The sequence below is a fragment of the Zingiber officinale genome, chromosome 1A, assembly GCF_018446385.1.
Source record: "Zingiber officinale cultivar Zhangliang chromosome 1A, Zo_v1.1, whole genome shotgun sequence".
In the NCBI taxonomy this organism is placed as follows: domain Eukaryota; kingdom Viridiplantae; phylum Streptophyta; class Magnoliopsida; order Zingiberales; family Zingiberaceae; genus Zingiber; species Zingiber officinale.
The window spans coordinates 178,078,664-178,150,752 of NC_055987.1; the positions used below are offsets into that span (position 1 = coordinate 178,078,664).

Sequence of the window (72,089 nt, forward strand, 5' to 3'; positions counted from 1 at the left end):
CTCTGACGGCGAGGGGTAAATAAGTAGTGGAACAAGCGGAGAGACATGGAGATATCACACACTTCATAGAGGACAACAAACCCACACAGGATCCTCAAGGAATTGGGGGGCAGTTGGCCTAGAGGAATTCTAAAGTAGCGGCTCGTCACAGAGAAAAGGGGATGGACAGGGAAGCGGAGACCAGCAACAAATTGCTCCTTAAAGAAAGTAACATATCCCTCTGGAGGGGCAGAGGCTCGATGGATCGCCGAAGGTATGATGATGTGCATCTCCTCAGAAACCTCATAATTGTAACGAAGGTCATCTAGGTCCACTCCCGAAAAAGTGGGCACTCCAGGAGAATAAACGAGTGCAGGGGAGGCCATGTGGAAGACCTAAGCAGTAAATTGGCAGCTAATCACAACGGGTGGCGAGAGCAAAGAAAAAGAGGAAGTGAAAAAAGTTCAGAGGAAGGGAGAAGGAAGTATATTTATAGATGCCACTCCCAGGGGCATTATTGTCATCAGGCATTTGACGATCCGTAGCGTAGATACCTCAAGTCATCCGAACAAAGGGATTGTTGGATCAGCATAGAGAAAGGTGTCGAGGAAATTTGTCAGAAAAAGTAATGGTGCGGAATACGAGGGTACTTAAGAATCATGGTGGCCTCATGAAGGAGCGCGATCACAGTTGTTGCTCCCTCGAGCCCTATCACAACAAAGATTGAAAGATATACTCAAAAGGGTAGACCATCTGAGATCCAGATCAGCAACACTGGCCAGGATGTAAAGAAAGTGCAAGCAGAACCCCGACTGAGGGATGAGCAGATCTTGCTCATAACCTCAGAAAACTAGGGGGCATGAGACATGAAGTTCTCTAGGAAGAGGCACTCACTCGATGGGTCTTTAAAGTAAGTCGAGATAGACATCGGCATGAAATACCCATTAATAAGGAAAGCGTTTTAAATAAGGTGTTCGCATTCAGATCTAGTTCATAGCAAAGTTACAGAAGTTACAGAAGGAGATACAAAGTCGTCGTCGTGGTCAAAGGAGGAAAAAGCTTCAGCGGGGAGCTCCTCCACGAGGCGGGTCCTGTTTAGAAAGTTATCTGGGGGAGCAGACCGGAGGAAGCCCTGCTCAAATAGTTGGCGTGTGGCGCCCACGTTGCTATAGCATAGCATCGTATCGATTAAATTCCCTATCTTCTTTCCAAAAGGGATAGACTTGACATAAGCAATTTGATATGCCTTCAGGCGACCAACCTCCCCCCGCCTTGTAGTTCGCTAGCTCTCCTTTAATCTTGTCCCCGTCAGCCCGCACCAGCGTTATTCCCCGGGCAGCATTGGAAGCCTCCTCCTTGGCCTTGAGAAGATCTGATTATAGAGATTTGATAGTCTCCTTCCCGACCTCCCATTGGCTTTTGAGGGTCGTCTCTTAGTCGCGGCTAATAGTTAAGTTCGCCTTGGTAACCGCCAGGTCTTTTTTCCAGAGTAGCATAGGATTCTTGTAGGGTCTTCAATCGCTTGGAAAGAGTGGTTACTTCCGCCTCTTTCTCTTCCAGATCGGTCAGGACTTGGCAACGACGTTGCCCCTCTGATTTTAGTTGGGATTTACTATCCTTCAGGGCCTTTTCCAGAGTCTTTATTTTGTCAGAGGTTACAGTGGACAAGGATCGGGCAGATTCAGTGGATTTCCCGACTACATGGAGGTAAGATTGCACGGGGTCACCAGGAGTCGCGGGATCAAGCACACTCTGCTGGGTTATGAGTAACTCCAGTTCTCATATACAAGCCTTCAAGGATTCGCTCTCTCATTTTAAACCAACCGCGACGTGGGAAAGATTCAAGCCCATAGAACAAGCCTATACAAAATAAAGATGAGTTAGAAATAGCTCCGGATATCCCAAATAAAGAAGAAGGAATCACTGATAATATGCGTTGAGAAAACAGGTCTGCCCCCTCCATTAACGGGCCTGCCCAAAATTGTTCATTGGCTGATTGTCAAGAAGTAGCTAAAGCCTCATGTAGTTGAACTTGACCATATAACGAGGAAAGACCACCTATATGTACAGGATCCAGCTTGGCTATAGAAGGTAGGTGAAAGGAGGAAGAGAAGGCATATCTAGTCTTGGACCGTTCTGAGGAGGTCGCAGGTAGAGGAATCGAAGGAGTGGAAGAACCCTCGGGCTGGTCTCCAGCTGGGTATTCAACCTGTCCGGAAGCCACCACCTAGGTGGGAATAGAGGAGGTAACTATCTGCCCGGCAGCCGCAGCTTGTGCTGAAGGGGAAGCCGTGATTGCCTGCTCAGGAGTCATAGCCTAGGCTGGAGCAGAATCTGCCACCTTTGGATCCAGGGAAGGAGACGTCCTAAAAGGCGTTTTTGTCTTATCCTTGGAGGTCTTGGAAGACGTTTGTCCAGCGGGAGGAAGAGAGGGAGATGATTGGACGGAGGGAGTGACCATCTTCCTTTTGCGTTGCAGACGCAGGTGATGTGCGTAGATTGTATACACTTGTTTAGCATGTTTTGACACGCATTCACATACTTTGAGCATGTTTTATCTATGCATTTTCGTACTTCCAGCTTTCCTTTTAGCATATTTACTTTTTTTGTTCGGAGATCTATTTTTGTGCATTTTCTATATACAGGGGTTGAATTTGGTGAAGGATTCATGTTCGAGGCCAAATCTGCAAGCAAAGCTAGAGAGAAAGGAGTTGTTCCTAAACCTCACACGACCCTGCCATGGGGAGTTGCCCAGGCCGTGTGGTTACAGCAGAAAAGGAAGTGGCCTCGGCTGTGTGAACCTCACACGACCATGCCAAGATTTGAAGCCAAAAGGAATAGGCTGTGTACACCACACGGTCATGCAAGGTTTCTAGAGATCAAGAAAGCCTCGGTCGTGTACACCACACAGCCGTGTAAGGTTTCCAGAGACCAAGAACGCTCTGGCCGTGTACACCACACGACCATGCAAGGTTTTTAGAGGCGGAGGCAGTGCAGGCCGTGTAGATCTACACGACCATGCAAAGGGAGTTGTGGAAGAAGCATGTCACGGTCGTGTATCACACACGACCGTGTAAGGTAGACAAAGAAGGGAGTGGCCTTGGTCGTGTGAACCTCACACAGTCGTGCCTCGAGGCCGTGTGGTGCCTAAACCTCCCCCCTATATAAGGCCTCCTTTATGAATTGAAAGGGGATCTTCTCCCTTTTGGGAGGGAGCGAGATTTGGGTGATTTCTCCACCATCTTGGAGGGATTTCTAGCGATTCAAGGGTAGATTCTTCAACGTTTCAACTCCGAAATTGAGGATTGGATCCGAAGACCGTTCTTCATCGGAGATAAGCTTTCCTTCTCTCATTTCTTGGATTTGGGGATCAAGAATGCTTGTAATCTTCTTCTTTTCGATTTTACTTCCTCGTTTAATGGATTAGATCTCTTGTTTTAGGATGGAGGGAGTATTTGTAATGAAGATTTAATGGAAAACTCTTGTGGATTTGCCAATTCCCTATTTCTATGATCTTGTCCTGTTTGTATCCATTCTTTCTTGTGTGTAATGTTGTGATTAGGGCTTAATTACCATACTTGATTGAATGTTTGAATATCTTGTGGATCTTGTAGAGGTAATTCCTCATTCGATTTTCCGAGGGACATTCGTGACAGGAGCAAGCCCGTGTAAGGACGTTTGAGAGGTAATCTTGAAGGGGAAATTAGGTTATTCAAGAGGGTAGGATAGATTGTACTCATAGATTTTAGCCAAAGAATTTCACAAACACACTATGAATACCTTACTTATGTATGAAAAAAATACTTAGAATGGTGTAAAATGCATAGAGTATTGCTTGGACTTCAGAATGTTTATGTCTGTGCATTAATATAAGTCTGTGTTATAAATATCAATTCAAATTGATCAAGTTGAGTCATCCTTTTTAGTCAAACTACCTGGATCACGTACTCAACTTGACTAACCAAGTGAATACTATTACCTTATGGTAATCTGTAGGTGCAGCGGAGACCGACAAGAGGGGGGGTGAATTGCTTCTGAAAAATTATACCCTCCTCGTACTTTCAACTCAAATAGTGCAATAGTAGATAAAATAATGAAGCAATAAAGAAACAGGAAGACAGGAATTTAACCTGGTTACAACCAAGAGGATTGTTAATCCAGGGTAGTAAGAAAAGCGCAGTAGAAGATCTCCTTTGTTGAAGGCGGAGAAGCTTTTTACACACTAATGGCTCAGAACTATTGCTAGGAAGTTGTTACAGAGTTGAATACTCAATTGATATTGACTTCCTAGCTCCAGGGGCCTTTAAATAGCCTATGGAAATCTGATCTCGAGGGTCCAAGGCGCCTCCATCGAGTGGGCGGATAAAACTTTATCCGCAGTGCAAACGATCAATTTTGACTAGTTGAAGGCGCCTTCATTAAGCCTGAAGGCGCCTTCAAGCTTGAGGCGCCTCCAAGGCAGATTGAGGCGCCTCCAGTACTGGCTTGAGGCGCCTTAAGCTCTATTTCCAGCATCCTTTCGCCTTGCTTTGACTTCCGTAGCTCCATGTGATTAGGTGATTTCGGCCAACCGAAATAGGGCTCACCCGAACCTAATTTCCGGCCTTCCTCGAGCAGTCTTCCTCCCCGGCTTAACGCCCCTCGAACGCCGTTCACGTTCTTCTTGCCCACCGATGTACTCTTCCGCAGCTCTCTCGTCCTTCTGACGCACCGAGCCCGTCGGCTCCCTTCCCGTGCCGTCCTTCTCGCTAGCTGCGTCTTCCGCTTGACTTCCTGCGCTCCTAAGCTCCTGCACACTCAGATACAGAGATCAAACACAAAGCAAGACCTAACCAACTTGGTTGATCACATCAAAACAACCACGGGGTCCAACATAATCAACTAGTAGCTAAAAGTTAGACATTTATTCTAAGAAAAGTGGATGAATGTTTTTAAAGTTTTTCCAAAAATTCTTATTACTTTGAACTTTGCATGCTTCAACTTTAGGATAAGTTATTTACTTTCCCCTCAAATTTAAAAGCATTCACTTAAAGGCATTTTAAAAGCATTAAGGATTAAATTTTTTTTAATAACTTCTCACTATTTCTAAAATTCTTTTTGATATATACCAAAGGGGAGTAATAGATGTTAAGTTTTTAAAGAAATTTTTCTTAACTAAGTTTTATAATTTTTTTAAAAAGCTAAGTACTTAACTAAGTTTTTATAAAAATCTTTTAAAAAAAAACTTTAAAAATTTAACTTTTATTACTCCCCTTTGACATATATCAAAAAGAATTTCAGAAATAGAGGGAAGAATTTTTATCTACTTGTAAGAATACTTAACTTTACTTGTTATCTATCTAGTTTTATTTGTTTTAACTTAACTTTGAATTGTGTTGCAATAATAAAAAAGGAAGAGATTGTTTATTTTGAAAAAACTTGTATAACTTTTATAAGGTGTTGGGCTTGTATTACTTTTTGGAGTATTGGACTTGTATAAGTTCTTGGAGTTTTGAAGAAGAAAGTTCTTGTATAACTTTTTGAGGACTTTAGATTTGTATTATTGTAAAATTGATTTCAAATTTTAATAGATATGCATATATGTTAAATAGGATGTGATAATGTTAATTAGGATTTGTTGAATATTTATGTTGTGGTATTTAATTTTGTTGTACATAAGTTTATATGTATTGGATTAGAAATTGCATAAACAAATTGGTTGTGCTGGAATTTATGGGATTTAGTGATGAATTTGGCGACAAAAAAAAATTTGTCACGAACTTTTCGTAATTATAATTTTACGTCAAATTAATTTTCATCCCAAAATTTGTCCTAGAATCTAGGACGAATCCACATATTTTGGGATGAAAATTAATTTATCACAAATCATAAATTTTTTTATATTATTATTTTCGTCGCCAAATTTGTTGTAAATTTGGGACAAAAATTAATTTGTCGCAGATCACAAATTTTTTTATATTATTATTTTTGTCATCAAATTCATTGTAAATTTTGCAACAAAAATATTATTCGTTGTAAGGGTTGTTTTTGTCGCAGAGTCATTTATGATAATTTTACGACGAATATTATTTTTATTGCAGAATTTGTAACGAATTTGGCGATAAAATTATAATTCATTGTCAATTTCGTAGTTGAATTCGACCCCAATTTTGCAGCAATTTGTGACGAAAAGTTTTTGATTGCAAATTTGGCGATAAATTTGGCCACAAAAATATTAATCGTCGTCAATTTCGCCTCCAAATTCATTACCAAGTTGGCAACGAGAATTTTGGGACGAAAATTTTTTCGTCGTAGATTTTGTCCTAAATATTTTTTGGAATAAAATTTTTTTAGAAATTCATCCCAGAATTCATCCTACAATAAAATTTTTTTTATTTTTTTTTTTTTGAGTGAGAGATTTGGAGTCTGGTGGTCAATTCTAGTGAGATTGCTCTTCCTCCTGGGTGCCTCTAAATCTTGTTGTTTCTAGGAGTAACAAGTCCAAGCTTTGAAAGATAATTGTCTATGTGACGGGAGGAATTGCATTGGTTCTCTTGGCTTTTCTCAACTCGCGAACCGACCAAGCTTATCGTGGGTTAACCCGTGCGAGTCATGTGGCCATGTGGGTCAATTAATCTGGATCCACTTTTAAATAAATAGATAAAATTTCTACTCAACTTGTTTAAATTATTTAGCTAGATGGTCCAATACGACAGCCCAACTCAAATTGATAGTTCTGACTAACACTACATGTGCTGAGTTAGCTGGCAATAAGCCAAGCCACACATGCTGATTCTAATGAGCCGGAAGGTGATCATTATCAAGAGGTATAAGTAGACGATACTCGATACGTAAATAAATAAGTTTAAATATAGTTACACTTGATTTGGCTTGGCTCGACTAGTCTATACCCTTAGTCACCACTCGCCACTTGACTTGAATCGACTCATCATATATTCCAACAAAGTGAGGCCGCTGTCAATTCAATTGTGATCGATCTAAAAAATTGTAGCTCCTCCAATCGATCCTGTTTGTCAATCAGAGTCCCCGTTTTTTTCTTTCCCGTGCATCTCAAGACAGATTAGTTGATATCGACCTTGTTTGGCAGGCCTGCAACGCATCTTATACAATTCTTGGCCGTCACAATCTGTCCATCACTATATGGATTCATTCATTACGCTTTTAAATTAACCACATTATATATGACACGCTTAGTCGCCGGCCGCTGCTGCAGCATAGCATGGCAGAGAAGAGCAGAGCTGCTACTCTTTTGTAAATAGAAAAATATCTGTGCGTGCCTGAACAAGACTTGTTAAAAGATAGGGACTTGCAGATAATCTGCAGTAGTGATTTGCAATAGGAAAGATTCAAAAGTATTATTATTATCATTATTATTATTATTATTTTATAAGAAATAGTACTTTCTTAATCTTTTCCTAGACTACTTCAACCGTTACGGACAAAACAGTTGAATCCAATCACAATTTATATTGGTTTGGAATCAACTTGGAATCTAAGCTGACCTACACAGGGACAAATATCTAAAGCATGCAATCAGTGGCCTCAACTTTCATTTGTGGCATTGTAAATGAAGTATTAAATGACCGTATGAGATATTGTCATCATAAAATTTAAGATTCGAATCTCGATACAATTGAAATAAATACTTTTCTTATGCGCCCGTCATTATTATAAAGGATTTGAAATTACTGACTGTCATTAGTCCATTTCTTCAATTTATCCATATGATTGACCAAAACAAATGTAAGGTTTAAACATATTTATTATATTTATATTTTTGAGTGATCGATATGAAGCGCTTTAATGAGGAAAGGAAAACAAATGTAAGGTTTAAACACGAAAGGCCAAAACAAAACCAAATAAGTCAACTACAATAGATCATTTGTGGAAAATAAAATTCAAAATTAAATAAATATCTGCCAAATGGAATCGATTCGGTTCTAAATTCTAATCTACAAATTATCACTTCTGCCAAATATAAAGATAATATCCAATAAAATGCAAAGATAATATCCGATAATTAATCCCTGAAGTATCTGCTTTAAGCCTATATATAGCGAGATCCCATCTGGAAGTTGATTTCGATCTAAAGGAGGAGGAAGAGGAGCAGAGAATCATGGGATCGGAGGAGGACCCGAGTCCGGCGGCGGCCCGCCTCTCGCCGTTCCGGTACAACTCACCGCTGGTGCAGGTGGGCCTCATCGGCCTCGTGTGCTTCTGCTGCCCGGGTATGTTCAACGCGCTTTCCGGCATGGGCGGTGGAGGCCAGGTCGACCACACCGCCGCTAACAACGCCAACACTGCCCTTTACACTACCTTCGCCGTCTTCGGCATCCTCGGCGGCGGCATCTATAATCTCCTCGGCCCCCGCCTCACTCTCTTTGCTGGATGCTCTACCTACGTCCTCTATGCTGGCTCCTTCCTCTACTACAACCACTACCATCATCAGCTCTTTGCTATCATCGCCGGCGCTGTGCTCGGAGTTGGCGCCGGCCTCCTCTGGGCCGGCGAAGGCGCCATCATGACTTCCTACCCGCCAGCGGGGCGGAAGGGGACATACATCTCCTATTTCTGGACCGTCTTCAACATGGGCGGAGTCATTGGCGGCCTCATCCCCTTCGTTCTCAATTACCACCGCACCGATGCCGCCTCAGTCAACGACGGCACCTACATCGCCTTTATGTGCTTCATGGCCACCGGCGCCATCCTCTCCCTCGCCATCCTTCCCCCCTCCCGAGTCGTGCGAGACGACGGCACCCACGCCTCCTACATCGCATACTCCAGCGTGCGCACCGAGTCGATCGAGATCCTTAAACTCTTCGCCGACTGGCGGATGCTGCTCATCGCGCCGGCGGCCTGGGCCAGCAACTTCTTCTACACTTACCAGTTCAACAACGTCAACGGCCTCCTCTTCACCCTGCGTACCAAGGGGCTGAATAACGTCTTCTACTGGGGCGCGCAGATGATCGGCTCGATCTCTATTGGCCACTTGCTCGACTTCAGTTTCAAAAGTCGGCGGACCAGGGGATTCGTCGGCATCACTACCGTCGCCATACTCGGGACCGCCATCTGGGCCGGTGGGCTCGCTAACCAGCTACGGTACACCGACGGCGTCTGGACTGACGAGCTAGACTTCAAGGATTCCGGCGCCAAGTTCGCCGGCCCCTTCGTCCTCTACTTCAGCTACGGCTTGCTGGACGCCATGTTCCAGAGCTTGTGCTATTGGGTCATCGGCGCGCTGGCCGACGACTCCCAGACTCTTAGCAGGTGAACTGTTCGATCATTTGCCTAAAAAAAACACATCGTACTAAAGTGCGATCTTTAATGTTAATTCTGCCACGACGACAACAGGTTTAGTGGATTCTACAAGGGGGTGCAGAGCGCCGGGGCGGCGGTGGCTTGGCAAGTCGACACGCGCAAGACTCCGCTTCTGTCCCAATTGATCGTGAACTGGTCCTTGACTACGGTCAGCTACCCACTGCTGGCTCTTTTGGTGCTGCTCGCTGTCAAAGACAAAGATGAGAGCGAGGATGGGCAGACCGAGGTGGCGAAGGCATCAGCTACTCTACCCATCGAGGATACTCTAACGTCAATAATAGAAATAATCTCTAATTGATTTTAATCAATTAAGGTTTATTATATTTGTACTCAATTGACATGAATCAAATAGGAAAAATAATATTTACAAGCATATTATATTACTATGTTTATAATTATTATGATTGAATGTCTTATTTAATCCTTCGTTATTATTTTAGACAATTTGTATAAATAAACTTGATCCGGTGGTAAGGTCGGGCCCGCTCAGCAGAAGGGTCCATGACATAATGGTGGTCAAAGTTAAGACGGTCAACACACCGATCATCATCATTCGATCAGAAGTAATAGAACCCGACCGGACATCAATACAGCTCGGCTCCAGACCGAGCTTCCGACACTCAGAAGATCAAGTATCAGCAAATCCAAATGTCGTGCGACCAATCCGCTCGGACTTACCTGAAATCTCAAAACTAACATAGGGGAGTCACAGCCGAACGGACAGTGGAAGGATGACCGAGCGACTCTCTTGCTCGGGCCAAGGGCAAAGTTGCCCTGATGACTAAGAAGAGCAGGGCGAGCGGCTCTCCCGCTCGGCCCCAGGAGGGATAGCCGTCCGAATGGACGAGGATCGACCGAGTGGCTCCCCTGCTCAGCCCAGAAGCAGACAAAGGGAGTAGATGGTGATATCCTTCTGGGAACCAGTGTCACCGATATGCGACATGGTTGACAGCATGGTCAGGCAGAGGATCATCAGATGGAAGCTTCCACTGTCTTGTCAAGGATATGCTTGGGCTATTAAGGTATGATGTCAGAAATATTTTTTTGACACGTCTTTTCAGGGTATGCTTTGAGAAGCATGCACGCGCTCTCCGGGAGTCCTATATAAAGGCCCCCAAGCTTTGACAGAGGTATGAGATCTCTACTGACTATTACGTCGTTACTTTCACTTCTCTTCGTTTCCTCACTTATACACCGCTGGAGTCTGACTTGAGCGTCGGAGGGCCATCGTCGGGGAACCCCACCCTGGCTCGGCACTGACGTTGTTGTTGTTACAAGTCCCCTCAACTCGGAGTTTGTCAAGAGTCAATAGGAGCGCCACGCCTCCCAGCGTCCATCGCCTCAATTCTCAGACAAGATTAAATTTGGCACCGTCTGTGGGAACGCACCTGTATCTGAGCCAAGAAGATGGAAGAAGCTGGACGACTTCACACCGTGACGCTCACCCAAGAGGAGCTCGATATGCTCGTGCAAGCTCGGGCATCTAAAATAGTCGAGCAGCAACAGCAAAAGGCGCTAACCGCTCGGCTGGCACAGCAAGCAACATCGGCGTTCGGGGGCCGAGCGGCACAAGAGGACCGGCCTGAGCAACTCTCCATCTAGGGGCAAAATAGAGGGCCGACCTGCACGCAAGGAGAAGCACCCCCAGCGCCAATATCGTTCCATCGGGCTCTATTCCAGACACCCTCGGGAATCGTGCAAGTGAATCAAGATCGAGAATCCTCTTCGGACGAAGCGCTCGTTCAGGATGCCTGGAAAGGCAAAGCACTGCGAGCAGACGCGTCCCCCGAGCAGATCAATCTCCAGTTCTACGAAGCAATATTGTAGGACCCTTTACCCAGACACTATGCTCCACTGGCTATTGGAGAATACAACGGGTCGACCGATCCAGACGACCATTTGGGCAAGTTCAATAATGCGGCAACCCTTCACCAATACACAGATGTGGTGAAGTGTCGGGTCTTCCTTACCACGCTCTCTAGCTCGGCACAACGATGGTTCAGGAGATTACTGGACGGATCGATACAAAGCTTCAAGGATTTCCGAAAGGCCTTCCTACATCATTTTACTAGTAGCCGGCGCTACCAGAAGATGAGCGTCAACTTATTCTCTTTAAAACAAGGACCGAGAGAAGTTCTCCGGGTGTACATCTAACGATTTAATCAGGTAGCTATGGATATCCCTACGGTCTCATCTGAGACCATGATGAATGCCTTCACCGAGGGGTTCATTGAAGGAGACTTCTTCTGGTCGCCTATCAGGAAGCCGCCCCATGACTACAACCATATGCTCAAGAAGGCTAATGAGTATATAAATGTGGAGGAGGCCCAGACAGCCAGAAGGAAGGCGGCACCAACCGAACCCTCGGTGCCAACCGAACGGCGACCACTGAGCAGCCACCAACTGCCAAGGGGGCCAAGAGCTGAAGGTCGACTGCACCAAGAAACGAGGGCACAAGCCGTGCAGCACGTGGCTTCCAATCGGCCGAAGGCACCAAAGGGCAAGGTATGAACACCTATGTTCTGTTCTTTCCACCAGTCGGCGTCGCACAACACACGTGATTGTCGTGGTCTAACATCAATCGCCAAACCGACCCCAAGGGGCTATCATTGACGATCTCCCTCTCCCAAATGGCGGCATAGGCATCAATCCGTTGGATGGCGAGAAGATGCAAGAAGATCTCCCGAGCGGTAGCATCATCATCAGCAAAGGGGAAGCACTGATTCTTCCCGAGCCGCGCACGAGCGAAGCAGGCCATCCACTTGTGAGGAGGAGAACAGAAGTAATGTCGTGCGAGGGGAAATAAACATCATCGCTGGTGGGCTGACCAGCGGTGACTCCAACTGAGCCCGGAAGTCATACGCCCGCCGGTTGGATATACATGCAGTGGGTTGCAGCCAAGAAAGGGTAAGCGGACCCGAGATCAGCTTCTGCCCGTGAGACCTCGAGGGGATAGAAGTGCCGCACGACGATGCCCTCATCATCCGAGCGGTAATCGCTAACTATACTATCCATCGAGTTTTTGTTGACACAGGGAGCTCGGTGAATATAATCTTCAAGAAGACTTTCGATCAGCTCAAGATCGACCAAGGTGAGCTACTGCCAATGACGACCCTACTATATGGGTTCACTGGCAACGAGGTACAACCGATCGACCAAACTAAATTAACCATATCGTTCGGAGAGGAGCCGCTCAGGAGGACCAGGGCCACAACCTTCATTGTGGTAGACACTCCCTCGGCCTACAACGTCATCCTGGGCCGACCGTGTTGGAATGTATACTAAAAGCCTAGCTTTTGTAAACATTTATTTTTGAAATAAAAGAATCACATTGGTCAATATCTACATTTATTTGTTAAATGTAATTGTTCAATTAATTTATATAGTAGATAACATGGTGTGTGGTGTCACACTCAGAAGATCATGTTGTCAGTTCTTTATAAATTATAAACAGTTGCTCGCGACTAAGATGGAAAGGAACAAACCATTAGAATAGTTGTAATGTAATTAAGTATTAATTTATCTTGACTAATAAATTACACTAGTACACTCTAAGTGTATTGAGTAGGATCATTTTAGGTAAGTTCTGTTTGTACTGACTAAATAAAAGAACTAGACCTTAGTTATTATGGAAGTGTGTGCTCTTAATCCTAATATAAAAACAAGCACATATATTTAGTATTTATTTCTTTAACTTATCAAAGGGTAAGATTTAGCTCGATAAATCAATAGGCCCGATAACTTGGGAAATGATATTACTTATAGTGTGTGTTGTTGTTTATAGAAGGAATCTGTGTCCTAGTTATCTAGGTTGAGAATGTCCCCAAGAGGAGCTCATAAGGATTGTCATGTTAAACCCTACAGGTGGACTTAGTCTGACATGACAATAAGGTTGAGTGGTACTACTCTTGGACTCATATATTAATTAAGTGAGTTGTCAGTAACTTACTTAATTAATGGACATTCGTTATCTTAAACACAGGAAGACTAACACACTCATAATAAGAAAGAGCTCATAATGTAATTTGGGATTGGTGTGGTAGTGCGATAATAACTCTCTAGTGGAATGAGTTATTATCGATGAACTTGAGTTGTGTATTCGGGGTGAACACGGGATACTCAAGCTCATCGGAAGGCCAAAATCAATTTCTCCTCTAGGTCCCTGTCATAGCCTCAAGTCCATCCAAAGAAAGGCCCATCTTGGTGTCCAAGAAGGGGGATGGTCCATTGCTTGGTGACCAAGCAATGGCCAGCCACATTATCCTCTTAAGGGGCCGGTCCCTTGCTTGGTACCCAAGCAAGAGGGGGTCGGTCACATTAATTCAAATAAGGAGGGGTGTTTTGAATTTTTAAAATCTTCTCTTTGTAGAAAACTATAAGTTTTAAAAGAGAGATTTTAAATTTAAAAACTTTTCCTATTTGAATTAGGTCATATGTTTTAAAAGAAAGTTTAAAAGTTAAAAACTTTCTTTTTTCAACCATCCTCATGATTTAGAAAAAAAAAATGAAGAGAAGTTTTAAAATTTAAATTTTCTATCACCATGTTAAAAATGGAAATTTTATAAGAGAAGTTTTAATTTTTAAAACTTTCCTTTTTTAACTCCTACTTTAGGAAATTAGAAGAGAGCTTGTAAAATTTTATAAAGACTTATAAAATTTTATAAAAAATTATTATTCCTTTTTCTTTGATAAGGTGGTCGGCCACCTTGCTTGGTGCCCAAGCAAGGGGCCAGCCAATAGGATTAAACTCAATCAATGATTGGTGATTAATTCAATCAAAAGGAAAGAAAAAGGAAAAATTAAAAGGGAAAAGGAAAACCATGAGGAAGATTTTAATTTTTGTAAAAAGTCTTTCCTTATTTGTCTTAGGCAAGTAATATAAAAGAAGGGGGAGAGGAGGCCTCATGATAGAACAATTCTTATTCTCTTGCTTGGAGATCTTGGTGTGGCCGGTTCCTCTCTCCCTCTCCTTTCCCTTGCTCTCTTTTCCTTGGTGGTGGTGGTGGCCGGATATTAGAGGAGGAAGAAGAAAGCTCTTTATGTGGTGTTCATCTTGGAGGATCGTCGCCTACACGACGTCCAAGGCGAGGCGAGAAATACGACAGAAGATCTTGAGGTCATTAGCATACAAAGAGAATGTATAATTAGCAATTGTTTTCCGCATCATATTAGTTATTTCTCTTTGTAAGAATTCCAAACACAAGAGGTATTAGATTTAGTTTTTCAAATTTATTTTTCGAGTTTGTGTTTTCTTTGTTTTTTGAATTTGTGATTCGATTGTTTTTTTTTGTTAAATTTAGAGCTATTTAAGGAAAGTAAATATTAGCTTTCCTTAAAAGGTTTTGTCTAGGCGGTGGTGGTTGCTCCCATATCCAAGAAGGCCATGTGCCTCGCCATGCAGTCCTGGAAGCTAATTTTTGAAATTAATATTTAATAAAATTAATAACATAGGTGGATTTGGATCAATAGTGTTAAGTTCCGCTTGCGATCCAAATCTAAACCATTAAGAACAAATAAGTTAAATTTGGAATCAATGATGTTGAGTTCCGTCTGCAATTCCTAATTTAACTTCTAAAGAATACAATAGGTTATTTTAGGAAAGGTTCGACACTTGTACAAAATTTTTATACAGCGGAACCGGTACGATTTCCCTAGGACTAACCATCAATTGGTGTCAGAGATAGGGTTTGCCTCTGTGTATTTTGGTTTTCAAATTAATTATGCACATGTCATACATAATTTAAGCAGGATAATAGTAGGATGTGCTAACTTTGTGGTTGCAGGCTCCAACTATTATGACATATAGATATTGTGTGTGATTGGACCCTTGGATATGTCAAGGGCATTATTTTGACCTGGCGTGCAGGTCAGAACGTACAGGTCATGGATAACAGTAGACAAAAGCAGGTCAGAATACAGGCCTGGCATGCAGGTCGGAATGTACAGGCCATGTATAATAGTAGATAGAAGCAAGTCGGAATACAGACCTGACATACAGATCGGAACGTACGAACCAGGGATAACAGCAGACAGAAGCAGGTCGAAATACAGACCTGGCGTGTAGGTCAGGACGTACAAGACATGGATAACAGTAGACAGAAGCAGGTCGGAATACAAACCTGACGTACAGGTCGGAACGTACAAGCCAGGGATAACAGTAAATAGAAGCAGGTCGGAATATAGACCTGGCGTTTGCTCACTGAGGATACAAGTCGAGACTTACATCCTCACGGCAGGGGATAAAGGGATCAAAGAGTATAGGCCGGAACTCAGGATTAGCGGAAGTAGGCCGATGCATACAGGTTAGGATTTATAGCCTTATGGCTCAGGATACTTGGATTGATAAAATGTAAAGTTCGGGATGTGTTAGCCAAGGATATAGGTCAGGATTTATATCCTCAAGGTCCAAGATAAGTAAAATTGGAGGCAGACATACAGGTCCGGTTAGACGAAGTCAGAGGTACAGCTTGGGAGTAGCGATAAACTGAACCGAGTTAAGGTATACAGGGCGCGACACGTAATGCTAATAAGAGGCAAGACTGGTCGGAGGCTGCAATAGGAGATGCATAGGACAAGGTTAGAAGCATAGGTCTGGAGGCGATATCAGGTCGAGGTTAGCAAGATCAGAACGGGGTTAGCAAGTGTAAAGACCTAGCGTAGCAATCACGAGCGGAGGATGCCATACACTACAGGACAAGCAAGCAAAGGAATCGTAACTGTCTGTCAGAGAATAATCAGAGTGTCAGGGAATATGCTAATAGTTAGGGCTCATTACCCCTTTGGTTCTGCCGCCGGCCTATGAGAAGATGTCGTGTGTCATTCACCGCCAGACAAAGCCTAACAGCCGACATTCCCTGACACCCACCAGAGCCCAGAACACATCCGTTGCAGTATAAAAAGGGATGCTTTGTCCCTTATGCAGGTACACTCACTCGTCATTTCTTACTCGTCTTTACTTTTCGTCCTTTCTCTGTGCTTCTGAGGGAAAAGTACATGATTTGAGCGTCGGAGGGCCTGACCCGGGGATTTTTTCCCTGGTTTTTGGTCTCTAACTACTCGTGGGCTCGTCTGAGTGTGCGCAGAGCCCTAGCGTCATCATCCCGGTCATCACCCTTCGTCATCCGCCCGTGTGAACCTTTCTGGAGGGTGTCAGGTAGATCGGACGCTGCAGCGACTTTCCGTCAACCTTCAGTACATCGAGGTCCGCCTTCATCCGACTCAACTTCCAGACAGGATCATATATCATTATTTACTGTTTAAAAAAATAACACACAACATTGTTAGTGTTTAAGTTATGATACTGAATTTTAAAAAAACATACACCACTATAATAGGTTGGTGTGTTAAGTTGAGGTGTTGTTTTTTAAAATTTAGGATTTAGAAAGAAGAGATGAAAGTTTAATTAAATTTAATATAATATAAGAGGAAAGAGAATATAGAAAATTTGTTACATGTAAAAAAATTAAGAGAAAAAAAGGTAAAAAAATTAATTTTGATAAAGAAATAAAACGAGAAAGAGGTGCGCCTTCTTACCTTCTCAAACTTTAATATGCCTTTTGGGCAAATCCTAAATCTTGGGTGGGCCGTGGGCTCTTTGGAAAATTACGGTAATAATTTTGAATAAATTCGGTAAAAAAGTGACACTTATAATTTTTAATAATAAATTTAAAACAAAATATCTATTTAACCATTAAATAAAAAAATGTCCTTTATAATTTTTACTAATCAGGAACTTTTATAAAAGATTAGCTGCTACGTCATCAATTCACCACCCGCCGTTACCTGCCCAACCAACCAACATCAGGTCCCGCAGACAGCTAATAAAAGCGTACCGCAAAAACACAGGACACGAAAACAATCCTGCAATGCAACGGGCGGGGGTTGAGGAAAGCAAAGAAAGGTACAGAACCTTCTCCTCCCTCCTCCTCGAATCTCAGCTCTTCGCCTCCGTAACAAGGCTGTCGTCTTTCTTTCTTCGATCCATGGCCACTTCCCCCTTCGCCTCCGCTGTCCTCCTTCTCTTTCTCCTGCCCTCCGCCGCCCGATCGGAGGGCGTCGTCGCTGATCCCTGCGCCGCCAGATCCGACGGCGGGCCGGCCTCCTGCCCCATCACCTGTTTCCGCCCCGATCCTGTCTGCGCCGACGACGGCACGACGTATTGGTGCGGCTGTACGGAGGCGGCGTGCGCCGGCGCTCGCGTCGCCAAGCGGGGGCCGTGCCAGGTCGGCAACGGCGGAAGAGGCCTCGTGTCCGGGCAGGCCTTCCTCCTCCTCCACATTGTATGGCTAATCGTCCTCGGATTCTCCGTCCTTTGCGGCTTCCTCTGACTCGGCGACAGGTAATCTCTCATTCTGATTTTGATTCCCTTTTCCTTGTGGAGCTTTTTGTTTCAATTTTTTCCTCGGCTGTAATTGCATTTGCTGTCTGTTTAAAGATTATTGACAGCCATTAGTTCATTCTTCTTCTAATCGTTATTTCGATCCTAATTCTGGCGGGTCTTTCTGTAATTGCAATGTTAGATGAGCACGAACATTCATATTGCATATGTCCTGGAATTGGATTCACCGCTCCACTATATAATATGTTCTGCCAATAATTAATCGGTGAACTCAATGAAAAAGCAATCTGGTTAACAAGCAACCTTGTTTTATAGAAACATGACGAGAATTATTAGGAGAAGATTATGTTCAGATAAAATAACTTTGCATGTTCTGACTGAAACCTATGGACAAAGTTAAGTGTAGACAACTTTCAGTGCCAGGCATGCAGTATGATTGAGTACATAGGATGGAACCCCCCTAAAAGGATGCAAAGATAGAGTTTCTACTCAAAGAATAACAAGCATAACAGATAAAGAGAGGGTAATGGTTTTCACACAAGTTCCACTTTAAGAGGAATTTCTCAGACTTTGTTATTAATTTTTAAGCTGGAACATTTGCATTAAAATCATTACTAAACCTATGAGGTTTTGTACATTTGAGCCTGAATTCTAGATTGGGGATCAAAATTTATTTACATCTACAATGAAGGACTATGTGCCTTGAGTAATCAATGAAAATTTTGTCAAAGCACCTTCAGACATTTAACTTGGGCATAAGCACAATGCACAACTTTGGACAAGCTGCTTGCAAGTTAGAGTAATGAGCTCCTCCAAAAAACCTCAACAAAATGAGACTCAGTAACATATAATTTCATTGAAGGATTCTGGTTTAGAGCCCAACTCTGGCTAACCAACAACTTGTGGTGCCTTTGGTGTGATTTGTCTTAATCACGTGTTTTGATGTTTGATAATATGTTTATCAGAAAATTTTAAACTAATAATTTGTTTTTGCACTTGTAGGCTCTATGGCAATTCTATTATTTTTTTCAAGCCCATAAAATTCATTTATAAAGCTTGATTGAAGTGTTTAAATGGATGAGCTCAGAGCTATCTGTAGATTCTTCCTCAAGGAAGACATCAAACTTGAAGATTATGGACTCACTCAAAGACCAATGTAATACACAAAACTGCCTCTCAATTTCTCATGTTTGATTTCCTCAACTAACAATTACTCAAGGAAACGTAAACTAATTAATACGTATACATGGATTTTTCTATACAATTTCTTCGTAATCTCTACTCGCTACGATTTTCCTCTGGCCGCCATGCCGATGCTTCTTACTCGCCACCGAATTCGAGAACTTGTACACAATCCTCGCCAGATTGAGCAAAACCAGAGCGGAGACCCCTCCATGGACCGCCACATCCAGGGCGGTGCGGCTCGCCGCAACGCCGCCGCCGCCTCTCGCCATCAGCCGCAGGGAGTCCCTGGCAACCAAACCCCACCCGACCCCCTCCACCGCGTTCCTCATCCACCCTCTCCACCTCCCCTCCCCCATCACCCTGCACACCATCCTCGCGCAGACCGCACCCGCCACCGCCACCGTCGTCCTCGAACACCCCCTGTGCCCTCCACCGGTGGCCGCCAGGGCGGCCTTCCGGCAGACGCACGACGCGCACGCGCCGGAAGGCGTCGACCCCGCCGCCGCCTCCAGCCCCGTGTAGTAAGGAAAGATTACGGAGTCCAAGTTCGCGCTCGCGTGCAGGATCCCTGACACGGTGGTGGCCTCCAGGATCCCGTACTTGGCCTCGCTCTCCGACCGGTTCCGGAACGCCAGCGCCGACACGTAGACGACGTGGAGGAGCGCCGGCGCTAGGCGCGAGAAGGGGTAGATCGTGTTGATGCTGTGGCCGTGGGAGAGGACGAGGACCGCCAGAGGAAGCCCGACGGGTCCCGACGGCAGCAGATGCCTCCTGCTAAGTCTCAGTCTTCCCACGTTGAGTTCCCCCGCGGAGCTGGCCGCGAAGTCCAGGAGAGTGAAGGCGACGGCGGAGAGGAAGGATGCCAAGGCGAAGAAGAACACGAGGAGGTCGACGGAGGGAGGGTAGTCGCCGCCGTGGTAGAAGCTGGCGCAGAAGTAGTGAAAAGGGCAGTGGAGGGGATCGGTGGTTTCTTCCAGCTGCCACCGGATGCATTTGGTGAACGGCTGATTAAGCTCCCAGCTCTCCTTCATCTAACAGCTTCTCGTGACGATCTTGATGATCCAAAGCAACTGACTCGATGATTTTGTTCTTGCTGCTGCTGGCGTTTTAATCATCTCTCCCTTCTAGCTTGTGATCTTAGGAAGCCATTTGGAGAAGCTGCACTTGCACATTATTTTAATTTTAAGACTTATAAAACTCTATATTTGACGTGGTAAAAGATAATTCATACGTCCCAACATCTCGACCAATTATTCTTTGGATCAATACGTAAAAAATAAATCATGAATAAGTACTATTAGTATAAATGAGTATAAAAATCTATTTCTAATCTTAGAGTTTCATATTTTTACACAGTTATTATTATTAATAATTTAAAGCCCATAAAAAAAATATGATTTCAAGGGTCAAGGTGTGAAACTTTAAAATTATTATATAAGGACAAAAAAACAAATAGGAAGTAGAAATTTTGTCAACTGTACGGCGGTGCCGGAGTGGAAGGAATGATTGTGGGGGAGGGATCTTGCAGGGTTTTGGTTGCGGTCCATCACGAAGACGATGCTGACTTTCGCTTTCGTTTTGAGTACGTCATCGTCCAAAATTAACAAACTCTTCAAGGAAAAATAAAAAAGATTTAATATTTTTTAACTGCAAGGCAACATTTTGTCGCAAAGTATCTTGAGTTTAAATAAATCTTAAAGTTAATATTGTTAGAGTAAAACAATTTAATAGAAATACAAAAAGATCAATTTAATAACTAAAGAGTTTTAGTGTGTTATTCGATAATTTAAAATCTATTGACTCATTAAGCAAGTCTTAACTTTTGAGGTCCAATTCACCCCTATTTATACATACAAACTAATAGTCAAATCAAGGATAAGGTAATTTAAATGATAAATTTTTATTTAGTTTCAATCGATTTGAATCATTTTCCCTCGAATGAAAATTAGATAAGGAAACCTTATCTTCCAATGCCTAGTTATAAGTGGTGGACGCATAGGGGAGGCTTCAACCCCCTCCCTCCAATCTAACTCCGCCCATTGGATGTCACCAAATGCTAAGAAAATTTTCGAGGGGCAGGAGGAATTGAGGAGGCTTCAGCCTCCCTAACGTGGTCGTCATCCACGACGCATAGTCATCGTGTAGCCATCGTCGGTCACCCACCAACCACAACACAGCACAACTGCACAGATCAAGCCCAGCCGCCTAGGGCTAGAGGCCATAGATCATTCTCCGACTCTCCACTTTAACCTTAGTCCGCTTGCTACCGCCTTCCACCACGGAGAAAGATTTTTTTTTTCGTATTAATTTCCTTTAGCGTTTGACTTAAACAACATTAGGAAAAAAAAAAAAAATCAAACACCCAACCCAAATGGCAGGTGTTTTCAAGATTTTTTTAAATGAACATGTAGTTCCAGCTCCGACTCCTCTAATGAGCCTAATAATGTTATTGAACAAGTGAAAAATCAATCCCGTGTAGAATTAAATTTGGATGATATTGTCAATGATCCGAGATTAAGAAACTAATTGAAGAATTTGATATTGCTATTCGAGATCAAGCTCGAAGAGAGTATGTGCTCCGAGGGCCTTGTCAACCAAATGACCATGTATATCTGAAAATAATTTTTGGTAATCAAGAAAGTAGTTTTCAAGAAACTTTGTATAAAAAATATACATAGCTAGAGTATAACATATCAAAAGATGTAACATTTTATTTTTGATGTTATCTTTTCAAACCGTTAAATAAAGGAAATGTAGATAATGCCTTTATAAAAGATGGATACAATAATTAGAAAAGAGCATTAGAAAGATTCAATCGTCATATGGGGACTGTAAATAATTATCACAATGAAGCTATAATACAATTTCAATCTTTTCAAGATCAAAGGCATAGTGTGAGAAATATTTTATGAGTACATGGTCGTGATATAGAAATGGATTATCGCACCCGTTTAATAATAATGTTGTTTGTGACACGCTTTCTATTGAAGCAAGGGTTGCCTTTTCGAGGACACAATGAGTCAACTAGTTCTTCAAATAGAGGTAATTTTCTTGAGTTGCTTGAATGGTATAGTCAATGAAATGAAGAGGTTTCCAAAGTTATAAAATAAAATGCTCCTGCAAACAATCAATTGATTTCTCCAGAAATTCAAAAGGATTTAACACGTGCTTATGCCTCAGAGATCACACTTGTTATAATTAATGATATTGGAGATAAATTCTTTTCTTTGACGGTTGATAAGGCTCGGGACAGTTCAGTGAAGGAGCATATAAGAGTTGTTTTGAGGTATGTGAATAAAGAAAGATGTGTAATTGAACGATTTCTTATAGTTGTGCATGTGCCTAACACTAGTTCTCATTCTTTAAAAAGGGTTATTGATGCTTTATTTGTGCAACATGGTTTATCATTATCTAGATTGAGAGACCAAGGATATAATGCGGCTTTAAATATCCGTGGTGAGTTCAATGGGTTGAAATATCTGATACTACAAAAAAAATCCATTTGCAATGTATGTACACTATTTCTCTCACCAGCTCCAATTAGTTCTTGTTGTTGTTGCCCATGATAATTTTACTGTGAGTGAATTTTTTGGATATATCACCATGATTGTGAATATATCTAGAGCATCTTGTAAGAGAAGATATCAATTTAGAAAGATTCAACATGATAAGATAATTGCTGAATTGGAAAGTGGAGAAATCACTAGTAGAAAAGGAAAAAAATCAAGAAACTAGTTTAGCAAGACCTAGGGATACTCGTTGGGGATCACACTACTTAACATTACTTCGTATATGCTCTATGTGGTCTTCAATGATAGAAGTATTAGGAAATATCCATGATGACACCTCTTATTCTGCGAATAAAGGTGCTACCGTAGGTTTAATTGAGAAAATGGAGAGTTATCAATTTATTTTTGTGTTGTATTTGATGAAGTATATATTGGAATTACAAATGAGTTATCACTTTTCCTACAATAAGGGGATCAAAAGATTGTTCAAGTCATGTCCTTGGTTAGAAGTATGAAATGTCAACTACAAGACTTCAAGGAAGATGGATGGTAGATAATTTTGGAACAAGTTAATACATTTTGTGAATTGAATATGATACCAATACTTGATATGGAGGACAATATGCTAACTCGTGATCATGGCAGGCATAGAGGGCAACTCATCACTAATTTTCATCATTATCTTATGGAGATTTTTTGTCAGGTATTATTTCTAAAATTTTATTTATTTTTGTTAAAGAAATTTCATTGATTATTAATGTTATCATAGTTGTAAATTTGAATGCTAGGTTGTTGATTTAATTATACAAGAGTGAATAATCATTTTTCAGAAGTTAGTATGGAATTGCTTGGTTGCATATCATGTCTTTATCCAAGAAATTTTTTCTCTCAATTTAATGTTCGCAAACTCATCCATTTTGCTGATTTTTATCCCGAGGAATTCTTTGGTACTAATTATTTATTTTTGATTCATAACTTATGAGTTACTTTTATAATGTGCGGGATGATCCTCAATTTTCTTCAATTGAGGACTTGGAAATTCTTGCTCAGAAATTGGTTGAAATTGAAAAACATTTGATTTTTCCATTGGTTTGTCATATTATAGAGTTGGCATTAGTTTTACTAGTTGAACTACTTCCGTTGAATGAGTTTTTTCTGCAATGAAGACTGTGAAGACTTATTTACGTAATAGAATGGGAGATGAATAGATAAATGATAGTCTAGTTATATACATTGAGAATGATATTTTGTCTACAATTGAAAATAAGTAAATATTACAACATTTTCAACAAATGCGGTCTTATAGAATCCAATTGTCTTCTCTTGTACCGACTTGTCGGCCGTCACAGACTTCTGTGTCAACCCCAAACTAAAGCTCACCTATGGAAGAAATGTAGACTAATCTCAAACTTTCCTAAACTTCTAGTTTCTATTTTCTTGCAAGTTAGATCAAATATTCTCAATGTTAATTTATCAGATTATGGAGATTCGGTCAAGTATTAAGTGGGACAAGGGAAAGGCTCTCGAGTTCTAGTCTCTTGGACTCTTGGTAAACTTTAACAATATCATTTCAATCACATATTGTAAGTATTAGTATTGTAGTCTATTATATGGTTTAAATGAGAATCCTAAGTGTTCATCAAGATCAATTGGTTGTGATTAACTTAATAGGCTAATAGCTTTTGCATGGAGATTAGTGTTTCATGTTGTTAGTCATCAAGTGGGTTGCAAAATGAGATGTACAGCTGTTTCTTATTGCTTGTATATTGGCAGAAACATTTGATATTAAAGTGTTCTTTATTCATCATTGATTCCTGTAGGTGCAGCGGAGGCTGGCAAGAGAGAGGGGGGGGGGGGGGGGGGAAATTGCTGTAAACAAAAATAAAACTACCCTCCTCGTTCTTTCAACTCAATTAATGCAATAGTAAATAAAATAAAGGCAGAAATAAAAGCAAAAACCGAATTTAACCTGGTTACAACCAAGAGGGTTGTTAATCCAGGACAGTAAGAAAGCACACTAAGAAAATTCTCCATTGCTGAAGGAGGAGAAGCCTTTTACACTCTAATGGCTCAGAACTACTGCTAGGAAATACTTACAGAGTTGAATGTAGAAGTTGTATTTAATTCCTAGCTCCAGGGGTCCTTTTATAGCCCTTGGAAATTCTATCCCGAAACTCCAATGTGCCTCCATTGAGGGTCTAAGGCACCTCCAAGCTGGGTCAGCGGATAAAACTTTATCCGTGCACAAACGGTCTGTTTGACCAAGTTAAAAGCGCCTTAAACAATGCTGAAGGCGCCTTCAACCAACTTGAGGCGCCTTCAACCTGATTGAAGGCGCCTTCAAGCTGGAGGCGCCTTCAACCTTGTTGAAGGCGCCTTGAGCAGTGATTCCAGCACTGCTTCTTTCCGGCTTTGGCTTCCGAAGCTCCGTTCTTTTGGGTGATTGCGGCCAACCGGAATAGGGCTCACCCGAACCCAATTCCCGGCCTTCTCCTTGAGCAGTCTTTCGTCCCAGCTTAACGTCCCTCGAACACCGTGCACGCTCTTCACGTCCACCGGAGTACTCTTCCGCAGCTCTCTCGTCCTTCGGACGCACCGAGCTCGTCGGCTCCCTTCCCGTGCCGTCCTTCTCGCTAGCTACGTCTTCTGCTCGACTTCCTGTGCTCCTAAGCTCCTGCACACTCAAACACAAAGCAGGACCTAACCAACTTGGTTGATCACATCAAAGCGCCACGGGGTCCAACAATCTCCCCCTTTTTGATGTGCATCAACCCAAATTCAAGTTAGGGAAAAAATAGACATAAAAAATAATTTTAAAGAAAAATTACTAAACTAACCAGTTAAGCATAACTTTTGTAATAAATAAAATTGCAACACATTTTCAAAAAAAAAATAGGTAAAATTTTAATTTTTCTAACTCCCCTAAACTTGTACCTTTCTCTCCCCTTTGATCACAGCAAAAATGGGGTACCAATAAGAGAATACTAAGCAAATTATTAAGATAGAAAAAATTCTGAGCAAAAATGAATTTTTAGAAAAAAAATTTCTAAGTTAAATTGAATTTTCAGAAAAATTTTCTAAGCAAAAGTGAATTTTTAGAATTTTACAAAAAAATTTCTAAGTTAAACTTAATTTTTGAATGTTCCAAAAAAAAAAAGGTCTAAGTCAAATGAAGTTTTCTAGAATTTTTCCAGAAAAAAAAAAATTCTAACAAAAAAAATTTTAAGTTAGAATTTTCAAGAAAAATTTCTAAGTAAAAGAAATTTTTTGTTTATTTTAAAAAGTGTTTGATAAACTTTCAAAGCATTATTTAATTCTTGTTTAATGCTTTTTCAGAAAGTTAATTAAACATTTTCTTTCAATATTTTAACTTCCAGGTCGTGGCGAGGCACTAGGCCTTCTTGGTTATTGGAGCAACAACCACTTTCTTATACAAAGCTTCCATAAAGAATTTCAATGTTTAATTTTCTCACTGTAAGCTTTTAACTAAAATAGAAATTTAAACCAGCAAAGATTTTGGAACCCAATAAAGGTTCCTTCCTACAGGATTAGTCAAAAACTTAGGGGGTATATAATTCTTAGGAATTTTCCTAAGTTGACCCTGATGCTTCCTTATATACCAGTTTAATTTTCTATAAATTTTAAGTTTTGATTTTGGAAAAACATTTATCTTTAAGCATGCATCAGATTTCAATTTTTCAATTTCCAATTTTAAATTTTCATTTTCTGATTTCAAATTTTCATTTTCTTTTTCTAATTTATCTAATTCTTTAGAAAGAGCTTTAATAAATTTAAAAGATTGAGTCGGGGTTAGATTACGTACCTTACTTACCTGATCTGGTGACGCTCCCCCTTCACTGCTGCTTTCTTCTTCTGATGTTCCTCTCCCTTCATCGATGCTCATCTCTGTGCTTGAGTCTTCTTCCGGCTGATGGTTTGCCATTAGCGCCAACCTCGAGAATTCTTCGATGTCTGACTCAGAAGATGACAAATCTGACCAAGTAGCCTTCAGGTTCTTGTGCTTGGAGGGTTCTGGTTTCTTGTATTTTGACTTTTTCCCTTTCTTTCTCCTTTCTCTTTAGCTTTGGGCAGTCATCTTTGATGTGCCCCTCTTCGTTGCAGTTGTAGCAACGAACCATCCTCTTCTTTCGATGATGCCTCTGCGATTTAAATTTATTAGTACTAAAAAACTTATTGAAGCGTCTTACCAGTAGTGCCGCTTCGGATTCGTCGACTGAGGCTTCAGAGTCAGAACCGTTTACTTTTGCCTTTAGGGCAATGTTCTGACTGATTTTCTCTACTCCAGTAGGCTCTGCAACTCGAGATTCGTGAAGTTCAAAAGTCGAAAACAATTGTTCTAAAGTGCTTACCTCGAAATCCTTAGAGATGTAGTACGCATCTAGTAAGGAAGCCCAATCGGGAGTTCTCGGGAAGGCGCTGAGCGCGTACCAGATAGAGTCCTGGTTCGTTACTTCTTCTCCAAGGTTCGTTAGTTGCGTTATCAGCTCCTTGATTCTCGCTTGGAGTTGCGCTACCTTCTCCCCGTTGTTCATCCGAAGGTTTGTTAGTTGTGTCCGGAGGATGTCGCGTCGCGCCAGCTTCACTTCAGAGGTACCTTCGTGAAGCTCCAAGAATTTCTCCCAGAGATCTTTCGCTGAGTCGTAGCTTCCGATCTGACTTACCTCCTGAGGTGGCAGAATGCTGAGGAGGTGGAATTCAGCTTTTCCATTGGTGATGAAATCGGCTTGCTCCTTCTTGCTCCATGTGTTTTCTTTTTTGTCTTTAGGAGCTGCAAAACCATATTTCATAGTAATTAAAATATCAAAGTCTATTTTAAAAAATACCTCCATTTTGCACTTCCATATGGCGAAGTCTCCGTCGAACTTCGGGGGATGGATGTTCACTCCGACCATCGTCTTGATCGTAGTGCTTCAGTTGGCGGTTAGTCCTTCTGAGGCGATCAAACTCTGATACCAATTGTAGGTGCAGCGGAGGCCGGTAAGAGAGGGGGTGAATTGCTGTAAACAAAAATAAAACTACCCTCCTCGTTCTTTCAACTCAATTAATGCAATAGTAAATAAAATAAAGGCAGAAATAAAAGCAGAAACCGAATTTAACCTGGTTACAACCAAGAGAGTTGTTAATCCAGGATAATAAGAAAGCACACTAAGAAAATTCTCCTTTGCTGAAGGCGGAGAAGCCTTTTACATTCTAATGGCTCAGAACTACTGTTAGGAAATGCTTACAGAGTTGAATGTGGAAGTTGTATTTAATTCCTAGCTCCAGGGGTCCTTTTATAGCCCCTGGAAATTCTATCCCGAAGCTCCAAGGTGCCTCCATTGAGGGTCTAAGGCGCCTCCAAGCTGGGTCAACGGATAAAACTTTATCCGCGCACGAACGGTCTGTTTGACCAGGTTGAAGGCGCCTTAAACAATGTTGAAGGCGCCTTCAACCAGCTTGAGGCGCCTTCAACCTGATTGAAGGCGCCTTCAAGCTGGAGGCGCCTTCAACCTTGTTGAAGGTGCCTTGAGCAGTGATTCCAGCACTGCTTCTTTCCGGCTTTGGCTTCCGATGCTCTGATCTTTTAGGTGATTGCGGCCAACCGGAATAGGGCTCACCCGAACCCAATTCCCGGCCTTCTCCTCGAGCAGCCTTCCGTCCTGGCTTAACGTCCCTCGAACGCCGCGCATGCTCTTCATGCCCACCGGAGTACTCTTCCGCCGCTCTCTCGTCCTTCGGACGCACCGAGCCCGTCGGCTCCCTTCCCGTGTCGTCCTTCTCGCTAGCTGCATCTTCCGCTCGACTTCCTGTGCTCCTAAGCTCCTGCACACTCAGACACAGGGATCAAACACAAAGCAGAACCTGACCAACTTGGTTGATCACATCAAAACACCACGGGGTCCAACAATTCCTCATAATTCTGAACCTTTTTTTTTGTGTTGTTCTGCACTATCTATCATGACTTGAGAATTTCATGCATATTATGATTTATGTGAGTGTCATTCATGTTTATTTGGCTGTAGTTTCTGTAGAAATGTATATTATGCAAGAGTTGAAGCCTTGGAGGGATCAACACACCGGAAATGAATAGACTAGAGCTTTACTTCTTTATCAGTTTAGATTTGAGACTTCATGTGTATATATGATATATCTATAACTTACTATAAGCTGAGTGAAATGGCTTCAATTTTGTCTTTTCATGTATTTTTATCATTTTGTCATTGTTGATGTAAAACTTTAATTATTAAATATTTTTATTTAGTCGTATAAAAAAAATATCTATGCAATTCAACCCCTCCCCAATTTTTTTCTGGTTCTGCCCCTACTAGTAATTGGTGAAAACCATTTTAGTTAACACAAATTTATTTTCAGTCAACTCTATTAGCTAATTAAGGTCACAATCTTATGCTCCAACTGTTGGATAATATTACAAAATCTAGTTGATGTAGAAATTGATGTCAAGAAAAAAAGTAGCCATCTTAATTTGATGAATCCAAAAAGTGTTTAGAAATAAAAAGTACAAAGTTTTATATAGTTAGTTAAAAAAAATATAAATCCTAAATTAAAAAGGTAAAAGTCTAAGTTTCCCTAAAGGCTATAAATAAATAATTCTAATAAATTTATATAATCTAACATTTTCCCTCAAACTCACGATGCTACTGTTAGAAGCATTGAGAGTTTATTGGACAAAAAAATGGAAGCGCGAAGCAGAAAAACCTTGGAAAACATATTAGCTATTTGTAGTGAGGAAGGAACAAAATGTAGTGTGATAGTGTCAAGCTGTAGATGATGACGAGTGAAATGACAATCTATCTCAATATGCTTCATTCTCTCATGAAAAACTATATTGCACGCAATCTGAATGGCACTCTGATTATCACAATAAAGAGCAGTAGGTTTCTAAAGAAAATTTTCTATATCTGTAAGCAACCAACGTAGTCAAACAATCTCACAAGTAGTGGTAGTCATGACATAATACTCAGCTTCTGTAGAAGATCTAGAAATAACATATTGATTCTTATTGTTTCAAGAGATAAGAGGATCTCCATGAAAAATATAGAAGTCGGTGGTAGACTTATGATCCATAAGATAGCTCGCCCAATTAACATCAGAGTATGCACAGAGCTCTAACAATAAAGTAGAAGGGAATAATGTTGGAATCCTAAGGTTATTTTGGTGTGATCAACAAGTTAAGTTAGGTCCTGTCGATTTTTATCCTTGTGTCTAAGTGTGCAGGAGCTTAGGAGCACAGGTAGTCGAGCGGAAGACGCAGCTAGCAAGAAGGACGGCACGCGGCGCGTCCGAGGGACGAATCGCTGTGAAAGAGTACACCGGCAGACGAAAAAGAAGAGTGCGGTGGTTCCGAGGGACGAGAAGCCGGAGCGGAAGACTGCTCGGGGAGTAAGAGACGCAGCTAGCGAGAAGGTCAGCACGAGGTGCGACCGAGGGACGAAGACTACGGATGAGTAGGCTGGCAGACGAGAAGGAAGCACGCGATGATTCCGAGGGACGAGAAGCCAGAGTGGAAGCCTACTCGAGAAGACCGGAAGTTGGGTTCGGGTGAGCCCTATTCCAGATGGTAGAGATCACCCAAGCGAACAGAATAAGAGCAAAAGACCCAGACCGAGACAGGCGGAACCGAAGTAGAGGGCCCAGACCGAAAAAGTCAACATAGGTTGACTTTGGGGTCCCGGGCGCCCAGAACCATTCCGGGCGCCCGCAACAGTCCCGGGCACCCGGGCCAGAATTTCATCCAGATCGTGATCAAACTGTGATCCGTACGTATGGGATAAAATTTTATCCCCTCCAGGGCGCCTGGAACCCTTCGGGGCGCTCCGACCAAGGCTATAAATACAGCGTTGATCCAGAAGCTTTTAATCAACTTAGAAACTGTGTAATCGAATACTTGTGCGCCTCATTTTAGTTAACTTCTTTCTTTTGCGCTTCACTGCTATAAGAGACTTCTCTGCCTGAAGGAGATAGTTAGTGCGATATATTCCTTGGATTAACAACCTTCCCGGTTGTAACCAAGTAAAACATCCTTTGCCTCTTCTTTCTGTTTATTGCCTTCATTTATTTTGCAAGTGTTAGTTTAAGAAAAGTCGAGAAGGGTTTTGTTTTATTATTTTTCAGGCTATTCAACCCCCATCTAGTCGGCCGTCGCAATCCAACAAGTGGTATCAGAGCCAAGGCGCTTCAGGAGGACTAACCGCTGAACGAAGCAACGAAATAATGGTCGGACCAAACGTCTACCCGCCGAAATTTGAAGGGGAATTCGCTAGCTGGAAAAAGCGAACGAAGGTATTTTTTAAGACTGATTTCGATTTATTATTAATTATGGAATTTGATTTTACAGCACTAGAAGGCAAAGAAAAGTACCAATGGATGAAAAAGGAGCAGGCCGACTACGTGGCAAACGACAAGGCATAATTCCATCTACTAAGTGTTCTCCTGCCACAAGAAGTCAACATGATCGGCAACTACGACTCCGCGAAGGAACTTTGGGAAAAGTTCCTTGAGCTGCACGAAGGAACGTCCGAAGACAAGCTCGCAAAACGAGATTTACTCCGCAACCAGCTCACCAGCCTACGACTTGGGGAAGATGAGACAGTTGCGCATCTGCACTCAAGAATAAAGGAAATCATCACCGGACTTTCGAATCTCGGAGAGACGGTAAGTAACCGAGATTCGCTAAGGTACGCACTAAATTCTTTTCCTAGAAATTCAAAATGGGTGTCACTAGTAGATGCCTTTTATATTTCAAAAGACTTAGAAAAAATTACATTAAAAGAATTCTTTTCCACATTTGAAGTGCATGAATCAAGATGTGTAAGTATGAAGGAGCCCAAGTACAACATCGCCCTCAAAGTATCGAGAGACGAACCTAAGTCAGAGTCCTTTCTCAACGACGAGGAAATGGTAATGATGGTAAGGCGATTTAAGAAGTTATGTAATTCTAGAAAAATTAACCATCCGCAGGGTAGAAAGAAAAGGACGATCCGCTGCTACCACTGCAACGAAGAAGGGCACATCAAGGACAACTGCCCCAAGCTGAGGAATAAGGACACGAATAAAGGTAAGAAGTTTGTTCAAAAAGACAAGGCATTAAAAGCGACGCGGGGTAATATGTTGTCCGAATCGGAAGTCGAAGCCTTCTCCGGACTTGCACTAATGGCAAGTCATCAAGACGACGACTGCGAGTCAAACTCTTCCAAAATGAGTATCGAGAGTATCGATGAAGGGGGAGCCACGTCGGAAGATAGCAGCAATTCAGGGGGATAAACGGACAACGAGATCGACAAGGTAAGTCAAGTACGATCTCTTCCTACCGATAAACTATTTAAGTTTATTAAATTATTAACTATGGATTGCTATAAATTAGAAAAAGAAATTAAGAATTTAAAAATAATATTAGCTAAATCTTGCTCAATAGAAGAGTTCGACAGAATTAAATTAGAAAATAATAATTTAAAAGTACAACTAAATAACTTGAAAAATCATACATGCTCATCTAATACCAATGTTAGAAAATTTAACAATTTAAATTGGTATTTTGGATATCATAAGGGACAAATTAGGAACATTTCAAAAAGATATGTCCCTAAGAAATTTTTAGTCAATCCAATAGGCTGGAACCTATATTGGATTTCAAAGTCCTGTTTAACTTGAACCATTAGTTAGATTCAGTGCTTTCAGCGAGAAAATTAGACATTAAATTTCTTTATGAGACTTTGTCTAAGAAAGTGGTTGTTGCTCCAATAACCAAAAAGGTCTAGTGCCTCGCCACTGCCTGGAAGCCAAAATATTGAAATAAAATATTTAATTAACTTTCTGATAAAGCATTAAGATTGAAATTTAATAATGCATTAAAAAAAAATTTCAAACATTTTTGCCTAACTTAAAAGTTATTCTGAAAACTAGAAATTATTGCTTAAATTTCTTTTTACTCAGAAAATTTTCTTACCTAAAGTTTTTACTTAGAAAATTCAATGATTTAAGTTAGAAATTTTTAATATTTCCTTTGCAAATTTTCTAACTTAGAATTTGTTTAACATGGAATTTTTTAAAAAAACTTAGAAACTTTGTTGAAAATTATTGCAAATGTTTAAGTAATATCATTGAAATTATTTTCAAAAATTTTCTAAGTTTTAACCCTTAGATTTTTTCAGAACCCCATTTTTTATGTGATCAAAGGGGGAAAAGGAAAAGTATAAGTCTAGGGGGAGGTAGACCAAAATTAAAATTTTCTATTTTTTTACACTTTATTGCAAAATTAGTTAGTTTACTTTTTATGTCTATTTACCCTAGCTTAACTTGGGTTGCTCACATCAAAAAGGGGGAGATTGTTGGAACCCCAAGATTGTTTTGGTATGATCAACAAGGTAAGTTAGGTCATGTTGATTTTTAATCTTGTGTCTAAGTGTGCAAGAGCTTAGGAGCACAGGTAGTCAAGCGGAAGATGTAGCTAGCAAGAAGGACCGCACGCGGCACGTCTGAGGGATGAATCGCTGTGAAAGAGTACACCGACAAACGAAAAGTAAGCGTGCGGTGGTTCCGAGGGACGAGAAGCCGGAGCGGAAGACTGCTCAGGGAGCAAGAGACGCAGCTAGCGAGAAGGTCAGCACGAGATGCGACCGAGGGACGAAAACTGCGAATGAGTACGCTGGCAGACGAGAAGGAAGCACGTAATGATTCCGAGGGACGAGAAGCCGGAGTGGAAGCCTACTCGAGAAAACCGGGAGTTGGATTCGGGTGAGCCCTATTCCGGATGGCAGAGATCACCCAAGCGAACAAAATCGGAGCAAAAGACCCAGACCGAGACAGGCGGAACCGTAGCAGAGGGCCCAGACCAAAAAAGTCAACATAGGTTGACTTTGGGGTCTCGGGCACCTAGAACCATTCCTAGCACCCGGACCAGAATTTCATCCATATCACCGTCAAACTGCGATCCGTACGTAGGGGATAAAATTGTATCCCCTCCAGGGCACCTGGAACCCTTCGGGGCGCTCCGACCAAGGCTATAAATACAGCCTTGGTCCAGAAACTTTTAATCAACTTAGAAACTGTGTAATCAAACACTTGTGCGCCTCATTTTAGTTAGCTTCTTTCTTTTTGCGCTTCATTGCTATAAGAGACTTCTCCGCCTGAAGGAGATAGTTAGTGCGACATATTCCTTAGATTAACAACCTTCCCGGTTGTAACCAAGTAAAACATCCTTTGCCTCTTCTTTCTGTTTATTGCATTCATTTATTTTGCAAGTGTTAGTTTAAGAAAAGTAGAGAAGAGTTTCGTTTTATTATTTTTCAGGCTATTCAACCCCCCTTCTAGCCAACCACCGCGATCCAACAAATAAGAGACTCTGAAACTGAATTCCCCGAAGATATCAATGAATACGAAGAATAGCAGCCCAATAAACTATGGTCAGTGCAGTGACAAATTGACTAACCACATGTATAGCATAAGCAATATCAAGATGAGTCACGTTGAGATAAACCAATCTTCTCACAACTGTACGGTCGAGGTTAGTATCTGGCAAATGAGAATCATTTAATGGAGAGTACCGAGCATTAGTTTCAAGGGGAGTATCAACTACCCTGTTGTCAATGAGACATGCACGCTCAAATAAATCAGCTATATACTTTGACTGAGACAAGAGATAACCTTTAGGTAGAGAGGAGATCTCAATCCCCAGAAAATGGCGTAGTAAACCCAAGTCTTTTATAGTGAAACAACAAGCTAATTCAAACTTCAAAGACTCAATTCCATCAAAATCATCACCAGTAATTATCATATAATCCACATATAAAGACAAAAGTATACGACATGCATGCGTACACTTAATAAATAAAGCTGAATCATAATTACTGGGATGAAAGCCAAGTGAGGTAATCACCGTGGAGAACTTCACAAACTAAGCACGTGGTGCTTGTTTGAGTCTATAGAGAGTTTTGTGAAGCCTGCAAACTCCACCAGATAAGTGAGCAACTCTAGTAGGAGGCACCATATACACTTCTTCTTGAAGATCACCATTCAAGAAAGTATTCTTGATATTCATCTGACATATTTTCCATTGACAAACAGAGGTAATGACAATTAACATATGAACGGTGGTCATTTTAGCAACAAGGGAAAAAGTTTCCTCATAATCCATGTCATACTCCTGAGAGTAACCTTTAGTAACAAGACGAGTTTTGTACCATTCGACAAAACCATCATATTTAGTTTTAATCTTATGGGTCTAACGAGAACCAATGGCGCGTTTCCCTAGTGGCAGAGGTACCAAATCCCAAGTATGAGTATGATGCAGAGCAATTAATTCTTCATCCATAACATTCTACTAAAGAGAGTTACCAACAGCTTCTCTATAGGACAAAAGCTCAAAAAGATGATGAATAGAGGCAACAAAAGAAGCAAAGGAAGTAGAATAATAAGAATAAGTAAAATTAGGTAGTTTAGTAGACTTACGAGGATGTGTAGAATGACGAATAAGATTGTCCGCAATCTCACGAGGTGATGGAACAGTAGCAGGAGGGGGAGGGGGAGGGGAAGGGGGAGGTGGAGGAGATGTCTCGAGAATACTAGATTCAATGAAGTCGTCATGTGAAAGAGTAGTCGTGGGGGAGGTTTCGTCTGTGTCGGTAGTGAAGGGATCAATGTGAAGAAGATCTGCATAAGTCATGTCATGTGATAGAAGAGGTATGGAGAAGAAAGGAATATGCTCAAGAAACATAATATGATGAGAGACATATAATTTTTTATTAACTAGATCAAAATAATGATATCCCTTTTGATCAACACCATAACCAAGGAAGACACACAAAGTAAGCTTAGAGGGCAATTTATCATGGTCGACGTGTGGTTGGTGGTCGGAGAACAAAATAGGTATAACCAAAAATAAGTAAAGAGGAATAATCAGGAGCACGACCATCAGTTTTTGAAAAGGAGATACACTTGAATTGTGAGAAGTTGGAATTCTATTGATTACATGAGTAGCAGTAAGAATTACTTCTCTCCAAAAAATACTGGGAACATTTGTAGACAATAAAAATGAACGGGTTGTCTCAACAAGATATCTATGTTTTCTCTCTACAATCCTATTTTGTTCACGTGTTTCTCAACACAAGGTTTGATGTATAGTACCTTTTGATACAAGTAAATGAGAAAAAATATTAGAAATGTACTCGGCCCCCAAATCACAACAAAAACACTTGAAACCGCCAAATGTTAAATTTTGACAAGAGTTTTAAAGTCATTGAAGATGGTAAGATAATCAAATTTGTGTTTCATAAGATAAACCCAAGTATAACGAGTGCAATCATCAATAAAAGAAACATAATATCTTAATCCTCCTTTTGTAGTAATAGGAGAAGACCCTCACACATTAGAATGAATAAGATCAAAAGGATTAGGAGAAATAGATAGACTTTTATTGAAAGGTAGCATAGAAAAATTTATCAGTTTACAACCACTATAATAAAAAATATCATGACTTTTTAATTTTTCTAATACTCCAGATGAAGCTAAAAATTGTAAATGAGATGCTGAAACATGACCTAGATGAGTATGCTATAAATAAAAATTAGAAGAAGAATGACTCGATCGAAAAGATGACAAATCGACACTAGAAGTTGCAACATCTAGTACTTGAAGCTTATCTAAGACATAGAGTCGCCCTTACCTATGGTCTATTCCAATCACCTTCTGAAATCACGGGTCCTGCACATAACAATTGGATGAAGAAAAAGAGATTGAATATCCAGATTTAGACAATTGACTAACAAAAATAAGATTAAGTGTAAGACTAAGAATATAATAAATATCAGGAAGAGGCTAGTAAGTTATAACAATAGAACCAACACCTAATAATGGCGTCAGAGTACCATAAATAGTCATAATTATTGGTGCAATTTTCATATGTTAAGGTTGACCAGGTTGACTAAGCTTGAATTGGCTCAAGCTTGAGTCTGATGTTTGAGTTTTGATATTTAACAATGTATGGAGATTGCAGGTGCAATCGTCTATTTGGGGTGATTGTTGGAGCAATTCTCCTCTGATCAATGTTTTACCAGTTTGGTGTGAAGAAGAGTCAAGTAGGTCAAGCTTGATCGGATACTTGATTGGGAAGTCCTAACTGGGAGTTAGGTAAGGGCAAGTCCAATGGGGAGGTTGGCAAATGATGAAAATCCAAGTGGGTCAGTGTTGACTGGACACTTAGTGTGGAAAGTCCTGGTGAGTGAAGCCAGGCAGATGGAAAGTCCTAATGAGTGAAGCTTGGCAGTTGAAAAATCGTAGTGAGTAAAGTTAGATGAAGGACCTAATGAGTGAAGCTAGGCATATGGAAAAGTCCTGGTGAATGAAGCTAGGCAGTTTCAAAGTCCTAGTGGGTGAAGCTAGGCAGTAAGAAAGTTCTAGTGAGTGAAGTCAGGCGTGTGGAAATCTAGGTGGGTCCAGGGAGACCAGACACCTGGTGTTTGGAAGTCCAAGTGGGTCATGGAGGATCAGGCACGTGGCACGAGATGCTAAGTCCAAGGGGGTCAAGATTGACCAGACACTTAGCATGGCTAGAAAAGTCCAAGTGGGTCAAAGGATTGACCGGATACTTGGTAACAAAGTCCCGACAGGTCAAGGTTGACCAGATGCTAGGCATGAGCGAGTCCTAATATGTCACGGTTGATCGGATGTTGGGTTTAGGACCCTAGACTTGAGTTAGTCAAGTTAAGGTTGGTCAATCAATCACCTGATCGATTGAACTAGAGCCTAATCGATCGATTGGGACAGATTTACGAGCAAGGACAGCTCAATCGATCAATTGGGGTTACATCAATCGATCAGTCGATCGATTGGGGCTACGCCAATCAATCAACCAATTGATTGGAGGATGCTCACGTGAAGATCACAGTGTGATCCCCAATCAATCAGCCGATCGATTGGGATACTTCAATAGATCAATCAATCGATTGGGGCTTATTTTCTTACGAGATTGCGAGGAGCACATAGACGCTCTAGATCAATCAGTGGATCGATTGAAGCCTCCCCCTTAACTTGTGCCTATCTCTCCCCCTTTGATCACATCAAAAATATCATTTGAGAATTTTCTAAGTAAAACTTTGAGAAGGGAAAACAAATTCTAATTTTAGAAGATATGTTTTTAAAAATTTTACGCAAGAGATTTTTTCTAAGTTCAAATCATTTTCAAAAATAATTTCTAATTTCAGAAGAGATTTAACTTTAGGCAATAAGTATTATTTGAGAGTTTTTCTAAGTAAAAATTTTAAGCAAGAAGCATTTTTCTAAGTATTAAAAATATTTTTGAAGAATTTCCAAGAAAATGTTTGAAAAACTTTTTAAAGTTTTATTTAATTCTAATTTTAATGCTTTTCCAGAAAGTTAATTAAACATTTTATTTCAATATTTTGGCTTCCAAGTCGTGGCGAGACAATAGACCTTCTTGGTTATTGGAGCAACAACCACTTCCTTAGACAAAGCTTCATAAAAAAACTCACTATTTAATTTTCTCGCTGTAAGCTCTAACTTAAAAATTAAACTAGCAAAGATTTTGGAACCCAGTATAGATTCCTTCCTATTGGATTTTTTAAGAACTTAGGGGGTACATAACTTTTAGGAAATTTTCTAAGTTGACCCTAGTGTTTTCTAATATAACAATTCAATTTTCCATAAATTTTAATTTTTTATTTTGGAAATTAATTTAGGCATGCATGATCATTTTTCAATTTTTCAATCTCAATTTTCAATTTTTCATATTCTAATTTCAAATTATCATGCATTTCTAGAGGGCATGATTTTGCTAAGTTTAATTTTAATTCAGCATTTTTTTTAATTCAGCTAAATTTAACTTTAGGCAATAAGTATTATTTGAGAGTTTTTCTAAGTAAAAATTTTAAGCAAGAAGCATTTTTCTAAGTATTAAAAATATTTTTGAAGAATTTCCAAGAAAATGTTTGAAAAACTTTTTAAAGTTTTATTTAATTCTAATTTTAATGTTTTTCCAGAAAGTTAATTAAACATTTTATTTCAATATTTTGGCTTCCAGGTCGTGGCGAGACAATAGACCTTCTTGGTTATTGGAGCAACAACCACTTCCTTAGACAAAGCTTCATAAAAAAACTCACTATTTAATTTTCTCGCTATAAGCTCTAACTTAAAAATTAAACTAGCAAAGATTTTGGAACCCAGTATAGATTCCTTCCTACTGGATTTTTTAAGAACTTAGGGGGTACATAACTTTTAGGAAATTTTCTAAGTTGACCATGGTGTTTTCTAATATACCAATTCAATTTTTCATAAATTTTAATTTTTTATTTTGGAAATTAATTTAGGCATGCATGATCATTTTTCAATTTTTCAATCTCAATTTTTAATTTTTCATATTCTAATTTCAAATTATCATGCATTTCTAGAGGGCATGATTTTGCTAAGTTTAATTTTAATTCAGCATTTTTTTTTAATTTTGCTAGATCTTGCATAAGCACTTTGATAAATTGAAAGGACTGAGTAGGGGTTAAAGCACATACCTTACTTATCTCACTTGTGATGCTCTCCCTTTATCGTAGCTTTCTTCTTCTGATGATCCTCCCCCTTCATCTATACTTATCTCCGAGCTGATTTCTTTAAAAAGATGGTTGGCCATTAGTGCTAATTCCGAGAAGGCTTCGACTTTAGATTCTGATGATGAAGATTCATCCCATGTAGCCTTCAGACTCTTGCGTTTGGAGGACGTTGGCCTTCGAGACTTCTCCTTGTCCCTTTTCTTTAATTTGGGGTAGTCATCCTTGATGTGTCTTTCTTCATTGTAGTTGTAGTATCGGACCATCCTTTTGTTGCGTTGATGCTTCTTTGACTGCGATCTAAATTTATTAGTTTTAACAAATTTATTTAACTTCCTTACCAATAATGTCGCTTCAGTTTCGTTGATTGACGCTTCAGAGTCGGGATCGTCCATCTCGGCTTGTAGGGAAACATTGAGACTTGACTTCTCTTTAGGTTCTGCAATTCTTGATTCATGAAGTTCAAATGTAGAGAATAAACTTTCTAAAGTACTTACCTTAAAGTCCTTAGAGATGTAGTAAGCATCTACTAAGGAAGCCCACTCTGGAGTTCTTGGGAAGGAGTTGAGCGCATACCGGATAGAATCTCGGTTCGTTACCGGTTCTCCGAGATTGGTCAGTTGAGTTATCAACTCCTTAATTCTCGCCTGGAGTTGCACTACCTTCTCGCCGTTGTTCATCCGGAGATTTGTCAGTTGAGTCTGGAGGATGTCGCGCCTTGCTAATTTAGCTTCTGAGGTACCTTCGTGGAGCTCCAGGAATTTATCCCAGAGGTCTTTGGCGGAGTCGTAGCTTTCGATCCGACTTACCTCCTGGGGCGGCAGAACGCTGAGCAAGTGAAATTCCGCCTTTCTGTTGGCAACGAAATCGGCTTGCTCCTTCTTCGTCCAGTTGTATTCTTCTTTGTCTTTTGACGCTATATATCCATATTTCATTATTAAAAGGATATCAAATTCAGTCTTAAGAAATACCTCCATTCGACATTTCCACGTAGCGAAGTCTCAGTCGAACTTTGGGGGATGAATGTTTGCTCCGACCATCATCTTGATCTTTGTGCTTCAGTCGGCGGTTAGTCCTTCTGAGGCTATCAGGCTCTGATACCACTTATTGGTGTAGCGGGGTCGGTAAGAGGGGGTGAATTGCTTGTAAAATAACGAGCATACCCTCCTCAAGACTTTCAACTCAAATGCTAGCAACAATTATAATATAAAAACTAAATAATAGAAAAAGAAGAGGAAACAAGAATTTAACTTGGTTACAACCCAGGGGATTGTTAATCCAAGGCAGTCGAACAGCTCTGTTGGACCTTGTGGAGTTTTGATGTGATCAACCAAGTTGGTTAGGTCCTGCTTTGTGTTTGATCACTGTGTCTGAGTGTGCAGGAGCTTAGCAACGCAGGAAGTCGAGCGGAAGACGCAGCTAGCGAGAAGGACGGCACGGAAAGGGAGCCGACGGGCTCGGTGCGTCCGAAGGATGAGAGGTTGCGAAAGAGTACACCGGTGGGCGAGAAGAATGTGCACGGCGTTCGAGGGACATTAAGCCGGGAAGGAAGACTACTCGAAGAGAAGGCCGAGAATTAGGTTCGAGTGAGCCCTATTCCGGTTGGCCGTAATCACCCAAAAGATCAGAGCGTCAGAAGTCAAAGCAAAGGAGAAAGGGGGCTGAAAATAAAGCTCAAGGCGCCTTAAACCAGTGCTGGAGGCGCCTCCACCTTGGAGGCGCCTCAAATAGCATTGGAAGCGCCTCCACATTAGAGGCGCCTTCAATCTGGTTTGAGGCTCCTCCGACTGGTCAAAATGATCGTTTTCATTGCGGATAAAGTTTTATCCACTGATCGAGCTGGAGGCGCCTTGAACCTTGTTGGAGGCGCCTTGGATCCTCGGGATAGACTTTCCAGAAGCTATATAAAGGCCCCTGGAGCTAGAAAATATTCAACAACTCAAGCAATCAACTGTGTAGTCTTTTCTAGCAATAGTTCTAAGCTTCCAAAGTGTAAAAGGCTTCCCCGCCTTCAGAGAATGAGATTTTTCTAGTGTGCGCTTTTCATCGCCCTGGATTAACAACCTTCTTGGTTGTAACTAGGTTAACTCCCGGTCTTCTCTGTCCTTCTGTTTAGCTTTATTGTTTTAGTTATTTTATTATTATTGCTATTGCACTTTCGAGTTGAAAGATTCAAGAAGGGTAGTTTTAATTTGTGCAGGCAATTCACCCCCCCTCTTGGTGGCCTCCGTTGCACCTACAAGCTCCACTAGAATTTCTCCTTCACTATAGGCGGAGAAGCCATTTTTACACACTAAGAGCGCTCAGAGGTTGCTAGGAACTTAATACAGAGTTGATTCATTAATTACCTAGCTCTAGGGCCTTTATATAGCTCCTGGAAATCCTATCTGGAGTGTTGAAGGCACCTCCAAGAGGGTTGAGGGTGCCCCAAGGAGTTTGACCGGATAAAGCTTTATCCGATTGCAAACGTTCATCTTTACTGGGTCTGAGGTGCCTCCATTGCCCTTGAGGGCGCCTCAGATTGGGTTTGAGGTGCCTCAAAGGGAATGGAGGCGCCTCCAAGCCTACAGGCAGTGCAAGCGCCTTCAACACTTCGTTGAAGGTGCCTCCAGCTAACTTTTTCAACTCCTTTTGGCTCCTTTTCATCTTTCGAAGCTCTGATTGCTTGGGTGATTGCGGCCAACCGAAATAGGGCTCACCCGAACCCAATTTTCGACCTTCTCCTCTAACAGGCTTTTGTATCGAGTTCTCGTTCCTCGAATTCCGTGCACATTATTCTCGTCCACCGGTGTACTCTTCCGCAGCTCTTTCGTCCTTCGGACGCACTGAGCCCATCGACTCCCTTCCCGTGCCGTCCTTCTCACTAGCTGCATCTTCCACTCGACTTCCTGCGCTTCTAAGCTCCTGCACACTCAGACACAGGGATCAAAACCAAAGCAGGACCTAACTAACTTGGTTGATCACATCAAAATAACCACGGGGACCAACAGGCGCCTTCGCGCCTTGCTGCGTGCGGCTTCGACTAATGCACCAGAGGCGCATCCAAGCTCCATGGAGGGCACCTCGTGTACTGTTCATCCGAGGCTTCTCTTGTGCAACTCCCTTCTTGTAAGGCATATTAGGCCACAAACAAAGTATACCCTGTAAAACAAAGTTAGCACAATAAAATAAGATAAATATAGGTATTTGACAGTCACCGGACTGTCGGATTCTGACTTCGGATTTCCTCCAGAAATCATAGGTCAAACTGACGCCTTCTGTTCCCTCGTCGAGGAATGCATCCTCACCTACTCCTCTCAGTAGAGTTTACCTGTTGCCTGATCGATCCTCCAGATTAACTGAAATTTTGCTCAGTGTCCAAAGCTTCCGATCTTCATGCTGGACGTCCACTCCATGACCCGTCCAGACTTCCACTCAGTTCGCGACACCAGGATTTCAACCTAGAGTCCCCGACTCTAGGATTTTTGCCTGAAGCCACTCTAGGATTTTTGCCCAAAGCTTTCGACCCACTAAGAGTTTCCGCCTAGGGTTACCATCCCTTAGGACCTAGGGTTACCATCCCTTAGGACCTAGGGTTACCACCCCCTAGGGTTTTCCACCCGCCTAACCGTAGCTAGGGCTTTTTGATGGATCGAAAGCGCTAGAGGGGGGGTGAATAGCGCTCGTGACTATTTTATCGATTAAAACACAGAGATTATAAGTGCAGCGAAAAATAAAAGCAAACACATAGAGACGCAGGTGATTTACTTCGTTCGGAACCTATTTTGACTCCTACTCGAAGGCCCGCGGTCCTTGACCGCTTTCGGTGGGCAACAACTATATAGCGCAAATATTTACAATTGAATAAGTACAAGTAAGTGCAGTAAAGAAATTATACCAACGAAAAGGAGAATAAAGAACTTTGGAGTGATTCGTTGGAGTAGTAGAGCGTTGTCGAGGCGTTTAGCAGCAGCACACGGAAGAGCAGAGTTTTCTGTTCGAAGTTCATGATCTGAGCTGCACCTCGAGGCCTCCTTTTATAGCTCTGTAAGGTCTGATCCAGATCCCCAAGTCTCGGGATCAGATTTGACCCGAAGCGGATCGGTCGACCGATCCCCAAGTTCGGTCGACCGATTAGATGACCTCCACCGCATCTGATCCGTCCATCCGTCGCTCCGCATCGATTTGGTCAAACTCTATCCCCATCCGTCCATCCGTCTCAGGTTTTAAGGTTGGCTAAGTTTGAAAAATTGAAAGTTACTGTATAACTCACTTTAGCTAAGCCTTTTGCAAACATTAACTTTTGAAAGTTCAACCTAGATTAATCTTGAATAAAATAATACTTTGTTGGTCCAAGCATGAGTCTAGCAAACAATTGGTTTTGATCAGAGCCCTAAAGTACAAGCATGCTTAATATTAACATTTCCCTCACCAACTGTCTAACCGTTAGCTACTTGCTGATTGCCTAGAGGGCAACAACTTTCACTTGGTTAGTCAAGTAAAGTCATTTAGTCCAGTTAGATTTGACTAAGGCTGGAAGACTTGACTTGATTACTGTTAATAAAGTATTTAACGCCCAGACTCGTATTGATGCACAGTAATAAGCATTCTTGAGTCCAGGCTGTACCCTATGCATCTCACACCATTCTATGTTTTACAAACACAAGCAAGGTATACCTAGGTGTTTGTGAGATGCTCTGACTTAAATCTAGGGGAACAATATTTCTAGGGTAGATCCTAGGCTAAGTAATTCTAAGAAAATGGGATTTTAAAATCATTATTTTTCCTAGATTTTGAAAAGAATAAAAGAACGAGTTTTGAAGTAAGACAGTGAGTTTTGAAAAATTAATATATATTCTACCCAGTACATTCCTATTTGCCTTCTAAGTGAGCTGAACTCAAGTTCAGGTAAGGGCTTTGTGAAGATGTCAGCTAGGTTTGATTTTGACTCAACATAGTTGAGTTCAATATCACCCTTAGCTACGTGATCCCTTACAAAGTGGTGTTTCACTTCTATATGTTTAGTCCTTGAGTGATGAATTGGGTTTTTTGTTAGATTTATTGAGCTTATATTGTCAATTGAGATTTTAGTTTTATGATACTCCAGTTGATAGTCTTTAAGGGTATGCATCATCCATAGCAACTGAGATGTGCATTCACCTAAGGCTATATATTCAGCTTCAGTGGTAGATAAAGCAACATAGTGTTGCTTTCTACTTGACCAACTTACTAGGCATTGTCCTAGAAATTGACAGCTACCACTTGTGCTTTTTCTATCTAGCTTGCATCCGACATAGTCTGAGTCAGAGTAGCTGTTTAGGTAAAGGGTGCCAGATCTAGGGTACCATAGTCCTACATTTAGGGTTCCCTTAACATACCTAAGGATTCTTTTGACAAGGGTTAAGTGAGACTCTTTTGCACAAGATTGGTATCATGCACACATACCTACTGTAAAAATAATGTCTGGTCGACTTGCAGTTAGGTATAGTAGACTTCCTATCACACTCCGATAGTATTTCAATTCTACTGATTTATCTTCTAAGTCTGCATTTGTAGCCATTGGTGTATTGATTATTTTTGAGTTTTCCATGCCAAATTTTCTAATTAATTCCTTAGCATATTTAGTTTGATAAATGTAAATTCTATCTTTAGTTTGCTTAATTTGTAAACCTAAGAAGAAATTAAGTTCTCCTACCAGACTCATTTCGAATTCATTTTCCATAAGTTTGGTGAATTCTTTTAGAAATTTAGAGTTTGTGGAACCGAAAATAATATCGTCAATGTAAATTTGGGCTATAAAAATGTCATTTTCTAAGATTTTTACGAAAAGGGTTGGGTCTCTTTGACCTTGTTTAAATCCTTTTGATATTAAGTAATTGGACAGACGTTCATACCAAGCCCTAGGTGCTTGTTTTAGTCTGTATAGGGCCTTTTTTAATTTAAAGACATAATTTGGTTGTTCTAAGTCTTCAAATCCTGGGGGTTGCCCTACATACACTTCTTCTTTAATAAATCCGTTTAAAAATGCGAATTTTACGTCCATTTGAAATAGCTTGAATCCTTTGTGTGTTGCATAGGCTAGCAACATCCTAATGGATTCAAGTCTTGCTACTGGAGCATAGGTCTCGTCATAATCTAACCCTTCTACTTGACTGAATCCTTTAGCTACTAACCTAGCTTTGTTTCTAACTATTTCACCTTGATCATTTAATTTGTTTCTAAAAACCCATTTAGTGTCAATTATGGATTTGTTAATGGGTTTCGGCACTAATTCCCAGACCTGATTTCTTTCAAATTGGGCCAATTATTCTTGCATTGCTAGAGTCCAATCTGGGTCTGGTAGGGCTTCTTCTATGGTTTTGGGTTCGATTTTTGAAATCAAGGCTATTTGGCTCTAGTTTCTATAAGATGATCTAGTTCTGACACCTATAGTTGGGTCACCCAATATTTGGTCAGATGGGTGATTTGTGCTTGTTCTAGTTGGTCGTATATCATTTGAGTTAGTGATTTGTTCTTCAGATTCAATAGGTTCAGGTTGAATTTCATCATCTTCTCTGTTTATTGGATTAATATTTTTTGTATTTTTAGTTTCATTTATTGTGTTGAGTAACTTATTTTCTTCATCAAATATTATATTTATTGTTTCTTCTACTTTTAGGGTATTTTTTTTATACACTCTATATGCCCTACTGGTTGTTGAATACCCTAAAAATATTCCCGGGGTTGTTTTTGATGTAAATTTCCCTAAGTATTCTTTAGTGTTCAAAATGAACACTTTACACCCAAATACTTTTAAATAGTTTAAGTTGGGAATTTTATTATAATAAATTTCATAGGGTGTTTTATTTTGAAATTTGTTAATTAAAATCCTATTTTGAATGTAACACGCTGTACTAACTGCTTCAGCCCAGAATTGATTAGATAGTTTATATTCGTTTAACATGGTTCTAGCAGCTTCTTGTAGGGTTCTGTTTTTACGTTCTACTAAATCATTTTGTTGAGGGGTCCTAGGACAGGAGTATTCATGTTTGTACCCATTTATTTCACAAAATTCAGTGAATTTATGATTCTCAAATTCTCCTCCATGGTCACTTCTTATTCTTTTAATTTTAGTATCTTTTTCATTTTCTGTTAATTTGCAAAAATTACTAAATATTTCAAAGGTTTCATCTTTTGTTTGTAGAAATTTTACCCAGGTGAACCTGGAGAAATCATCTATTATAACTTAGTAATACTGGTTCTTGCTCAGTGACTTGACTCCGTGTGAATCAAATAGGTCTAGGTGAAGGAGCTCAAGTAAGCAAGTAGTTTTTTCTAGATTGGTTGACTTGTGAGTTGACTTGGTTTGTTTTCCTTGTTGACACGCATTGCAGATTGACTTTTCAATAACTTTTAATTTGGGCAACCCTCTGACTAGTCCATTTTAACTCATTTTTGAAATGAGTCTCATGTGAGTGTGACCCAGTCTTCTGTGCCACAACTCAGTTTCCTCTTGTTGTGTTAGAAAACACTTTATTGAGGGTGTTGGTAGATAAATGGTGTAGACATTATCTTTCCTAGTGCCCTTAAGTATGATTTTTGGATTATCAACATGTTTGACTATACATTCAGACTTGGTAAAATTGACCGAGTAACCAGTATCGTATAATTGGCTAATACTTAATAAATTGAAATTAAAATTTTCAACTAACAATACTTTTCGAATAATAAAATCGGAGTTAAGTTCGATATTACCTTTTCCGATTACTTTCAGTTTTCCATCGTTGCCGAATGCAACTGATCCTAGGTTCTTTAGTTTTAGCTTAGTGAACTTCAACCTATCTCCAGTCGTATGTCTGGAGCATCCACTGTCCAACACCCATTGATCCAATTCCTACACATAAAGTAGTTGATGGATCAAAAGACAGTTTGATTGAAGTAAGTCCTTAATTTTGCATCCTACCCAATCTGAGTTAATAGTTAGTTAATTCTATTGAAGAATTTTTTGAAAAATGTTTAAGTTTGATTTTAATTTGAAAAATAATTAATTTTAATTTGAAAAATAGTTAAGTTAATTTTAATTTGAATGAATGATTAAGTTAATTTCAATTTGAATGAATGATTAAGTTAATTTTAATTTGAATGAATTTAATTTTAATTTAATGAATTTAATTTTGAATTAATTAATTTAATTTCGAATTAATTAATTTAATTTTGAATTAATTAATTTAATTTTGAATTAATTAATTTAATTTCGAATTAATTAATTTAATTTCGAATTAATTAATTTAATTTTGAATTTGAATTCCTTAGTCATCTCACCCGATCTAAATTTTCAATCAGGGACTCCTATGTGTTTTTGTGAGATGAATTGAGGTTCAATTTTAGGATTATGTTTAACTTTGTGTTAGATTCAGGTTTAGTTTTGGGTTCAACAAGTAAGCATTCTTTGGATAAACTTCTGGGCTATGGTGAGTCACAAGGAACTCATTAAAGTAACCATGCCTTCGAGGTTTTCCAAATAGTCCTACCCATTGAACTTAATACTAAACCTTGGTCTAACTAGTTAGGATCCATTTAAGGGTAGCTTCGGTTAGTTCCACTTGGCCAAATGCACCAGGTCGAAGCCATATCTTCCTAGACATGCGATGCCCAAGCTTCCCTAACATACTATCATCCAAAAACTTCACCAGTACCGTGGGTCAAGTTAAACCTAGCCCATTTTAATCTATCCTTAATTACCCTGCCGAGTAGTCTACTCTTGGTTACCCTTATCGGGTGAATTAAGTTCGGAGGTGCTAGCTATTCTGGAGCCTTCCTTTGGATTTTAATTTGATTTTAATTTAACTCGAATTTAACTTGATTTTAATTTAATTTGAATTTTAAGTTTACTTAATTTGATTTCCTTTTTAGCTTGTTTCGTAGTATTTAAGTTTTACTTTAGACTTGTAATCTAAGTCTAGATTTTGTGATTTGACTAAATTATTAACAATCTTCTCTAATTTATCTATTTTATCTTTTAAAATATTATTTTGTATTCCTAATTTTCTTAAAGTTAATTTCTTATTTTTACTTAATAATTTTGAGTTATTCTTGTTTAGATATGAATCATATTTAATCATGGTATTATTAGCATGCGTATCTAATTTTGAAGAAAAATCTATACTTGAGTAAGCAAGATTAGTTGAACTACTGCAATCATGTATTGTAAAAACTGGATTTTCATATAATGTAAATTTATTTACCTTGATTTCTCCCTCTGGATTATTGGGTCTTCTTTCTGGGCATTGTCTTTTGCAGTGGACCATTTGTTTGCATTTGGAGCATTTAATTTGTTCATTCCCTCTTTTGATCATTTTCTCCTTCCCCTTCGATTGTGTCGGCCGAGTCTTACGAGTAGGACACTCGTTTTTATAGTGCCCTCTCTCCCTACACTTAAAACAAGTTATGTGACATTTGCATTTTGAATTTACAATCTTACCTCTCAAATTCATGACAGGATCCTCCCCCTTGACTGTTGTCACTTCGAGTTCAGACTCAGATTCTGCAATTTCCTCTCTGGCCATTAGTGCTATGAAATCGGTCTGATCTGATTCTTCTGAGTCTAGTTCGGAGGTTGACTCTGGAGATTCGTATTTGGGTTCGCAGTCTTGTTCAATTTCTGACTCTGAAGGAATCTCATGAAGTTTGAGTAGTTTCTCCCAAAGCTCTTTAGCAGTGTCGAACCTTCCGACTCGATCAAGCTCTGAATTTGATAGTCCGCCCAGGAGAATACATGTTGCCTTTGCATTTGTCTCGAAGTTTCTTATCGTTTGTGCATCCCACTTGTCATAGGTGATGGATACACCTTCTTCAGTTGGGAGAATGAGTCCAATCTGGACTATGGTCCATGTCTCCACTTGGGCTTTCAGTTGGTGCTCCATCTGGTTTTTCCAGTAATCAAAATTTTCGTTGGACAAGAGTGGTAGACTTGCGGTGTTGTATCCATCTTCATAGGCCATTTGAAAACCTAGCACGCAATATGAGCAAAAAAAACTTGTTCCAAGACTTGGTCTTGGATTAGTAGTGCAGAATAAAGATAGAAATAGCAATTTACGAATTTTGAGAAAAAAAATAATGAGATAAAAAAAATATTATTAAAATAATATAAAAAATATTATTTCAAAATTTGCTAAATGCGATATTTCGTTAATCCCATTCAATTGTGAAAAGATGAAAATGAATTTTTGAAAACAGTTTTGGAGGGAAAAAACGAAAGGCGGAAGGTTTTATTTTTAGCTTAAATAGACGAAAAAGCCACAAAAGAAATGCTTGAATGGTGGTTTCACCTATTCGAAGCGACCCCGCTCTGATACCAATTGATGGATTGAAAGCGCTAGAGGGGGGGTGAATAGCGCTCGTGGCTATTTTATCGATTAAAACACAGAGATTATAAGTGCAGCGGAAAATAAAAGCAAACACACAGAGACGCAGGTGATTTACTTCGTTCGGAGCCTATTTCGACTCCTACTCGAAGGCCCGCGGTCCTTGACCGCTTTCGGTGGGCAACAACTATATAGCGCAAATCTTTACAATTGAATAAGTACAAGTAAGTGCAGTAAAGAAATTATACCAATGAAAAGGAGAATAAAGAACTTTGGAGTGATTCGTTGGAGTAGTAGAGCGTTGTCGAGGCGTTTAGCAGCAGCACACGGAAGAGCAGAGTTTTCTATTCGAAGTTCATGATCTGAGCTGCACCTCGAGGCCTCCTTTTATAGCTCTGTAAGGTCTGATCCAGATCCCCAAGTCTCGGGATCAGATTTGACCCGAAGCGGATCGGTCGACCGATCCCCACGTTCGGTCGACCGATCAGATGACCTCCACCGCATCTGATCCGTCCATCCGTCGCTCCGCTTCAATCTGGTCAAACTCTATCCCTGGGATCGGTCGACCGATCCCAAGGTTTGGTCGACCGATCAATCTCCTCTGACCCGCACACCTCGGCTTGATCCAATCGATACCTATCCAGGTTCGGTCGACCGATCCTGAGGTCCGGTCGACCGATCCCTGGTCGAACCCAGTCCAACTTCTGGAGATCTGATCTGGTGGCTTGAAGGTTCGGTCGATCGATCCCGGTCAATACTAACCCTGCACAAAAGTGTTAGTTTCCTGCAAAACAGAGTTAGAACACAAAAGATAATATATAAATAAAATTGTCAGTCATCGGACTGACCGAGTCTGACTTCGGGCTTCCAACCGGAAACCCTAGGTCGACCCGACGCCTACTGTTCCCTCTACGGGGAACGCATCCTCACCTACTCCACTCTGGAGATTTACCTGATGCCAGTCCGATCCTCCAGACCGACTGGACTTTCCGCCTAGGGTTACCACCCCCTAGGACCTAGGGTTACCGCCCCCTAGGGTTTTTCTCCACCTAGGGTTACCACCCCCTAGAACCTAAGGTTGCCGCCCCTTAGGGTTTTTCTCCACCTAGGGTTACCACCCCCTAGGACCTAAGGTTGCCGTCCCTTAAGGTTTTCCTCCACCTAGGGTTACCTCCCCCTAGGACCTAGGGTTACCACCCCTAGGTTTTGTTAGGGGGGGGGGGGGGGGAGAGGAGGGCGGGGGGGTGAATGGCTCACTTCTTTTGCTGACCAACTTTGTTTTGCACAGCGGAAATCTGAAAGCAATGCTAACACCGGTATTTACTTGGTATCCACCTCCTCAAGGAGGTGACTAGTCCAAGGATCCACACCACTCACACTCTTTCACTATCAAAAACCCTCCTTCTCGGAATCACACCGAAGGTGGAGAAACCTTAACAGAAATACAACTCTCCTTTCTCTTCAAAGTTAGTATTACAAACACTACAAAGAAGAAGAAGAGAAGGATTACAAGCTTTAGCCGGCTTCTTCTTTGCAGGTGAGACTTTTGTACGTAGTGGAGAGGAGCTTGAACCCTTTTCTTTGAATCTTGATCACTTGAGAGCTTTCAAAAGACTTGGAGAGCAATGGAACAGTATGATTTTCGTTGTTATTACATTTTCCAGTTTCTTTTCGTGTTTTAAACATTGAGAAAACTAGCCGTTTCTCACGCCGCCGTCGCCGTGGATCGATTGAGATTATATCCCAATCGATTCACAAGTATCCGTTGGAAGCCATTGCGTCAAGATCAACGGTGCAGATTCTTTTATTTGACTTGGATCGATTGGGGCAGCGTTTGAATCGATTCAGCCACTTGCTCATGAAATCGCACAGAATCGTGAATCGATCGGCCGATCGATTCAATACCTTGAATCGATCGGCTGATCGATTCAGAACGATTCTGTGCTTCGCACAGAATGTTCATGGATCGATCGGCCGATTGATTCAATCCCTTGAATCGATCGACTGATCGATTCAGAACGATTCTGTGCTTCGCACAGAATGTTCACGGATCGATCGGCTGATCGATCCAGACGCATTCTGTGCTGCGTAGAACCTTACCAATCGATCAGCCAATCGATTGCCTTACCTTCAATCGATCGGCTGATCGATTCAGAGGAAATCTGTCGCACAGTCATGTCTGAATCGATTTACCAGTCGATCTCTGACAGTGAGCCTATCACACACATAATCTTGTGACTTGCAGGAGCTTCTTTTGCCAAGAATCCGGTCCCCAACCTTCTTGGACTTCTCTTGCCTTGCATCTGGTCTTCTGACCTGCAAGAACTCTTTTTGCCAAGAATCCAGTCCTCGACCTTCTTGGACTTCTCTTGCATCTGGTCTTCTGACCTGCAAGAAACTCCTCCTGCAAACTCACAATGCATGTTAGTTCCACCGTATTAACCTAAACTTAAATAATTGTCAACACATTGAAACTTCCAGGGCATGATTGCACCAATAGGTTTTTCACCTGCCTAGCCGCAGCTAGGACTTTTGCCTAAGTATCACTTAGGACTTTCCTGTAAGCTCCATGAACCTTGTTAGATCACAAAACATCTTAACTTTGAATCCTTTGCCATTATCAAAACTCAGGTTCGATCGTCGGATGCTTCCCGCACCAACACTTTTCATCACCTAGGGTTACCACCCCCTAGGATTTTCCACTTGTCTAACCGCAGCTAGGACTTTTGCCTAAGAACACTTAAGACTTTTTTGCAATCTTATTCAAACTAGTTAGACCACAAGATAACTTAACTTTGGACCCTTTGACATAATCAAAACCCAGGTTTGATAGTCGGATGCTTCCCGCACCAACAATACATACATCATATAGTTATAGTAAGTTTTCTTTTGAAAATTATTCATTTTGATGTATGTCATAAATTTTCATACATTATTTTAAGTTCCTTATAATTAAGGACAATGACATTGATCAACAAGTGACATCGTAGGTGGATGATCAATTTTAAAATGTCTAGATAGATATGCATGAACCGTTAGATTAGGATAAAACTAAAATCTACATCTCACAAAAACTATAACTTGACTTGTATGTGTTTTAGTACACATTAGATATATGTAAGATGTTAGGAGGATGAACAAAACTCAAGATGTTGATTTAGTACATCTCTTTGGGTTTTAGTTTCATCTAAAACACATAGTTATGTGTTATCTAATCATTTGGAAAACTAATGTACAACTCATGTGCATCTAACCCAAAGAACATGGTTGAAAATTAGTTTTGAAAATCATTTCAAAATGTCTTTGGAAAGCCTTGGTGAAGTCTATCTTCTGATAGTAATCACCATTGAAGAGTTAGACACAAACTTGAAAAAAAACTTTAAAGATTTTCAAGGGTTTCTAATTTTGTGTCAATCATTAAAAATAAGATGTATTTTCTTATAAAACTATTTTTCATAGTATATGTCTTAAATAATGTTTACATGAATTTTTATGATTTTTAGAATTTTGTAGAATTATTAGGGCATTTCTAAATTTTAGCTGAAACTTGATTTCAGGAAATCAGAAGCCTCGATCAATTGGGGATGTTCAATCGATCGGTCGATCGATTAAATTGGTTTTTTTTTCACGAATAGAAGCTTTCGAAATCGATCAACCGATCGATTGAACCTTGCATGGATCGATCAGTTGATCAATTCAATAGTTTTTTTGTGAACGGCCTTACTAAATCGATCAATTGATTGATTGAAAAGCTTTAATCGATTGAGACCCAATTTCAATCGATTGAAAAAATCTGACTTTTGGCTGAAATGATTTGATTTCAGCCCATTAAGCCACAGTTAGTCATGTTAACCATCCTAAACCCTAAAAAATTTATTTATGATCATTTAAGGATAGTTTTCTTGATGAAAATAAGATTAGATTGGTTAAAGGAGAATAACTTAAAGTTTAGGATGAGATTTGCATTCAATATTGATTTTTGAATCTCAAAACTTTAAGGGTGAATTTGGTTGGGGGTTATTCTTAATAACATTAGTTATCCATCTAAGATTATCAACGAAACCCTGTTTGATTTAGGTAATCAATGATTCCTGAGTAATATTCCATACTCGACACGTCAGTAAAAGAGGCATGCAAACCAGAATAGGAAAACCTCGAAAAACTGAGGGTTTTTTTATTCCGGAATTAATGAATTTTTTTTTAACCAAAAATATCCTTTGATAAGAGAAAATCTTGAAAAACATAAAAAAATAAAAATAAAAAACTTTAAAAAATAAAAAAGACATAAAAAATAAAAAAATTAACAAAAAATAAAAAACGTAAAAAATAGTATAAAAACTAAAAAAACGTAAAAAATTAAAAAGTAAAAAAGTAAAAATATAAAAAAAAAACGTAAAAAATGGAAATGAAAAATGGAAAAAAATAATAATAAATAATAAAACGTGAAAAAATAAAAAACATAAAAAACTAAAAAAAATAAAAAAACACATAAAAAATATAAAAAAAACATAAAACAAGAAAAGTAAAAAAAAAAGGAAAAAAATTTAAAACCTAAAAAAATGGGAAAAAAAAAGTAATATGTATGGTTGATTTTGTAACTTAGGATAATATAATAAAATATTAAACTAGGTTATTTATTAAAATGTTCAAACAAATAAGTTTTTGTAGCATTATCTAAGTTGAACCAAACAATATTTGGTTATGTTTTATTCCCATAACCTTAGTTATGTGATTACCTGATAATCACATAACCAAGGTTGTACATGATAACTTGAACCAAACGCACCATAAAGTTTAGGTTTCCTAAAGTCTTAAATATTCCAAGTCATTGTTGGTGCAATGACAGAATTTTAGAATATGTTTTGGGGGGGGCTACTCCTTAAAGAAATGAATTCATTTTTTTTAATGAAACAATGGAAGATTGTAAATCTTCATTGTGTTGAGAGTATGCTCTAGGATAAGAATTTGGGGTATAATGAAAGGTATGAGACCTTCATTGTGGTGTTGTGAACAACATGTGAAATTGTGGACAACATATATCTAACTCTTTAGGGGGAGAGTTTTTGATGTGTGCTAACTCTTTAGCTTCTTCGTTGGCATGCGATTCCTTTGTGATCGCTCGCACTGTTCACTCCCGATCTAAACAGCGATCTTCGAGGGTTCTTCTCCAGAGCTCACCACCAGTTCTTGAAGCTTCTTAGAGTAGCGTTTCCAAGGTCAAGTGGCATCCCAAGCAAGAGGAAGAAGCTAGCTAGGGTTTATTGTACACAATCTTGTAAGATTTACTTGTATTTGCTTCTTCTTCTCTTCTTGTTTGTTGTGTGAGTTTGTAAATGCTTCTCCGCCTTCGGTAGTTACCGTGAAGGAGTGTTTTTATAGTGGAGAGTGTTGGTATGTGTGGATCCCTGGATTAGTCATCTCATCTTGAGGTGGATACCAAGTAAATCCTTTGTGTTAGCGTTGTATGTTTTGTTTCTTGTATTTCTGCTGCATATCATTGAAGAAACAAGCAACGAAGAGTACGAGGAGCGCGACGAGCTATTCACCCCCCCCCCCTCTAGCTACATTTTGGTCCTAAAAGGAAAGCCTAATCGATCAGCTGATTGATTGGGACTACGCAATCGATTAGCTGATCGATTGGAAGCTGCTTACGCAAAGAGCACAGTGTGTTCCCCAATTGATCAGCAGATCAATTGGGATACTCCAATCGATCAGTCGATCGATTGAGGCTTGTTTTCTCACGAGATTGCTAGGAGCACATAGGTGCTCTGAATCGATCAGTGGATTGATTGAAGCCTCCCCAATCGATTGGGATATGACCGTTGTGTAGGATGTAGGCTTTGGATGGCTGGGATTGTGCAGATCTGACATGACAATTGATTGGGAGTAGGCCCAATCGATTGGAAGCCCTAAATTGCGGAGTATAAAGGCAATGGCGAGGTTCAAATGCGACAGTGCTTATACACAAGTACTTCTCCGCTTCTTCTCCGATTCTCACCGCCAGTTCTTGAAGATTTTTGGAGTAAAGTGCTACTACATTTCCAAGTATCAAGAGACATTTCCAAACAAAAGGAGAGCATCTTTGTTGTAAATCTTGTAAGGTTTTTCTTGTATTTCTTGTTGTTTGTATTGAGAGTCTTGTAAGAGGTTTCTCCACCTCCAGTCGTTCTGAGAAGGAGTTATTTTCTTAGTGGAGAGTGCGCTCAGTGTGTCAATCCTTGGATTAGTCACCTCTTCTTGAGGTGGATACCAAGTAAATCTACGTGTTAGCATTGGAGAGCTTAGCTTCGATTATATCCGATCTAATCAACATCTACGATGCAAGTGAATGAGTGCGACGAGCTATTCATCCCCCCCCCCCCCCCCCCCTCCTTTAGCTCCTGAAGTGTCCCAACAATAACTGCTAAAAATAAATTAGAAGATAAAGAGATAAAAGATGATAAGTTAGGTGGCATATGATGAAAGATTCCAGAATCTAAGATCCATAAAGAGGAAGATATACCTAATGTACTATAGGATGACAAACCTATATGAGAAGAAGAAGACATGGCAGAGGGCTGTGAAGCAAGGAACTATTGAAACTGCTCAAGCATATGCAGATCTAAAGAGGGGATAGTCACTACATTACTAGACTGAGATAGTCCATTTGCAACTATTATGGTTGATTACCATATTTTCAATGAAGCATTCTGATGTAGCAATGGTGGCTGTTGAGGTCATTGCTGCTGATATTACTGTTGTGGTGATCATTTTTGTTGCTGCGGTAGTTTACCTTTGTTCAATAATAATGGACACTAAGACTTTCAATGTCCTTTTTCTTTGCAATAAGCACACTCAACACTAGAAACCTTTGTAGTCGACCTACTTTAATTATGCGGTGTAGACCCTTGTGTTACAAAACAGATGGCGTAGATGGTGTAATAGTCCTCTTATCAACCTAAGACTTAAGTCAAATCTCCTCAGCTAGCAATTCATGTACTACTGAATCAATGGAAGGAAGAGGACTACGATGTAAAATTGTTCCACATAATTGATGTGCGTAGATTATATGCACTTTTATGCATGCTTTGACGCGCATCTACTTATATTTCATTAGCATAATCTATGTTTATTGCACCCTATTTCATTATAATGTCATACTTCTATTATATTTTGTTCGGAGATCTACTCTTTGCTTGTTTTGATTGATAGGATACTATTTAGAGCGAAAATGGAGCAAAAACGCACATAAGAGCTTGGGACGTGTAGGCCACACGGTCGTGTGGCCATTATCATGCCTTGGCCGTGCCGAATGGCACGGCCATGCCGAATGGCACGGCCATGCCTGGAATCCAGATTTGAAGAGGGCCATGGCTGTGTACCCCCACGCAGTCATACCATTATCCCCGTGGCCAAGCAACACACGGTCGTGCCAACGATCCAAAGGAGAGAAAGGTCACGACCGTGTGAATCCACACGACTGTGTGAGCCTTAGAACCATTTCGAAACTTTAAGTCGAGATCTTGACTAGATTTCGGTCTCGGAGAGACGGAATCTAATTAATACTCTACTTGTTAAACTTGTATTGTGCTAACACTTTGTTTTGCAGGATATATGTATTATATATTTGCCTCTGACTAACGTTTTCTTGCAGGAAGGAAGATGTGGGAAAACTAGGGTCCGGGTGCTCGGGATGGTTCCGGGCGCCCAGAGGTCTGAGCGCCCGGGAGGTACCCGGGCGCCCGGAGGCAAAAACTTATCCCCAATGTCATTTCGCTGCGTGGAGTTCACTGATTGGCTCGGCTACGTCACAACCAGGGCGCCCTGAAGGTTCCAGGCACCCCGAACCTCCTTTATAAGGAGGGTCAAGGCTGGAGCCAGAAGATCAACTCAAAATCTACTCTCATGTGCTCTTGCGACGTTGCGAAAAGATCTCCGACAAAGTTTTGTTTTCTTTCCTGTCTTATTTTCTTAATTGTCAGTTTTCTTTCACTACATAATTCATGTATGTAGTTTGTAATAAGTTTCGAATTATTAGTGATTGCCCATCGAAAGCACCCTTGTGTGCGGGCCTTGGAGTAGGAGTTACCAAAGGCTCCAAACCAAGTAAATCCATGTGTTCTCTTTGGCTTGTTTACTTTTCCACTGTGCTTACTCTCTCGTAATTTTTTAAATCGCTATTCACCCCCCCCCCCCCTCTAGCGAAACTCTATGATCCAACAGATACATCAGGTTCCACCACAACGAATCGAAATCCTAAAATCCATTTCCCAAAGCTCAATTACCTCCAAGAGCGATTCTCTTATCCTTCTCTTTCTCTCTTCAATCACTCTCGTTAGTTTGCAAGCGTCAAAGCCAACTTTCAACCGTCTAGATAACTCACTTTGCGACATCTCTAGTGCTTAATCAACAGTCTCTGTGGTTCGACAATCTTATATATTATTGACGATAAATCCGTGCACTTGCGGAAGCGTAACAACAATCATTCAAAATCATCACGAAGAGCTATCAAGAATTGAAATAGACGTTGTTCTTCTCTATGAGTGACATAAGCTGGAATGCTCGCAATTCTAAGGATTTTGTAAGTGCTAACTGGTCCCATAGTTCTAACATGGTTGAATAAAAATCTTAGATGCCCATAACTTGCTGCCGAAGTGTGTGAATATCTGCTTCCAAGTGATATTGTTTGGCAAAGTTAGATTGTGTGTAAAATCTTACAGACGATCCCAAACCTCTTTTACTATCTCATACTTGACTACCTGAGCATCAATGGAGTGTAAAATAGAATTATTGATCCATGTAATAATTTTCGAATTATTGGTCTCCCTAACGTCCAATGACTTTACATAATTATCAACATTGATGTTCATAGGTTAAACTCGCACACCTGAAACATATCCCAATATAGATTTTCCCTGCAAGAAGTTTTTCATAACATATCCCCAATACAAATAATTTTTTCCATCCAGTCGGGCATTGATCCATTGAAGCAAATTGTCTGTGCGACCACTCATGATGATAGAACGAATTGTGCTCACGAATAACCGAACAACAAACAACATTAAACCAAGTTGATGTAAAAATAAAAGAAACCCAATCAAAACTATAAGGTTGTGCCAAAAATTTTTTGATCCGCGAAAACTGTGAGTTGAATTAATAGTTCTTCAATCAAATTATCAAAAGCACATAAAGATGAAAGCTCTTGTACCATATAGAAATTGACACCAAGGAAAAATGTAGTCATCTTGATTTGATGAATCCAAGAAGTGTTCTAGAAATAAAGAATACAAAACCTTATATAGTTAGTTACAAAAAGAAATCTAACTCCTAAATTGAAAAGGTAAAAGACTAAATTGCCCTAAAATCTATAAATAAATAATTCTAATAAATTTATATAATCTAACAGTTGTTACATATAACAGGAATATTCTGAATTAAAATTATAGAAAATTATTTCAGACTTATCTGATTAGATGACTTGAATTGATAATCTCAAATTATAAGCCTAAGCTGATTAGGCCGAGTGCTTCCCAAGTCTAAGTGCTTCTCAAATCTGAGTGGGAAGCTTAATGTCGAGTCCTAGTCAAGAAGTCGAGTGGGCAGTCAGCTGATTTGCCCAATTGCCGAGTCCCAATAGGTCGCTACCTAAGTGTCAAATTGGGAGACCAAATTGTTTGACTGTCAAGTACTCGAGTTGTCGAGTACCAACTTTGATGAGTCACACCAAGTCATCTAGTTGCAAGGTACTGAGTCACCGAAATCCTGAGTCGGCTAAGTTGTCAAGTGTCGACTGGGTCGTCGACTGCTCTGGGTGGAGTCATAGTGCTCGGGAGGACGTCTAACTACTTGGGAATCAAGGCTGAGTACTCATGAAGTAATCCCAAGTTTGAGTGGGTTGTTGCCACCTCAACGACGAGTTAGAAAAGGTACAATTAGGTCTGCATTTGACACAATTTTCTTAAAACGGATTCATCCCCTCCGGTGATGTTTCAAGATCACGTTGGACATCTATTTCCAAGATACAATAGTGACAACCAAATACTAGTTTTTCGTGGTAAACTGAGCATATATCCAAATGTTATCATGGGCAGAACTATCGTGCGATATTGACTATGAAGAAGAAAAATGAGGGAGGGTGGACAAAGTAGATGGAGTTTTAGTTTTTTCATCCGTCTCCTTTCCTCTGCTCGTAGCCTCCCTATATACGGGCTCTGATTCTCAGTCGCATTTGAATGGCCGAATAAAAGTCATTCAATGTTTGATCCTAAAGAAACCGCCGACCATCAATGGTTGACTATTTATGTCCGACGGTTATATATTCACCATTAACATCCAATTGGTTCAAATCCGACACATTAATGTGTCTATTACCCACATGAGTAGAAAGCGAAAAGAGATTTGAGTGGAAAATATCAGCTGATTCTACTCATCGGACTTAGCCCCGTTCGATGTGTGCAAATAGTACTCGGATATGTTTCCATCGTCGATGTTTCCATAATGAATATTGATTGAGCAGGAATGTTCTTGATCGGATATGTTCCGACTTAATGCGATTGTATATTTGATGTCGTAGATGTCTGATTATCATTACAATTGTACGTTCACCCACTTATGCTTATGCTAGCCACTCCCTCGAAAAGGCATAGAACATTATTGGTTTATATGACCTTGCTACTCAATTTTAGATATGAGAATTTGATGATGCTAAATATAAAATAATAAAATATCTGTAGTCCTTTTGTATGTTATTCCTGAGTACGTGACCTCACTTCTTTTATTCAACAACCTCCTTTTTCGTACATTCTTGACTTGTTAGTCTTATTTCTTGAGTCCTCGGTGTTCATTCAATGACATCCCATTTGGACTCACGAAGGCCACTTAGGATCTACGCTCCCAAACATTCAACGTTCATCCCACAATGTCTCATTTAGACTCGGGAAGGTCACTCAAAATCAATGCTCCCGAGCACTCGGCGTTCATCATATGACATCCCAATCGGACGCGTTTACTTCTTGAGTACTCAGTTTCACTCTCAGTCAATCTATGCTCTTGAGCACTCAACCTTCGTCCTACGATATCCCACTCAAACTTGAGTCACTTCCCAAGCACTCCGCTTCACTCTCAGACTAGTTGGTTTGCACTCTCGAGCACTTAGCTTTCGTCTAGCAACACCCCATTCGGACTCGGAAGCCCAGTCGGCTATCGATGACAACCGACTACTCGACCTCAACCTTTGACAACTCACACCTAGCCAACGACCTGACAACTCGCATAGACGATACGCCTGGCCAACGGGCTGATAGTGTTGGAGGTATGGTCCAACGATTGTCACCCTGCATGCGGATAACTTGCAGGCGGTGTCTCGCTCGTGTGGCCACCTATGTAGCTAGCCTAGAGCTTGCATGACAACCTATGTTGAGATTCCCTTTTGTCGACTATATAATGACCGATGGAGGTAAGTGAATGGGTGATGATTTACTTCTCACATACAGACAACTCTTCTCCACCAACAATCTCATCTCTAATCTCTCCCTTGAACATTTCTTCTTTCTCGTGTTTATGTGAGTTTCATCTCATAGCCCAACTCTTCTCCACTAACACGCTTTGATTCGTAGGTTACCAGGAGCATGTCGGAGGACAATTGAAGTTTGAGGCGAAGGGAGAGGAGCCCAAGTGGGCGAAAAAAGGCATCATCAAATAACTTTAGAAAACAAGGGCAAAGCGTTTACATATGCAAACTTTGTAGCTGCTATGCTGTCACATTGATACAAAACGATTTGCTGATTTACATTAGAGTACAAAGATTTGTCAAGATATAAACAAAATCTCTATACACTTTTGATCTCATCTGATGCTATCTTCTACTCATTCATCTATATTTTATTTTTTTCTGCCATCACAATTACATATACAAATCAAATGTCGCTTACTTTGAAGTATGAAATGTATACAATGAGGCAACAAATCCTACTTTCTCCATTAAGAGTTAGCAAACTGATTGACCACAAGGAATCTTTACAGGCGAGAACACAACCGTAAGGGGCGCATGGTCAGAAAGAGAATAATTTTCTGGCCACATCCCTCGCTCAACTTCGGGCGGGAAGAGAATTGCATCCTTAACATTAAATCCAAAGGTCTGTGGTATCATCTGAGTCTCTTTAGTTTCTAATATTGTTTCTTCGTCAGCTTTCTCAAAGCATTTAGGATTCCAGATTTGTTGCTGCAAATGTGTCATAAATTTTGTAAAGATACGATGAAGATCCATGGTCAAAGTGTTTGATTAAATGTTGTCAAATGTCTGATACCTGAAACTCTTCAAAATCTACGATACCATTTCCATCAGTGTCAACTTGAGCCCATAGACCTTTTGTATCTTCAGGACTGAGACCATGAGGATGACTAGACAAACCAAGCTGCATTGATTTGACGTATAAGTGAGAAATTATTTGAAAGAAATCTAAGCTCGCAATAGATGTTGTTTATGTACCTGATGGAGTGCCTGACAGAAACTTGAGTAGGTTATGCAATCAAAAGGATTGTCCATTTTGAGGAATGCAAAAGCATTATCTTCTGTAAGAGAAGCGGCTCGTAAACGAGACTGAAAAAGAGAATTTTAGTCATATCTTTTCATAAGAAAATGAAAACAAATTCCATTTTGTCTTATAATTTGTTGTTTTTTAAAATGCCCCGAAAGTTTTTGAATTACTAAATTTTGAGACTTGGATTTTTTTTTTTTGTTTTCTTGGATTTTTGACTTAAGGGGTTAAGACATAAGCTGATATATAAAATAGCCTACATCAACTTAGACAGTAGACACTATGCTACATAATAGTTTGTAACTTAATCGAAACTATAAGGGTAAGACAACCATTTAAAAACTCTAGTAGTGTTTCAGAAAATGCAGTAACTATGGAGAAACTGCTTGTGAAAAGAAACAAAATGCTAACATACTATAAGAACTATTAATTAAAACTTAAAGTTAGTGCCTGCAACAAAAATAAAAAAAGAAAGAAAGATCATTTACCTTAATAAGGCAGAATACAGCTTCATTCCAGCTAGTTCTCAATGGTTTTCTGAATTTGTTAGGATTTAGAAGCCATATGAAGTCAACTCCGCAGATATTCCCACGGTGATTACGATGGCTGACCCACTGCATGAGATTTGAGGAAAGGACATCAATAAAATATTATGACATCCATAATTGACAATTTCAAAAGGGCGATTGAGTTTCTTTTATTATTAGCAGGCACTTCGTTCTTTTTAATTATCCAAAAAGGCACTTCATGTCTAAATAAAATACCCTAAATATACCCCTCTCTAATCTGTCTCCTCTCTGTTCTTTACTAATGTGCAGAGAGAGGAGGCTATTTGAAATGTCGGCAATAAATCATTAAGGCCCACCATCTGGAACATCTCAACGAGCACTGTTATCACTTAAACATCTCTCAACAATCCAACTTCCCTGTTTTCTTTAGGCCAGAATTGGTGTGCAACATCACGGGATAGGAAAGGGTGTTCACTTAGTCCATCTCCAATGGTGAGAGACGAATGCTATCGACTAGAAGACACCGCCGTATAACGTTGACTAGTTGAGCAATGGTAGCTCATCTCAAGATAGAGATGGATCTTGCTAGAGAATTTGTGTTGCTTCTTCTTGCTCTTGCTAGTGACCTCTTTGTTGTAGGCTGTCAGCTTTGGAAGACTAAACCATCAAGACTTCACAATATTGTGATACTCCATCTGCTTATTCATCAAAGACATCGACAACACCAACAAGCCAAGCAACTCATTCTAGTTCATAGCCGCTTAATCCTTTACTATCAGCACGAACGACAGGTTGAATGGCTTCAGTGCCACTAATTGAAGCTTATTGTCCCAAATAAGATTGATTGTGCCAGAAATGCTACGAGTGCATGGAATTTGGTAGCCCAATTGTGTCTTTGAGCCACATGTGAACCAATGGACGATTTCAAATTTGCCTAGGGAGGAGGGACAAGGTGGTGGTTTTGAAACAAGAGTGGTTGTCGTTGTTGCTACTGCCACTAGCAGATGCAAAACTTTAAGGGAGTGTATTTGAAGTTTTGTCTAATTGTAAGATGCCTTTTGGATAATTACAACGTATGGAGCACCAGCTAGGAATAGAAGAAACCTAAGGATGCCCTTTGGGAATTTTCCCTTGATAATTTAGCCATCAAACTTTAACACAATAACAGAATCCTAGATAAAGATTAGGACCTTATGAGCATCAACATCACTGTACCGATGAACTGTGTCATATGATGACAAAAATCCTTGAGACCTAAGAAACTTATAAACATGCCCCCGTTTGCTTCCATTCCAATCTCTGTAGAATACAGTGGAAATTGAGACACCAATTTTTTCTACAAACAATGGTGAATGTGTGCATATTATAGTACTTACCCACAGAGTATGATGGGCATGGATTCAAGATTGTGCTCTTTTTGATATGTTTCTATGTACTGGAGAATCTTGTACACCTTCCATTGGCAATCCCAGAAAGCAAGTTATTAGGCCACAGGTGAAGACATATTGTTGGAAAAACTAGTTAAAGAAAGATAAATCTACCTGTTGCAAACGAACTATACACAAGCTAAAATCATGAGGAAATAGCAAATGAGTATTCACAACCAGAATTTGTTGCTGGACGCTGCATGTTTGACCTTGCCATAAAGCAACAGACGATTCCACATGTAAGAGCTGAGCAACACGATCTCCAAAGTCATTAAACAACAATTCTCTATAGTTTATGACCCTAAAATAGTCCTGGTGCATAGCAGTAAGGAGACCTGAACACAGATTGAAACTTCTATTGTAATAACGTTTAATGTAGGAATTAGACTATAACAGAAGCATTTAGACATGATCAAGCAAGAAACCCTAAATCTTTTGCAAGCATAACATGAACTCGTGATGCTCCTTTTAGATGACAAAAATCATAAAAAATGAAGCAGTTCTCTATAAAACCAATCAATACGTCAACGAAAGGAAGCAGAATTGAACAATCTATTTTGCGATGAAGATCCTACGTACCATCGCCGCGATTGTTCGTTCGAGCGAGCTTGAAGCTTATGTAACCAGCATCGCCCAGTCTCTTCTCGTACATTTGAACGAGCTCTTCATTCCCCAACCAAACCTCCTATATCAATCCCAAAGATCCCTCATCCAAAATCCAATTTCCCAACACAAAACTTTAAGATCGTACCTGGAGGCAGATTATAGAGGAGCGATCGACCAAGAGCTGGTCGATGATCTTCTCATTCCGGTTCAACCAATACGCCTTGTACTGGCTCTCCCTGCAACTCTGGTCCTGCCAGCGTCACCCCATCATAAGAAATTGAAGAGCAAATCAAAGAGACAAGGTAAAATAGAAGCCCCAAATCAACGAACAGAGATCGGCTACTCACCTCCTGGCTGAGTCGCTTGTAGATCGGCGCAAGGATGTTGAAGGTGGTGCAGGAGATGCAACGCTCGGAGGCTGCCACTGAACCACACCCCACTCGCAAGCCCTTCTTACTCTTTCGCAACCTTTTCTTCTCCTGTTGCTTTCGCCCGTCCATGCCGTGCTTTCTATTTCGACCTATCCCCGGTTTTCGATCCAACGACAGCAACCAGCAATGAGGTAAACGATCAAGCAAGCAACCAATTCAAGAACGAATACGGAAGAGCGGTCGAATTCTTCGTACAGCCTGAGAACTGGAACATGCGGTGCCAGCTTTCGCCCTGACGTCGTTGAATCGACAGATCGGATCGGGGAAAGAAGCCGAGCGGAAGTGGGGGTATTTATACTGCGGCATTCTACGGAATCGCATACCTAATTAAAATTTAATATTATTCAAATCAACTACCCAATTTTCAAAACATCTAAATTACTTATTATATTCTTAAAATACTTCTTTATCCATAATTCAATTATATTTTAAATCGGATTTAGAAAATTCTGAATTAGTTTAAATTAAAGTTAATGTACTTATACATTTTTTAATGTATTATAATTTCAAATTTAAATTTGATAATGTAAATTAAAGTAATAAATTTTTAAACTTATAAAATTTGATAAAATTTATATCCTCAGATATATTCATCAGTTTTGAACTAAATTAACTAATATTTATTGAGGGAAATGAAGGATATTTTAGAAATATAATATGCATTTTAGATATTATAGAAATTAGATACGTGAAATTTGAAAAATATTAAAATTTATTTATGCTGTTCACTGAAATGCTATACATGTATCCTAAAATTAACTAACGAGCGTTGGGTGACCGTCACTTCTCATTATGAAAAAAATAATTATTCAGGTTAGATATTGTAAAACATGAGATGATGATTGATGTAGTTCTATAAATAAATTTTATAAATTATTAAAATAAATCAAGAAATATTTATGACGAATGATCTAGAAGTCTAGTATCTTATAATTATGTGTTTTATTTGAAATTTTTTTATAAATATAATATAATTAAAATTAAATCATAAATATTTAAAGGATAATTAAATACTCTTCCATTATACCATAATCCCAAGATGAAACATTATAATTCAATACAATAGTGGATTGATGATCTCCTGGACGATACCCATATAATGGTGTCTAATCAGGTATATAATATTTTTGATATAATAGTTAAAGTCAATTCTACCCTACTTCATCGTACCATATGCTTTGTTTGTATTTAAATTTATCTCCCTTTACATTTTTACATTTATGAGATCGGCACTGGACTGTCGGATCTATTATTTTTATTTTTATTTTATTTGTTTACAATTGACCAATAAGTGGATTTAGATACTATTTTTCTGGTAGCATTCAATTCACTGCCTAAACGACACGCACTAACACTCGTGAATATCCGCACTGCTATTGGCCCTGCACGACGGAGTGATGCGGGCCCCACGCCGTATTATTTAACAGTGCATACACATTGTAGCATATGTGAGGTTGTGGCAGCGCTCCGTGATGTGTGATCGATAAAATCAACATATTAATGACCAGCCACCATTTCCATTTGGCAAGAAAAGACACAGTGACACGTCTTGTCATGGTGGGCCATCGCAGTACGGTTATTTTGCGCCGGGTTGGATGCCACCGCCCACCTGTGTACATTTTGGCGGATCTCTATTTTACAATTTTTTATAAGGGACAGTGGGAGATTGGAAAAAGCCACCGACAACCATTGCTACGCGGCGGGAATAATTGGGCTATCTGGAGTCCCATGGCAGTGGGCTCCACGAGAGAGATCGAGGGTGGTCTGGCTGGGCTAACTCGAATGATTCGAGCCTGACGGGCACGTCTCGCGAATCCGAGTGGGGTAGGAGGCGTGGTGGGTTGGTAAAACGTTTCCCGAAATTTTTTTCTACACTTTTTATTTTTTATTTTTTATTATTATTATTATTATTATTTGAATGTCTTTACTTCATTTGCACGATCATATTAGTTTTGCACATTATGAACTTCCATAATAGATCAGATCATTTCATAGGAAAGAGAATTGTCTTGGATTGAATTTATGGTCGGATTTTGTATAATGTTGTTAAGATCCTATGTACTTGAATTGTAAAAGGGAATCTATAATATAATTATATCTGGGGCCACATTATGATATAAGATGATAAGAGATTATAAATAAACACTCACTATAGCATTATGGAATCAACTACTTTTAGGACGTGTTTGGTTCAGGGTTATTATGGATAATCTTGATTATCTGTATAAGGTTATCCATGATAACCGTGTTTGGTTCAAGGTTTTTTTAAATTCCGAAGTTTTTCTCAATTCCTACACGTCATCAAACGTCATCAATTTGGGCATATCACCAGGAATCAAAAAACCTCCATCTGCCTTGGTTTTTGCAGATTCCTGAGGTTAAGCAAAAAATATTCCTAAATTAACCTTTGATTGGAGCGAGCCGAGGTCGTCGATCTGGGCGGTCTCATATCAACAGAGAGCCAGTCGGAGGTGGCAGCAGGGGGTAGGAGAAGGGGATGGCGGCAAGCGGCAGGCGGCGGGAGTCGGGGGGGGGGGGGGGGGGGGGGGGGGGGGCGCGTGGGGGGGGGGGGGGGGGGGGGGGGGGGGGGGGGGGGGGGGGGGGGGGGGGGGGGGGGGGGGGGGGGGGGGGGGGGGGGGGGGGGGGGGGGAGGGGGGGGGGGGGGGGGGGGGGGGGGGGGGGGGGGGGGGGGGGGGGGGGGGGGCGACGCGAGGAAGAGGGAGATACCGAGATTTGTTTTTAACTTTATTATTTTAATTAAAACCTTATTAAATTCACATAAATGGAATAGATTTAATTAAAATCTAATTAAATTATCTAAAAATTTCCTAAAATAATAATAAACAATTAAAATATTATCTAATTTTATTTATATATATCATTATTAATAACAATATTATCATTATTAAACTATGGATAATATGATAAAATATCATACTTTATTAAACTAAGGATAATATGGTAAAATATCATACTAGGTTATATACTAAAATCTCCAAACAAACAAAGTTTTATTGCATTATCTAAATTAAACCAAACAACATAGGTTATGTTTCATTCCTCATAACCAAGGTTATGTGATTACCTGGTAATCACATAACTAAGATTATATGTGATAACTTGAACCAAACACACTCTTAAAGTAATGAATATGTTTGATGTCTTGCTAAATAAATACTCACATCAACTTTCTTAAACATATAATTTATCTTAAATTTTATATTTTAAGTAAAAAAAATTTTTTGAATCATCTACTTAATTCATTACCTAAATTAAAATTTCATAAATAGTACGTTTATAAATTTAAAAAATTAAATTCATTAAGATATTATTTAATTTAGTAGAGAAAAAAATAAATGAAATGAATTAGGTAATGACAAATAAATATTACATATGAAGAGTGGAAGAAAGAAGAAAATAATAAAAAATAAAGATAATTAAAATTTTAAGATAGCTTATATAGTGTATAATAAAAATAATTATCTAAATTTAATAAAATAAATAATTTATCTTAAATTTTAGAGATATTATAGAGAAATTGATATAGATACTTTTCTTATATATAAAAGATCTTTTTATTTATATTAAAAAAATAATAAAATAGATACTATAAAAATAATTTCATTAACATAACACGTAAACTATGATTTATAACAATGAAAATATTATATCCCACAATTCCAATAATCAATATAATTACATCATAAAAAATAAAAAAAATATTACAATTAACTATAAAAAATTAATCTCCTTATTAATTTTATCTATAAAATCATCAATCAATCAATCTTTCCATTTAGTTGAAAAGCGTCGAATCAATCAACCAGTGGCTCCACTATTCAAAATCCAAGGTTCAGTGATACATATTTAATTGAATCATAAGGAAAAAGAAGACAGATTTGCTATATTTACCTAAATAATTTTATTACCAACACTATGATTTAACCTAATCATTAATTATAGTGGCAAAAAATGAATATGTTCGCTTCCAATATCCTCGTCAATTCATTTTAAGATAAATATAGAGGAGGTAAATCACGAGCGGCTATTAGTCTTTGGAATAGTGACTAACATATAAGGGAGACATGTATCTCGATTTTATCGAGATTCGAATCACAGACCTTATGATGACAATAACACATACATTAGTCACTAGACTTTTCCGAAAGGACAACCTAATCATTAATTATAAAGCATAGGAAAGTTGACAATGTGAAAAATTCTTGCATGAGATTGACCGAATTGAATTGATAATAAAATTGAAATATTGAATTATTGAACTATTATAGTGATACTTGGAGTAAAGGAGAAACTTAAAAGTTATGGAATTAGGAATTTTACCATAGTAAAATGGAGATCAAATAAATTAATTGTATAATCAAAAATCATTTTTCATTTAATCATGCATGAAGCTAAATCAACGGAATCAAGTAAGAAAATTTTACCTAAATCGAAACTTCAAAGGGTTTAAGCATGTGTGTAGCGTCGATGGGTGATGACGCGACAATGGCGATGCAGCGATGCAATGATGACAACACTGGAGATCACAATGTGAGAACTGGGAAGGTGGCATTGGTGGCTTTCGGCGTGGATGAAAAGTTTGAGGTTGAGGTAGTGTTCAAAAGTGGATTTAGGATTTAGGGAGAAATAGGAAAAGGCAGAGGAAGAAAAGATATGCTTAAGCACCTCTCCCATGAGTATTTCTCTCTTTTTTTTTCTTTTTTTTTTGCACTTTTACAAGAAAAAATCCACAATGTTTTAGATTTTATAACTAGATCTTTTTAATTTAATTTTATATACAAGGAACATCAACATTTTTTTTTGCTAACAGAAGTGAGGCCCCACCAAAGGTGGAGCCCTGTGCACTGGCCGCACCTTGACTACCCTAGGACTAACCCGTGTGAAATCAAACAATTTAAACAATCTAATTCATTTAGAAATATTGGCTATATGTCTCTTGTCGTCGCACATAAAATATCACCTTTTAGCATATTGGGGATGTCTTTTTGCACATTAATAGGTCTCGGCCAAGTTGAGATAATTTTTCTTTACTAGGTGGATTGGGGGTCGTTTACTCTATTCTTATATGAGACATCTCATGAGATCAATGGCAAGTTGTTCATTCTAACTTTATGTGAAGTATTTTCTGATGGATTGTAAGTTGTTCACCCTATATATGTATGTATAGGTGCATCCACATGATTTATTTCGTATTGGATGGATTGCGAGTCATTCACCTCATGTAAACATGATACATTTCTTTCGGGTGAATTATGAGTCATTCACTTTATCTATGTATGTATATGTGCATACATGCTGATCCTGTCCGAGTGCTGAGTCGACGGACGCTGGGGACGTGGCACGCTCCGCTGTCTCCGACTGGTGGTGGTGTAGCTCTCCGACGATCTTGCAAAGAAGCCGAGCCGAGAGGGGTTTCTCGACGACGGCCCTCCGATGCTCAAGTCAGGTAACGAGAGAGGCAGCGTAACGAGGCTACAGTAGAGATGTGTGCATACCTTCGTCGACGTCTGAGGGTCCTTATATAGGGCCCCGGGGAAACGCGGGCACGCTTCCCCAAACTTACCTTAACGAGCTTGTGTCAAAAAAGTGCCTCTAGCGCCATTCCGCAATCGTCCGAGCATATCCCGGATGTGACGGTGGAAGCTTCCACCATACGATTCTGTGTACAGCTCGGCCGCCAACTCTGCTGCTCGTCGACGGCAGGTGTCTCAAGGATGATGTTATCCTCTGTCTCCTTTGTCCTCTTGTGTCCCCTGTTTGTTCCAGGGACGATCAGATCGCCCGCTCGGCAGGCATATCACTTCTGCATCGGTCATATGCTCGGATGAGACTGCTCCTGTCTGTGTTGTCTTGTGCACCGGCCGAACGGACAGCCCGCTCGACCCATGAAACCTTTTTACCTTGAGCATCGGAAACCCGACCCCTAGTCGGGTTGTCTTTCATTTGGTTCGGGGATTCACGAGCGGTCGGCACTACGGTGCCCCGGTCGGTAGGCCTGCCTCCGGGTTGACTCTCTTGACCTTTGACCTCCACATACCGTTGACCCCTGCCTATGAGGGTCCCCCGTCCTTATCACCGGATCACATGCATCCCCTTCAAGTCTAGTCGAAGGAGGCGCCAAGTCCAACTGACTGGACTATGGATTTGGTCGAGCGACATTCCCTTTGCCGCTCCTGAAAGTGTATTTCCGATCGGCTATAGGAGGCCCCTTAGGCCGATCGGCGAATTGATGGCTATGCCTTGCAGATTTTGATTTCCATCCGCTTCCTGTTGCGGGGGCGATCGGAGCCATCGGGTCTCCTCGGAATTCGTGTCAATCTCCATTAATCTGCCCACGCACGAGTGATGGCGCTCATTAAATGCTGTCCAATTGCTAATCGCCACCTGGCAAGTCCGCCATCATCGTACGGCGAGGGCATCAGCTTTGATTTGACAGACGTTGGTTCAAATTCGACGGTTCGATGTCATCGCTCCTCCTGATGACCTGGATCGGACGATTGTGGTGAACTGAGCCCAGGGTTTATGAAGCGCCGACGCTGACCCCCCTCTCATCGTTCTTGCCTTCGCGTTTTTGGTGCTTCCTCTCGCGACCATCTTCCCGACATTCGCTTACCTCGGTGCTCCGACGAACTTTCGGCCTTCTCCTTCACGCTTTGCTCTCAGTAAGCCTTCTCCTATTTCTATTTTCTTCCGTTTTCTCCCTTCTGGTAGTCTTTGCATTCGTTCAATGTAGTTTCAGTCTCCTCCATCAACCCTTTCATTTCTCTTTCATCGGTTCTTCTTTCCTTGCTACTGTTCCAGCGATGGCTAGCACCTCGCAGCCTTCTGATCCTTCTCTTGGCTTGTGGTATATGACAATGGTCAGTCGGTTCGACGAAATTGACGCGGGACGCTTTCTTAACGAATTTGAACTGACTTCTGACCATAGACTAGTTTTAGCCACCTCTTCTGATCGGCCCCATAATTCGCCGATCGACATTGTTTGCTTCTTCCACAACCAATTTGTGGCCGGTCTGCGCTTCCCTCTACACTCTTTCATCCGGGAGGTTTGTAACTATTTCCGCATCCCACTCGGCCAGCTTGTCCCCAACTCTTTTAGGTTGCTGTGCAGCGTAGTAATCCATTTCAAGTTGCACGACATTCCCCTAGTCCCCAAAGTCTTCCATTACTTTTACTATCCCAAACAGTCCGAGTAGGGTACCTTCCTCTTCCAGTCGCGGATCGGCCTCGTCTTCTTCGATAAGATGTCGACTTCGAACAAGTACTGGAAAGAAAATTATTTTTACCTTCGCTTTCCCGAACTGCCATCCTTTCACACCTAGTGGCAGACCACCGTGCTGAGCCCGCCTGACCTCGGTAAATAC

General features: G+C 40.1%; 4 protein-coding genes across 4 annotated transcripts; 2 read left to right on the top strand and 2 right to left on the bottom strand.

Moving 5' to 3' along the window:
• Positions 1 to 7,987: 7,987 nt before the first annotated feature.
• On the top strand, positions 7,988 to 9,664 carry LOC122038515 (UNC93-like protein 1). The gene is made up of 2 exons (XM_042598303.1): positions 7,988 to 9,246; positions 9,331 to 9,664. Exons 1-2 carry the CDS (start codon positions 8,096 to 8,098, stop codon positions 9,593 to 9,595), a joined length of 1,416 nt encoding a protein of 471 aa, XP_042454237.1. The 5' UTR covers positions 7,988 to 8,095; the 3' UTR covers positions 9,596 to 9,664.
• A 7,489-nt stretch (positions 9,665 to 17,153) lies between these two features.
• On the top strand, positions 17,154 to 18,773 carry LOC122038516. Its single transcript, XM_042598304.1, has 2 exons — positions 17,154 to 17,635; positions 18,638 to 18,773. The coding sequence occupies exon 1, from the start codon at positions 17,163 to 17,165 to the stop codon at positions 17,622 to 17,624; it is 462 nt and encodes a 153-aa protein (XP_042454238.1). The 5' UTR covers positions 17,154 to 17,162; the 3' UTR covers positions 17,625 to 17,635; positions 18,638 to 18,773.
• A 118-nt stretch (positions 18,774 to 18,891) lies between these two features.
• On the bottom strand, positions 18,892 to 19,851 carry LOC122007312. Its single transcript, XM_042563160.1, has one exon. The coding sequence runs from the start codon at positions 19,849 to 19,851 to the stop codon at positions 18,892 to 18,894; it is 960 nt and encodes a 319-aa protein (XP_042419094.1).
• A 41,206-nt stretch (positions 19,852 to 61,057) lies between these two features.
• LOC122038517 (uncharacterized calcium-binding protein At1g02270-like) lies at positions 61,058 to 64,963 on the bottom strand. Its single transcript, XM_042598306.1, has 11 exons — positions 64,900 to 64,963; positions 64,621 to 64,793; positions 64,419 to 64,523; positions 64,247 to 64,352; positions 63,782 to 64,002; positions 63,617 to 63,693; positions 63,431 to 63,539; positions 62,220 to 62,345; positions 61,683 to 61,793; positions 61,501 to 61,608; positions 61,058 to 61,415 (listed from the first exon to the last, which is right to left on the bottom strand). Exons 1-11 carry the CDS (start codon positions 64,916 to 64,918, stop codon positions 61,182 to 61,184), a joined length of 1,389 nt encoding a protein of 462 aa, XP_042454240.1. The 5' UTR covers positions 64,919 to 64,963; the 3' UTR covers positions 61,058 to 61,181.
• Positions 64,964 to 72,089: the final 7,126 nt, after the last annotated feature.

What these genes read in the sequence shown, in the direction of transcription:
- LOC122038515 (XM_042598303.1), top strand. Translation starts at nt 8,096, where the DNA reads ATGGGATCGGAGGAGGACCCGAGTCCGGCGGCGGCCCGCCTCTCGCCG. An exon ending in GACTCCCAGACTCTTAGCAG is followed by an intron (nt 9,247 to 9,330) that starts GTGAACTGTTCG and finishes CGACGACAACAG; the next exon opens with GTTTAGTGGATTCTACAAGG.
- LOC122007312 (XM_042563160.1), bottom strand. Translation starts at nt 19,851, where the DNA reads ATGAAGGAGAGCTGGGAGCTTAATCAGCCGTTCACCAAATGCATCCGG.
- LOC122038516 (XM_042598304.1), top strand. Translation starts at nt 17,163, where the DNA reads ATGCAACGGGCGGGGGTTGAGGAAAGCAAAGAAAGGTACAGAACCTTC.
- LOC122038517 (XM_042598306.1), bottom strand. An exon ending in GTGATGTTGATGCTCATAAG is followed by an intron (nt 62,346 to 63,430) that starts GTCCTAATCTTT and finishes AATCTCATGCAG; the next exon opens with TGGGTCAGCCATCGTAATCA. An exon ending in CTGTATTCTGCCTTATTAAG is followed by an intron (nt 61,794 to 62,219) that starts GTAAATGATCTT and finishes TCTCTTTTTCAG; the next exon opens with TCTCGTTTACGAGCCGCTTC.